The 72,089-nt window shown below is 42.0% G+C and overlaps 2 protein-coding genes across 2 annotated transcripts; both read left to right on the top strand.

Annotated features, from left to right (window-relative positions):
• Positions 1 to 33,029: 33,029 nt before the first annotated feature.
• Positions 33,030 to 35,497, top strand: LOC131233505 (UDP-glycosyltransferase 83A1-like). Its single transcript, XM_058230231.1, has 2 exons — positions 33,030 to 33,275; positions 34,365 to 35,497. Exons 1-2 carry the CDS (start codon positions 33,128 to 33,130, stop codon positions 35,252 to 35,254), a joined length of 1,038 nt encoding a protein of 345 aa, XP_058086214.1. The 5' UTR covers positions 33,030 to 33,127; the 3' UTR covers positions 35,255 to 35,497.
• A 14,251-nt stretch (positions 35,498 to 49,748) lies between these two features.
• Positions 49,749 to 52,216, top strand: LOC131233501 (UDP-glycosyltransferase 83A1-like). The gene is made up of 2 exons (XM_058230223.1): positions 49,749 to 49,994; positions 51,084 to 52,216. The coding sequence occupies exons 1-2, from the start codon at positions 49,847 to 49,849 to the stop codon at positions 51,971 to 51,973; spliced, it is 1,038 nt and encodes a 345-aa protein (XP_058086206.1). The 5' UTR covers positions 49,749 to 49,846; the 3' UTR covers positions 51,974 to 52,216.
• Positions 52,217 to 72,089: the final 19,873 nt, after the last annotated feature.

Here is a 72,089-nt window from a genome sequence, read left to right as displayed (position 1 = left end):
CTGTTTACGATTGTTTGGTTCTTCCTTAACAGGTAAAGCATTTCGATGGTATTCTAATTTGACATCGGAGTCAATAAGAACTTGGGAACAAATGCAATACGCATTTATATCCAATTTCTTCTCATTAGATCGTGACGTCAGCTTTGCAGAATTGGCCTTTATCAGACAGAGAAAATGAATCGGTGGAAAAATTTATCGACAGGTGGAAGACTTTAGGGGCTTCATGCAGGCAGTTGCTAGAAGAGACAAAACAAGTAAACATGTGTTTGAATTCTATGGAGCCAGGAATTGCCTTCGGGCTCAAAAGTGCTAATATAAAGACTTTTCGAGGTCTTGCAACAAAAGCACATGCATTGGAACTAATGGCCAAGAAAATGCTAGCTTTTCAGATCAGGACAATAAGGAGGAGAATGAATAGATCAATGGTGAATACTGTTGATCAAGAGAAGGAAAGAAATACCTTTTACAATAAGCGAGAAATAAGGAAGTGGGAAGATCCGGACCGTTATAAAGATCAAGCAAATGATAAGCGAACTTGATTATATGATTATCATAAAGAATACGATTTTGAAAAGGAAGACGTTATACCAATGATGGAACGGTTATTGGTTGCTGGGACCATTCAATTACCTCAGCCCAGGCATCTTGAGGAAGTTGAAATGACTAAGGAAAAGAAGTAGTGTCATTATCATCCTTATGTTTGACATCCGACAGAAAATTGCTTTACATTAAAGGACATGTTGCAAAGGACGATAAGACCAGGTGAGATAGTGATGAAAAAGAATAAGAAGTGAGACAAGAAAGTGACCATGAATGCGACATTTGCAAGAGATCCGTTAAAAATCTGGAAAGACAAAGGTAAGATTGTTGCAACAAGAGAATGGCCAGTTGCGATAGATTCCATAAAAAACTCTCGTTATAATTCACGATTTGATGGATCATCTTTTGAAGAAGTCGGTAATGACTTAGCTTTTATTCGACAAAGAGAAGATGAACCGGTCAAAGAATTCATTAGTTGATGGAGAATCTTGGGGGCACCATGTTTATGGTTGGTGAAAGAAAAAAGAGAATGAATCAAGCTATGCATAGGATGCATAAGACCAGATATTGCATTGAGTTTTATTGGTTCGAGTATACAAACCTTTCAAGGTCTAATTGAAAAGGCTAGCCATATAGAAAAGATCACTGCAAAAATGTCTACTTCTTATAAGAGTGGGATATTCTGAGATCTTAAAAGAGCTTCAATCAGTACTACGGAAGAAGGAAGAAAATTGAAGAATCAACAAGATGAACAAAGAAAATCCGATAAAAGAGACATGAATAAGCATACAACCAAGAAAATAAAGAAAGAAGGATTATGAGAGATATTTGTCATCAACTATTCCAAAGCGCTGATAATTATCACCAATTTAGCAATCATTACTATCATCATTAATCACTGACACCAAAGTCATTCTATTGAAATTGTTATCATTGCTAAGCTGATACACTATTTTAATCATGAACATTATCGAAACATATCAGCGGCGGTGATATGTTAATTATCGATTCATCATTCATGGTGGTGGAACAAGCCTATACTATTCATGGCAATGGAACCTGTTTCGACAAGAAAACAAATGTGTTTGATTTGGGGGAATTATTCAATGATAAACAAAGAAATAATGAGAGAACAATGATCACAAGATATCTATTCATTCTGAGTTCATTTACATCCTTGGATTCCCTTGATTCTGAAAACAGAGTACAATTAATGCAACACAATGAATGAAATAGAAGATAGTTCGATGGCAATTTCGGTAGCATTTTAACATTTTAGATATTCATTGCCAAGGCAGAAAGGTTATGCTGGCTTGAAACCCTTGATCTGGCCATTGAGATCAGTTTTGATCATCCTTCTGTTCATTCTTCATTGATCTGACCATTGAGATCAATTATGATCATCCTTCCGTTCATTCTTCCTTGAAACCCTTGAAATATGGAGTGAACATCCCTTGAAATATGGAGTAACGATCATCCCTTGAAATGTGGAGCGACGATCATCCCTTGAAATGTGGAGCTATCATGCTTGAAATGTGGAGCGCACTTCCCTTGAAATGTGGAGCGAACATCCCTTGAATTGTGGAGCGAACATTTTCCTTTTTCATGAGGTGGCGTATGGAGCATCCGTCAAGACAATAAAAACCTCTTGTCTGGACATTGTTCCACATGGAGTGGCACATGGAGTATCCGTCAAGTCATGAAAAGCCTCTCCTCAGGACATCCTCCACACCAAGTAGCGCATGAGCTATTCAAAAGCCTGGCGTTTGGACATGAGGAGAGGGAAAAGTGGTGTTGGAAACCTGGTGTTAGGACATGCGCACAACAACTCGTTAGAAGTGGCACTTAAAGATTTTTCTCAGGACAAAGACCCATAGAGAGTGGCGCACAAGGGGTTGTCCCATCAAGACAAGGAACACACAAAGCTTGGAATGTGGACAACATTCCACAAAAAGTGGCGCACAACACTTTGAATATGGAAGTGGGCATTGTGCACTAGGATGAGGGAGAGAAAGATAGGGTATTGTGCGGACGTCCCTTTGGACATGGGTTATGCGGTGAATGAAAGATGGCGCATAATGAAAGATGACGTTAGGACATGTGCACAAGGAAAGTGGTGCACAAAGGAAGAGGTTAGGACATGTGCACAATGAAAGTGGCGTATAAAGGAAGATGTTGGGACACACGCACAATGAAAGTGGCGCACAAAGGAAGACGTTAGGACATGCGCACAATGAAAGTGGCGCACAAAGGAAGAGGTTAGGACATGCGCACAATGAAAGTGGTGCACAAAGGAAGAGGTTAGGACATGCGCACAATGAAAGTGGCTCATGGAGAGAGTTTTTCTCCTTAAGACCAGAACCCCCTCAAAGTGGGCGTTGTGTGCTTCTTGGTGTTGTGCGCCGCATGGACTCCCTTGCGCACAACACTCTTCAAATGGAAGGTGGACGAGCATCTCTCCACTTCCTTCTCCCTAGTTCTCTCCTTCTTGTCTCCCTCTTGTCTCTTTCTTATCTCTTGTCCAAATGAGGCATGGGAGGGAGTATTTATAGGTATCTCTCCCTTACATAGTGGTGATCACCACCACTTCCTTTCTTCACACAATTTCCAACCTCCTCTCTTAAACAATGGTGTCCACTAAGCTCTCCCTTAAATGGTGGTGTACAACCACTTCTTCCTCCATACAAGGCAATACTCATTCACTCCTTTTTACCAAAATACCCCCATGCACTCCTTTTTACCAGAATACCCCAACTCACTCATTTTTACCAAAATATCCCAACTCACTCATTTTTACCAGAATACCCCAACTCACTCATTTTTACCAAATACCCTAACTCACTCATTTTTACCAAAATACCCTAACTCACTCATTTTTACCAGAATACCCCCAATTATTGCTTTTGACCCAAAATAAGGAGTGAGTGACCCTAGGAAAGATCTGTACCATGGAATTCTCTGATCAATGCAATGGACATGCAATGAGATGGAATATTTTTTTTTATGCCTCAACAGAACCATTCATGGCAATGGAACAAGTCTATATGGCCTATTACATACAAATCTTACGACATCAATGGCAATTCATCATTTACGATAGCGTAGCCAAGCCCATATGGCTAGCTGCGCATAAGACCTACCATCATCGATAATATAAATTTATGTGGGCAACAGTGAGAAGCCAGTGGCCCTAAAAAGCCCATGAAGGCCATCACATGCTTAGACCCATGCGGGCAGCGTATGAAGCCAATCACTACTAAAAGCCATAAGAGGCCAAAAGTATAAGGAGGCTAATCACGCATGAGACCAATGCCGTCTATTTAGTTTTCGACAATGCCGCAGGGGAAGGTGAGAGAAAATGCTCTCCCGTGGATGAGTCCGACTTAACAGACGAAGAAAAAGCGGGCTGCAGTGTGTGCTCTTTTGCTTTGTCCATAGATAAGCCAACCATGCATAAGACCCCCCAGATTCCTAGTTTGATTCCAGTAGAAATGCATGAGGATGGGTTTTTAGCCTACTCATTGATGGACTAGCGACCTCGGATTTGGTACCCTAAGGTAGCCTTGCGAGCCTCGTGAACTCTAGAGAGTTACTGCGACCAACCCTGTGTATAAAACCCACCGAGTTCATTGCCCCAATCTTCACTGGGCCCCTCTGATGGATCGCTGTTTATGAACTCCCCGGCCATGATAAGTCCAGCGAACTCATGAGAGTTACAGAGACCGTTCACGTAAGACCATGACTCTTTGATTATTTAAGAGTCTAAAATTTTAATTGCTCCACTACTCATGAGCTTAAACTGTGTGTGAAAATGTCAAGTCCAGTCCAATCAAGTTAAGTCATGTCCAGTTAAGGAATGCTCAGTCAAAGTATGCTAGCTTCATTATTCAAGAGCTTAAACTGCGTGTAACATCAAAATGCTACAGATACATTGATATTGCGAATGTATATGTTTGCTTGTTTTACTTAAGATATGCTCAAATATGCATTTGCCTGATATGATAAAATAAATCATAAAAATCTCAAACACTGAATAAACAACATACAAAAATGCATTCCTCTTGAATTAGGTTCAAATTACAGCAATAGCAAGTTTGTTCAAAATACTTGCTATTTTCTATTCAAAAGTTAAATTCTTTAAGATTAACTACAAGTCTTCAATTATAATATGGTTATCCTTCTGAAGAGAGTAACGATGCCTTCCTGTCTCTTGCTTTCTTGACAATGAAGAAAGGTTATCTCGTAAAATCTGTAGAGGTGGAGGATGAAAATATGAAGAATTATTATTCTCTTCTGGACGATCTAAAAATTCATATGTATTCTTTGGATTCTTCAAAGGAGCACCAAATGCTATCTATCTGTAATGACCCGAAAAATTTTGTGCCTTGACTCGAGTACTACCTCTATTTTTCGTAGTAGCTATTTGTGGGTTACTTAGTGCTAAACTCAATTGCTTGTGAAATTCGCATTAATCACTTTAAATTTGATCTGCATGACTCAAAACCTGTAGAATAGTTAGCGCTATGTTACTTTGAAATCTGGGATTCATCGCTAAATCCAGTTACTCTTGGGAATTTTTGGAAACTTTGGATCAGACCTGGATCGCGCGTCGAAAGTCCGATAGTGATGATCTTAGGCTGTATTGGTCACCATGTTGGACTTGGCCATTACCTCAAAAATCAAGTCCAGATGATGTTCTGGGTCGATTTGATTGAGTCCGGAGTGAAGAGTGTGAGAACAGTGAAAATTAAATAAGATTTTATGAAATCTAAGTCGTGTCGCTTGCGCGATGATTTTAAGCAATCTGACCATTGGATTCTAACTAAATTTTACCCTTTGATCAGGGAATGTGGCCCAGGCATGTCCAAGTGCTTGTGGACCTGATCGAATTTCGGTGACCGTTGAATTGAGTGTAGTCCGCCACGGCTGATCTGAAGATCCGATCGGTACGAAACCTCAGTCTAACCTAGATCCATGGTCAGTGAGCTTAAGTCCGACCTTTCGTGGGAAAAGGCCCACCGAAAGTATTCCGTTGGATCGAGAGAGGCCTATTTTGATTATAACCTAAGTATACCTTAGCCCTGGGGTTATTTCCATCGATGTTAGGCCTATATATAGACCTTAAAACCCTAGCTCTCTTTTCCATACGAATTTCCTAACCCTAGCTAAGAAAGAGAGAGGAAAAGAGAGAGAAAGTGAGAGAGAAGTTGGTGAATCATCTTAGATTCTTTCCTATTCTTCTTCATCCTTAAACCATCACTATGGAATCATTATTCCGGCGATTCTGAGTTCATCCTTGGGTAAGTTAACCTAATCCTAATCTGTTTTAGAGGTTAGAATAGGCTAGCTTATTTCTATTCTTGCCTTAGGTTATCCTGTCGCCGTTGACGAAGACATATCGTCTGAAATCAGTTCGGTGTTCTTTTCTGGTTTAAGGTGCAGACTTTAACTATATAGGTGATGGTTTTCAAGGCTTTCAATGCCAGCTAATGGTTTATTCTTACTATGGATGAGATTTCACATGCCAAATGTTATGTTTATTTTGCGTTCCTGATATGCATGTGTTATATTGAGATTTGTGTATACTATGTGTATTATAAAGTACCGTATGCGTATAAAATATGAACATGTGATTGCCATGATTATCTGTCGTGTATTTGTGCTAGATGTATGTGTGATAACTCCTTGGCAAAAGGAATTGTCCAAATGCGTGTATTTCAACATACGTCATGTATGTTGACCTATGTATTCTAAGTGTTTGTAGAAATGTCTGAATGATCTGGTGTGTAATATATCAACCTAGTATGGGCGTTGAGAAGCGATTCTCAACTCTCCTATTAGCGTGTATGATTTCCTTCATGCAAGTTACATTCCTTATTGTTTAATTTCAAGTCTTACTTATGTGAAAATCCATGTTAAGTTGATATTCTTCAAATGCTTACATACCACATGCTTTAAGTCATTGTTCCATTACTATTCTAAATTCTATATGAATATCTGTTGTAGTGGAATGTGTTTGGGATTATGAATTGTTCCAGGAAATCGGTAATCAGCCTTGAGTTCGTGGCTGAGGTTACTTTCGCCACATAGGACGTGATTAGACAAACCCGAGTCATATTAGAGTTGTCGGCAGTGGTTTGGCCACACGGAGTGTTTGCGGACCCTATGCCGTTCAACCCAACGTGCGCTCGTGCTAGTCGAGCTCGTAAAGTAACCCGATTCTCTGATGTATGTTCACCATGTATGGACGCTATTGCTTGAATCTAAGGTACCAAACTTACCAGTGCAAATCCTATTAACCGTTGTACCTTGATCCGCTAAGACTCATGAGCCGGACATGGTGGTATGGGACACCGTGGTCGAGCTGTCGGCCTACGCTGGGGTGACGAGCCTCCTCATAGTGACCAGTGAGCAACCAAACTCGTGAGCCGATTATGGTGGTATGGGACACTATATTCATGCTGTCGGCCTACATTGATTGGTGACGAGCCCTTTGTAGTGACCTCGAGCATATCTGGATACCGCATTGAGGTGACGAGCCTTAGTGTAGTAATGAAGGTATGATAGGCGTGCATTGATTGGTGACGAGCCCTTTGCTACAACCTAAAACCATATGATCGTCTGAGATGCCTAGGACTGACGACCCTAGAATGGATCACTATTTGGACATTGATATGAGGAAGGTATCTTAGCTTCCCAATCCTGCTTTATGAAAAGGATTAATAACAACTTAGTAATCATGTTCATGCACTGCATTTGCATGTGCTTTGTAGACGTGGCGCACTTTGAGGCGATGTCATGCGTAACGTAAGATGAAGACGCTGAGGGTGTACGCGTGAGGGCACGCATCATTCTGGGGCGGTGTTTAAACACCCACCAGACTCTGTCTTAGTTGCAGATGTTGATGCGACTTCTAAGGCTGAGCCGGAGTTTGACGATGATGAGGCTGCTTTCTCTTTTATGCAGTTTTTAGACGGGTTCTAGTGAGCCTTGTTCTGATGCGCGGGATGCTGAGATTTCTTTTGGGATTAAATGATGTAATTTGATACTTGTAATTTTGATAGTAACACTTGTAATACGACCTGGTATGTATATGTATTTCAGGGATGTGCACATGTACACATATATTTCTTTAAGTCTTTCGCTTGCGTTCTTCACTTATCCCTGAATTATATTTACAGTTTGGCTTAATCTATTCCATGTTTTATGTACTCATACAGACAACATACATCCATCATTAAATATGTTGCATAAGTAATGTTTTGGAACTCGGGAGCTGAGCTATGCTCGACCCCCGAATTTCAGGGCGTTACAAGTTGGTACCAGAGCATGAATTGGATTAAACCGGACCTGGGTTATGGTCACACACCGCACGTTGTCGCCACTTTAGTGTTTTTGGGTGCGAGTTTATCGTAGATTGTGTTTGTGTTCCGTTGCTTCTATCAGCGAAAGTTTACTGAAAATGATCGCCAAGATCGAGTCTGTGCTCTTTCCTGACACACACAGTGACCCGAAATCTCCTCTAGACCATCTATAAATGAGTCTAGATGGTTTATCTTCCCATATTAACCCTTAAATTGTCTAGAAATCTCTGTTTGTATCAGATTTCTACCCGAATGGCCCGATAGGAGTCGAACCAAGCAAAGGGGTCGATCGGGGTATTTCCTGTGGGGCCCAGGGGGGGACCCACCTCATTTGAGCATAAGGGACCAAGAGGACCTCATCCAAACGGCGAGGCATCACCGGAAGGTCCAAAGACCGGCGATGTCCTCTCCGGTTCGGCAAGCCCTCGCCGATCAGCGGGCCAGGCCAGGCAGGCCGGCTCGGGCCGACGCTCATGTGGCCTAATGTGGCCTACCCTTCCACGGTTTGTTGATTAAAACCTCTTCTAAACCCTACTTCCTTCACAATCCACCCTCCCTAGCTCTCCTTTTCTCCAAGTTCTTCTCCAAACTCCACCAAATCTCTTCCAAATCTTCTTCTTCTTCCATTTTCGTGCACACCCACCAACCCATCTCAAAACCTCACCCCCCATTGCTGTCTACATCTCCTTTTCTTCTCATTTGGGCTCTCAAATCCTCTTTTGGGATCTCAAGTGTGTGGAAGCTTCACCATCCTTCTTATTTCTCCTATTTCTCTCATTTTTCATGGCCCTCTTTGAGTTTATCACGGCCATATTTTTCATCTCTACTCTTCTTTCTTTGATGGGGAAGAAGAGAGTGCCCGTGGATGAAGCTGGGCCTAGCCGCCCATCCCGTGCACGGAGGTCGAGAGGTGCAGCCGCGAGCACAACCGCCGCTCGTGAATTTCAGACCAAGCAGGACCTTGATCCTCGAGCTCTCATTGGAAGGACCTTGTTGGCAGAGCTATCACATGGAGTCTATGCAGGCCGTAGGGTCCTTTTTGAGGCTCATGTTGATCCGCGGCTATATGGCGAGTTTCTGTTGTTGGAGCGCCTGGAAGAAGCTGGTTGGTGTCCCTTGTTTGAGGGCGAGTATCGCATGAATGCAAGTACTGTTCGAGCTTTTTATGCTAATATTTGTGATCCATCGCTGGAGCCTCTGCAGTTCAAGATTCCTTGTGGTAGCGGTCGGGAGGCCACGGTCAATGACGCTTTGATATCCCGACTCCTGAATGTGTCACTTAGTGAGGTGCATGCCAGTGAGAAGAATTTGAACAGTATGCACGAGAGGGATCGTCGCACCCGGCTCTTATGTGGTCGTCTGGTCGAATGGCAGCCAATAGAAGTCTTCTAGCTACCAACATGACGGACGACTTCCATTTGCTTCACCACATGTGTACGTTCAATGTATATCCCAGGTGGAGCAATCGCAGCGAGTGTACGCGCCTGATGGTAGATTTTCTGTATCAGGTGGGGCAAGGAGCGAAGTTATGTGTGCCGACGTACATCTTGCGCCAGATTATTCTCATCGCTCATTCGACTAGGAGGACCGACTCGCTTCCATTTGGCTGACTTATCTGTAAGCTTGCACATGAGTTCGGCTATCGGCTTGGGGCAGAGAAGCCGGTTCCTGTTCGTCACATTAATCTGACGACCCTTAAGCAGATGGAAATTGGTTCTGGTCGACAAGCCTCAGAGAGTGAGGATGAGGCAGAGAGTGATGATGAAGAGAGTTATGCTGAAGGTGGGGCTGAGATTGAAGAAGAAACAGAGCAGGACGAGGAAGAGGTTGAGGCACAGGATACAAGTGAGAGCTCTCCTCCTGTGGCACCAGAGCAGGGCGCAGATCAGGCTGCCAGGGATGCCCGTCTCACACGGCTTGAGGAAGGACAGGCTGTTCTACGCCAGGATATCATTGATCTTCGAGGCCTTGTGAAGCATAAGTTTAAGAAGGTGACTCGAACTCTAAAGTCTATCCTGTGTTGCTTGCAGGATAAGGGTGCCCCGCCTCCATCTCTTGATTCCGACGCGTAGTTGTCGTTGTAGTCGTCCTTTGCTTTGTTTGGTTATTTATTCTTGTGTGTAACCGTTGCTGGCTTTAGTAGTTGGAGTTGTTTGTAGTTATTTGTTGTTGGTTTGAAGTTTTAGATGTTGTAGTTCACATGCTTTCCTGTCATGATTCATGTAATCCTGCACTACTTGTATTGCGACAAATTTTGTTAAATGAAATGCATGTTGACTTCTTTGTCGCACTTATTTTTTCATTACGATGTTATTATGGGTATGGATTGGCTCACGAGGATACGAGTAGAGATTGATTGTGAAGCAAGGTCGGTGACAATCCATGGACCTGAGGGTGAGACAGTAACTTTCCCAGTTAAGGTCAGTTTCCCTTTTCGCTTGATTATTATACTTCTCTGTTAGAGAGTATGGATGGATCGGCGTTTGAAAGCACGCCTGTAGTTCGGGAGTTTGAAGATGTGTTTGAGTCGATTCCTGAATTACCTCCTCAGTGTGAGATTGACTTTACCATCGATCTCATGCCTGGTGCGGCGCCCATTTCTTTGCCCACCTATCGTATGCCTCCGAGTGAAATGGAGGAACTGAGGAAGCAGATAGATGGTTTGTTGGAATTGGGCTTTATTTGGCCTAGTGTATCTCCTTGGGGAGCACCTGTCTTATTTGTGAAGAAGAAAGATTATTCCTTGCGATTATGTATTGATTATCGCAGGTTGAATCAGGTCACTGTGAAGAATAAGTACCCTTTGCCCAGGATTGATGATCTGTTTGATCAGTTGAAAGGGGCACGGTACTTTTCAAAGATTGATCTGCAGTCAGGGTATCACCAGTTGCGCGTCAAGAATGAGGACGTGCAGAAGACCTCTTTCAGGACTAACTTCGGTCACTATGAGTTCCTTGTGATGTCGTTCGGTCTTACGAACGCACCGGCCGTGTTCATGGATCTGATGAACAGAGTGTTTCGGCCATTCTTATTCCGATTCGTCATTGTCTTTATCGATGACATCTTGATTTATTCTGCGAGTCGAGAAGAGCACGAGGAGCACTTAAGAGTGGTTTTAGATACTCTCAGAAAGAATCAGCTTTTTGCGCAGTTCAAGAAGTGTGATTTCTGGAAAGAGGAAGTCAAGTTCCTAAGACATGTGGTGTCCAAGGAAGGGATAGCTGTCGATCTTGCCAAAATAGCTGCAGTTCAGGACTGGAAGCAGCCTGGTTCAGTTACTAAGGTAAGGAGCTTTTTGGGTCTAGTAGGCTATTATCGACGCTTCATTCAAGACTTCTCGAAGATTGCCAGACCATTATCTCAGTTGACACCTAAAGATTTGAAGTTTGCTTGGAATGAGATGGCGGAGTTAGCTTTTCAAGAGCTGAAGGACAAGTTGACGTCCGCCCCTGTGCTAGTATTGCCAGAGCAAGGGGTTAAGTATACGATATATACTGACGCCTCTCGCGTTGGCCTGGGTTGTGTCCTTATGCAGAAGGACAAGGTGATTGCTTATGCTTCGAGATAGTTGAGGAAACACGAAAAGAATTACCTTACACACGACCTGGAGTTAGCAGCTATCATTTTAGCATTAAAGCTCTGGAGACATTACCTCTATGGAGAGGAGTTCGAGCTCTTTTGTGACTACAAGAGCCTTAAGTATATTTTCACACAGCGTGACTTGAATATGAGGCAGCGCCGATGGATGGAAACATTGAAGGACTTTAAGTTCGATGTTTCTTACCATCCGGGCAAGGTGAACCTTATGGCAGATGCGTTGAGTCGCAAGAAGGCTATAGAGTTTGCGGCTCAGCTGATGATAGCAGAATGGGACATGTTGGAGTTTGTGCGAGACTTTGAGCAGAAACTTACGGTGAAAGAGCCGTATGAAGTTATCGCACACATTTGTGTACAGCCCCTCATCGATGAGAAGATCGTTGCAGGTCAAGCAGATGATGAGTTTCCGGTGAAGATGAGAAAGCCGGTTGGTACAGATGAGAACTCCGAGTGGAGTATTAGTTCTGATGGGGGCCTACGACTTCGTGGCCGGTTATGTGTCCCTGACATTCCTGACTTGAGACGGGAGGTTCTCGAGTTAGCCCATAGTTCTAAGCTTGCGATGCATCCAGGTAGCACGAAGATATATCAGGATATGAGAAGATTCTATTGGTGGGACAACATGAAGGTCCATATTGCTGAGTTTGTATCTCGTTGTCTCACATGCCAGCAGGTCAAAGCAGAGCATCGCCGACCTCCTAGGCTGCTGCAGCCCATGCCCATAGCAGAATGGAAGTGGGACTTCATCTCTATGGACTTTATTTCTGAATTGCGGAGAACGAGGAAGGGACATGACTTTATTTGGGTGATAGTCGACCGATTGACGAAGTCGGCTCATTTCTTACCGATCAGAGTCACAAACTCTGCAGACGAGTTGGCTAGGTTGTATATCAAGGAAATTGTATATCTGCATGGAGTTTTCTTGGAGATTATATCTGATAGAGACACTCGTTTTACATCTATCTTCTAGACTCGTATCCAAGAAGCGATGGGTGTGAAATTGAAGTTCAGCACCGCGTTTCATCCGCAGATAGATGGGCAGACGGAACGTGTGAATCAGATCCTGGAAGACATGTTGCGAGCTTGTGTTTTGGATTTCAAGGACAGTTGGGATGATTGTCTTCAGTATACAGAGTTCACGTATAATAACAGTTTCCAGGCGAGTATTGGCATGGCTCCCTATGAGGCGTTGTATGGTCGCCCGTGCAGAGCACCGCATTGCTGGACAGAAGTTGGCGAGCGTAGTTTGATTGGCCCAGAGTTGGTGCAGGCGACTTTAGAGAAAGTTGACATCATTCGACGTCGACTTCTAACAGCGCAGAGTAGGCAGAAGAGTTACGCTGATACGAGGCGGCGACCGCTTGAGTTCGAGGTTGGAGACCATGTATTTCTTAAGGTCTCTCCTATGAAGGGAGTTCTGCGGTTCGGTAAGAAGGGAAAGCTTACGCCGAGATTTATTGGTCCATTTCAAGTTCTGGATCCAGTGGGAGCGGTAGCATACCACCTTGCTTTGCCCACACCTCTTGCAGGCGTGCATAACGTATTTCATGTTTCTATGTTGAAGAAGTACGTTCCTGATCCTTCGCATATTATCAGTTGGGAGTAGGTGCAGCTGAGCGAGGATGCCACATATGTACTGCGACCGACGCGTATTCTAGACAGGAAGGAGAAGGTATTGCGTAGCAAGATCATCTCTCTTGTGAAAGTTCTATGGACGCATCATAGTGAGGAAGAGGCTACTTGGGAATCTGAAGCTGAGGTTAGAAAGAGCTACCCTTAGATCCTTGAGGAATATGAGAAGGTATGAATTTCGAGGATGAAATTTTCTTTAAGGGGGGTAGATTGTAATGACCCGAAAAATTTTGTGCCTTGACTCGAGTACTACCTCTATTTTCCTTAGTAGCTATTTGTGGGTTACTTAGTGCTAAACTCGATTGCTTGTGAAATTCGCATCAATCACTTTAAATTTGATCTACATGACTCAAAACCTGTAGAATAGTTAGTGCTATGTTACTCTAAAATTTGGGATTCATTGCTAAATCCCATACCACCTATACAGTTAAAGTCCGCACCTTAAACCAGAAAAGAACACCGAACTGATTTCAGACGATATGTCTTCGTCAACGGCGACAGGATTTAGCAATGTTTAGTATAATGTCCACACGGAGTGTTTGCGTACTCTATGTCGTTCAACCCAACGTGCGCTCGTGCTAGTCGAGTTCGTTAAGTAACCCGATTCTCCGATGTATGTTCACCATGTATGGACGCTATTGCTTGAATCTAAGGTACCAAACTTACCAGTGCAAATCCTATTAACCGTTGTACCTTGATCCGCTAAGACTCATGAGCCGGACATGGTGGTATGGGACACCGTGGTCGAGCTGTCGGCCTATGCTGGGGTGACGAGCCTCCCCGTAGTGACCAGTGAGCAACTAAACTCGTGAGCCGATTATGGTGGTATGGGACACTATATTCATGCTGTCGGCCTACATTGATTGGTGACGAGCCCTTTGTAGTGACCTCGATCATATCCGGATACCGCATTGAGGTGACGAGCCTTAGTGTAGTAACGAAGGTATGATAGGCGTGCATTGATTGGTGACGAGCCCTTTGCTACGACCTAAAACCATATGATCGTCTGAGATGCCTAGGACTGATGACCCTAGAATGGATCACTGTTTGGACATTGATATGAAGAAGGTATCTTAGCTTCCCAATCCTGCTGTATGAAAAGGACTAATAACAACTTGGTAATCATGTTCATGCACCGCATTTGCATGTGCTTTGTAGACATGGCGCACTTTGAGGCGTTGTCATGCGTAACGTAAGATGAAGATACTGAGGGTGTACGCGTGAGGGCACGCATCATTCTGCATACATCCTTGCATTAACAAGAGTACTTAGGACATGTTTAATTATTCTGCTTTATCATTACTGCTTAATTGAATTGATAATATGTTAACCCTTGCTTTATTGTTCCACTGAGTTGATCACTCATCCCCTCGTTCTAGAGCGGTGTTTAAACACCCACCAAACTCTGTCTTAGTTGCAGATGTTGATGCGACTTCTGAGGCTGAGCCGGAGTTTGACTATGATGAGGCTGCTTTCTCTTTTATGCAGTTTTCAGATGGGTTCTAGTGAGCCTTGTTCTGATGCGCGGGATCCTGGGATTTCTTTTGGGATTAAATGATGTAATTTGATACTTGTAATTTTGATAGTAACACTTGTAATACGACCTGGTATGTATATGTATTTCAGGGATGTGCACATGTACACATATTTCTTTAAGTCTTCCGCTTGCGTTCTTCACTTATCCCTAAATTATATTTACAGTTTGGCTTAATCTATTCCATGTTTTATGCACTCATACAGACAACATACATCCATCATTAAATATGTTGCATAAGTGATGTTTTGGAACTCGGGAGCTGAGCTATGCTCGACCCCCGAATTTCAGGGCGTTACACTATCCTTCAAGGGAATCAGCAGGCTTCATTTCATAAATATTATCTTCTGAATAAATCTTTATGCAAAGTTGGCCTAGAGAGGGGGCATGATATGTTTCTTTAAAGTAATCCATGCCTTGGTCTTTCTGACAATTTCTTATGCGCGGCAGAGGAGTTGATATGATATAATCAATTGGGTAATAATCGTGCACTAAGTAATATTGATGACCTTACCAATGCATCCAAATATAAGAAGCATGCATTGGATAATTGTAGCTGGGAATTGTGAGGCGTGATCCAGTGTGAATGTTTAAAAGTTGCTTCCATATCAAGGCCCAGTATATGGTCCGATGCCATAACTTCTCATTGTTCTAGTAATGATATCGCATGTTTTTAAGTATTGGACCTGATGGAGACAAGAAATGAATGTTCGCCAAAAAAGATAAAACCATCATTAGTCACTTCTATGACCCCCAGAAAGCTAGTAAATGGAAATTGAAAGAAGTCTTCTCTATTTTTCTGAATCAGTAAAGGTCTAAAGAAAATATACTCATATCCAGCCTATGAAGAAATGATAAGGAGCACAAACTAGAAAAGACTCAATAGTTGAGCCTTTAGGGCCGAAAATGACATATCCGAAAGTACGATATAATGAGCAAAGAATGCAACAAATGCAATGCAAAGCACGCTGATAAGAATAAAGATGGAATGATTAAATATTATCATATTACAAATATTCCACCCAGGTCGTCCATCTAATCTTTCATATTACCTTGAGGCCACGGGCTTGCAAATGAGATAGACCAAAATTTCAACAAGTGGCCCACTTGCTATATGTTTTATATCCATGCTACCCATTTATGTTGTGCAGAGGCCCACCTTGATGTCTATGTTCCATACACACTGTCAGGCAATTTTCAGGGCCATGGGCCCCCATTACCTTGTAAGGCCCACCATAGGTATGTGCAGCTAGGCCGTCCAGTTATAGACGTCCAGTAAGCCCAGATGGGCTGAATGTCCAGCCACTGGAGCCCACCTTGTTGTATGCGATATATGTATACACTGCCCATCCATTTTGCTAAATCATGGGCTAACTTGTAAAGCCACCATGTTGTATGTGTTATACCCGTTGTCCATCCATCTTCTGGAGCATATGGGCTACCTCATGAGGCCCACCATGATGTATGTGTTGTATATACCCTGTCCATCTATTTTTTTGGGCCATGGGCTACTCCCATGAGGCCCACCATACTGTATGTGATTATATTCGTGTTGCACATCTGTTTTTCAAATTGTATAAGGGCCGTGGGCCCCATTGTAAGTTAGATTCGATTCCCAAATGGGCCGCACACTAGAAGGCAATGGTGGTTAAATGTCCATGTTGTAAACCTCCCTAGGGCCCATTGATAAGCCCGTTCCCACCTTCAACTTATTGGGTTAACCCAAACCGTTGTGCCCCATTAATGTTAGTGATACCCATCTTTCTCTTGTTGGGCTATCCCAAACGATTAGGGCCCACATTAATGTAGTGATTTCCACCTTACCTTATTGGGCCATCCCAGACCATTTGGCCTCCCTCCCCCCATTGATAATGATGCTTTCTACCATACCCTGTAGGACTACCCAAACCTTAGAGCCCATCTTCTGTTCATACCGAGCCTTCCATAGGAAATATGGTCCATCTAGATACATGTGTTTACCCAAGCTTAGTGACCAAACCCAAGGCCCACTTAGATGATGAGCGGACTACCCGAAGTGTTTGTAAGGACACATAGTCCTAGATGTATGGACCCCACCAAAGCCACCTTGTATTCATATCGGTCCCCCATAGGAAAGCCCAGTTTATTTCATGATAGAGAGGGTGAGGAAGCCATTTGTTGTACGTAGTTTCACCCTCTTTACTCACCTTATTGTATACCCATTAGACTCACCCCATGAGGCCCTTCCTTAATGAAGGTATGCCATCTAGGCCATCCGTTGTTTGTAGGAGAATACGTCATAACCTCTCACCATGGATGAAAGAATATGTGATATCCACTGTATAGAGCCTATCTCGATGTATGGGTTAGATCCACCATTTTCCCCCCAGTGGACCCAGCCTTGGGATGTTTGTTATGTTAGTGTCTTAAGAGGCTAACGTTAGCCTAATATGGGACATACCACATGGACTCTTATAGTTGTAGAAGGAGTATATCATTTAGCTCCTACTCTGGATATGTGATATACCAGTTTAGGACGATTGTGGTCCATTGTTGTCCATTATTTATATCTAATAACATGCTAGCATACTTAGTTTAGTAGGTCACACTGAGAGCATGTTTAGTATAATGTCATGGCATATGCCCATACACATCATTTGTATACCTGTTATGAGGAATGATTGATCATAGCATATGTCATTGAGCTGAGATGTTTATGGGACTTCTTGCGAGACAGAGTTGCCCCACATAATTGTGCGGTACATGCAGGTTTGATGCATGACTGGATGGAATGACTCATGTATCTTGTATTTTGTGTGACATGATCACTTGGCACCCTAGCGCACCAGGGTCGTGGCCTTCACGGGCATATCGTGGATGACCAGATGGGACACTGAAAATGTTTGGGACTCAACATATGGGCACTTTGGATGTCCGTGGGTGAAAGTCCCTAAACCCCCGTAGCCAAGGGATGCTCCAACGTCTAGATCGAGTAGATACATGAGCGCTCGAGTGCCGAATACTAGTAGGTTGTGTCTCCCACTGTGTCATGGTCGGTTGGAAGGGGATGTGGCCTTATCTGCCTAAGGGTTGGGGGCAAAGCTAGGCTGAGTTTGACCAGCTTGAAAATGGGTTTGCTATCAACGTGCTGGGTGATATTGGCAGACTACTGGCTAGGCGGGTAGTGAGGTCTCTTCCACTCACTTGGTTGTGAGTAATGGGGCGGCAATCTGGTGTGGAGTGTATTAGACCCCGGTGGTATTCCAGAGATGTACAGTACTGATATGTGGACTTACTGAGTAGGAGTTGTGTACTCAACATTTGACTCATTCATTTATTAATTCACTATCCACTCGGGCTAGTGGTGTGTAACTAAATCATTATGTGTACCTTCACGAATGGCCATAATTTCGTTTGGGCACGCAACCAACCTAAGATCAGGAGTTTATCACATTGAGTCTAGCTATTCGAATTTAGGTACGGGACTGGTTTGGATAGAAGTCCCTTGTGATGAACCCCATAACTTGTGATACCACGTACTATCATTATAAGGCCCGTATCCTAATTTGTACCATTCCTTAAACTCCTGTGATCCTCCCTGCCGAATTCCAGCAACCCGTGACCTATAATCGGCGTTTGCGTATGACCTTAAGTCACATCCTGTAGATCTGAGTCAACTTGACCCGAGACTTGTACCATTGTGATCGTGCTGTTGCCACAATTCCAACGTCATATCTTGCACATCGATGCTATACCCAGGCTAGGAGTTGTGGGCCCGCTTATATTTCGAAGAAACGTCGTATATTGCGAATCTCGAGAGAATTTCTACCCAAAATATCACATCAATCAATCAAGTACAATCCATCACTCACCCATACCTCTTTCTTCACTAAGTGAAATGAACCCATACTTATCCCATCCCTTTCTTACTACCAAGTCAAGGCAATCCATACCCCATGCCACCTCATGCCCCTAAAAGTCAACAAAACCTATAACCTCCATGTCACTTCCTCTTACAACACCCTTTCCTCTCTCATTCTCTCTACCATTTCCAAGCAACCAAGAGAGGGTGGACGTCCAAGCAATTCCCAAGGAGAACCAAGTGTGGCCCACTTCTTACCCCCATATCTCTCATCCTAGCCCTTCAATCTTCATCATCCTTCATCAAAGTTGAAGCCATGGAGCTTAGCATCCTAAGGAACCAAGAAGAAGTGGAATCGGTGGGTGATTTGTAGGATTAAATTAGTGATTTTGATGATGGGCCAAGTGGGGCCTACCGATTAATGGTATGGATCTCACTTTGGACCCTAGGTGTGGCCGATGGCCCACAATGATTCATATGATCATCCCATGATGAGGTCATATTCTCCATGGACTCCATCATGATGTTTATTTTTCCCATTGAGAAAGGTCATCTAGACCTTGCATTTTCTTGATGGAAAGGTATCTCCACCATTGATTTTTTTGATTTAGGGCCCACATAATTTGGGGCACATTTTGATCTGTGCATTATATTTACATGGCCCGCTTAGGGAGGGCTCATAGTGGTGGAGCCCCTCCCCTCCATCGCATGCTGTCTCTCTCTCTCTCTCTCTCTCTCTCTCTCTCTCTCTCTCTCTCTCTGTTGCGGCCCACCTTGATGAATGGATTAGATCCACACCATCTGATTGTGAGGCCCATTTTGTTGCTGCCCATTTTTGGGTAGACATTAGAGGAAGTGAAAACACAAATATCAACCTTGATTCAAAGCTGGTGGGGCCACACATGTGGACCCCACCCTGATGTATGTTGTTGCCCACCGTCCAGTAGGTCTGGACGATGGGAAAATATAAATATCAGCTTGATTTAGTATAGATGGGCCAAGTATACATGGGACCCACCTGCTGCACGTCCATCCTCACCGTCCAGCAGGTCTGGACGGTGGAGAAAACACAAATATCTGCTTGATCCAAAGCTCTGGTGGGCCACATATGTGGACCCACCTTGATTTCCCATGTGTGACTCCACTGTCCAGCAGCAAGGACGGTGGGTCCCACATGGGGTATACATTATATCCAGGCTGTCTGTCTGATAGGCCATGTAAGACCCGTATCCTAGTCCGTACTGTTCCATCGAGTCCCGCGATCCTTCCTGTCGAATTTCGACAACCTGTGACGTATAATCGACGTTGCGATCGACCCTAAGTCGTATGTTGTAGATTTGAGTCGGTTTAATTCGAGACTTGTACCTTTGCGACCGCACCGTCGTCGCGGTTCTAACGCCGCGTCTCTTGTACCGATCCGATACCCTGTCAGGAAGATGTGAGCCGGCGTTTATTTCGAAGAAAACGCCGCGCGTTTGCAATCCCAAGAGAATCTCTACAATGTGTCAAATCAATCCCATCAATCAATCCCATCCATCACCTTTCTCCACAAGTAAAGCAACCCATGCTTTTTCTCACCAAAGTCAAACCACCTCTCACTTCACCCATCCCTCACCTCACATCACTCACCCATCACACCCATCACCTCTCCTTATCTCCCTCTCTCTCTCTTTCTCTTTTCTCACACCAATTCCAAGCAACCCATAAGCCTCACACGTCCACATTTTTCCAAGGAGAGAAAAAGAGAAGTGAGTAGTGTGGCCCACTTTCCATCCCAAAATCTTCCATCTTTGCCCTTGAATCTTCATCTCCCCCCATCAAAGTGAAGCACAAGGAGGTCGGCTTTCCATCGGACCAAGAAGATCGGACAGTCGGTGCCTTATAGGATAGGTTTTTCATGTTTTGATGATGGACCAAGTGAGGCCTACCGATCAATGGTATGGATCTCACTTGGGACCTTAAGATGTGGTCGATGGCCCACCTTGATCTTCATGATCATTCCGTGATGGGGCCATTCTCTATGAACCCCATCATGATGTTTATTTTCTAGCTTGTAAAGGGTCATCTAGACCTTTCATTTTGGTGGAGAGGGGATCTCCACCGTTGATCCTTGATTTGGTGGGCCCACATGCAATGGGACCCACTCGATGTATGATTGCTTGTAAGGGAGGGCTCATAGTGGCGGAGCCCTCCATCATGCGTGTCCCATTTCTCTCTCTATCTCTCTCTCTCCCTCTCTTTTATTTATTTATTTATTTATCTTTGTGTGTGATGGGGTGGCCATGTGACCCACTTGGATGGGCCCCACCTTAATGTATGTTTTATCCTTACCATTCATCCATTTGGTGGCCCACAGGAGCAAGGCCCACCTTGTGCATGCACTATGCATAGGCCGTTCCTGTCCAGGGACGTCCCTGGACTGAAATGAAAACACAAATATTGCTTGGTTCACAAGCTTTTGGGGTGGGTTACTGGTTTATGCCCCACCTTGATGTATGCGGTCAATCCACGCCGTCCATTCCATGCCTTAAATCATTTCAGGCGTTGAGCTGAAAAAATGGGCTCAATCCGATGTCCTGGCGGGCCTTAGCATAACAAACGGTATTTTCTACCGTTGATTTCCGCCCTGATGTTTTTGTACCCCAAACCATATCCAATATTGGACTTGATGGACGGTCTGTAGAGACCAATGGCTGGGGCAGATCTACCTGATGCGGGCCCCACGTATGAAAAACCGTTGAAAAACGTGTTTTCAAAAAAAAAAAAAAAAAACAAACACAAGGGCAGCAGCTTTCACTGCTGCCGCTGACAGCGCCAGAGACGCAGGCGCTGCGTGTAGCGGACGTCCGTGCAGGGACCCACGGCCCCTCATGTGGGCCCCACCATGATGTATATTTTGTATCCACGCCGTCCATGAGGTGGACCACCCCTTGAGGTGGGTCCCCTCCAAAAATCAGTCAGATCCAGACCTCAGGCAGCCCACACCACAAGAAAACAGCGGTGATTGAACTCTACCATTGAAACCCTTTTATGGGCCACAGAAGTTTCGGATCAAGCTGAAATTCATTTTTTTTCTCTTCTTCCAGGCCCGTGCGACCTTGTGAACGGGTTGGATGGAAGATAAACGTTATGGTGGGCCCCACATGGGACCCACAGAGATGTGTGTTGCCGCCCATCGTCCAGACGGACGGTGGGGCCTACCTTGGTGTATGTGTTCGTTCGCACCGTCCACCCTGCACCGTCCACCCTGGACGGTGGGAACCCCCTGCTGTGCGCGTGTGTGTGTGTGTGTGCGTGCGTGCTGTGTGCGTGCGTGCGTGTGGTGTGTGTGTATATATATATATATATTATTATATATATATATATATATCATAATATATATATATATATATATTATATGTTATATTGTATATATTATATATTATATTATATAATATATATTTGTTGGTGGGCCTTAGGGATTTTAATGGTGGAAATCATCATCACCACTTGTATTTTGGTGTGGCCCACCTTGGTATACATGTAAGGCCCATGTGATGGGGCCCATTCAATGTATTTGAGGCCCATGTTACAAGGCCTATTGTGATGCATTCAAAGGCCCGTGGGATATGGCCCATTGCAATGTACATAAGGCCCCTTCGATGTGGCCCACTTGATTTATAAAAGGCCCATATGATGCGGCCCATTTGATGAATATAAGGCCCATGGGTCGAGGCCCAACAGGATGTCCTTAGGGTCCATTGCAATGAGGGATTCCCCCATAGTGTGTGTAATAATGTTTGATGACAGGTTATGCCTTGGGAGAAATGTTGGTTTGACGTCCACGTTGTAAGAATAATGTTGGTTAAATGTCCGCATTATAACTCTCCCTAGGGCCCATTAGTAGGCCCACATTTGTTGATAGTTCACCACTTTATAACATGCTTAGTATAGCCCCATGATTCATACCCATACGCATCATTTGTATGCTTGATATGAGGAATGTTTGATCATAGCATAAGCCGTTGGACTGAGACATTTACGGGACTCCTTATGAGACGGAGTGCCCCACATGATTGCGTGGTACGCGTGAGATTGCTGCATGATTGTACGGTGTGACTCATGCATCTTGCATATGTGTGACTTGATCACTGCACGCCCTAGCGACATCAGGGCCGTGGCTCCACAGACACATCGTGGATGGCCGTATCGGATACCGAAAATGCTTGGTTCTAGCACTGTGGGCACTTAGGATGTCCTTGGGTGAAAGTCCCAGAACCTTTTTGGTACCAGGAGATGCTCCAACGTCTAGACCGAGTGGATACACGAGCGCCCGAGTGCCGAATACCAGTAGGCCGCGTCTCCCACTGTTTCGTGGTCGGTTGGAAGGGGGTGTGGCCTTATCCGCCCGAGTGAGGGGGCTATAAGCTAGGCTGAGTTTGACCAGCTCGCAAATGAGTCCGCTATCGACGAGCCGGGTAGATATTGGCAGACTACTGGTCAGGCGGATAGTGTGGTCTCTTCCACTTGCTTGACTGTGCAGCTAGGGAGGAGGCAGTCAGTGTGAGGTGTATTAGACCCCGGTGATATCCAGAGAGGAACTGTATTGATATGGGTACTTGATGAGTACTCGCACGCTTGTTTTGCATCTCGCATATGACATTTGGCTACATAGGCCTTGCATCGCATGGCCTTGGTATGACAGATAGCATTCATGGACTTACCGCATACTCTCGCATTACTCTGATATTATACACTTGGCACTCGCCTTACACACACTTTCACCACCCTCTAAGCTTTCTATAAGCTTATGCATGATAGATGCGTGCAGGTGGCGTTAGGTTGCAGCAGCGTTAAGCTTGGAGCGTGCAGCCGAGCTTTTGGAGTTTCTTTTACTTTCATTATATTGTATTTCCCTTCTTATGCATTGTACTTAAAGTTTTTGATTTAGTGGATATGTGGTAATGTTGTTTTGTGACTTGGTTATGCTTGTAGTTATGCTCCATTACAAATTTTTTTTTTACTGAAAATCCTCCTTTTAGGATCCCAGGATCGGAATCTGGTATGAGAATGCCGGAATCCGAGAATGGGGCACTACGGAGGTTGTCGGCACCGAATTCGACGATCGGAAATTTTGTGAGCCCGTTTTCCGAATTTGGGGCGTGATAGGCCACACCATGATGTGGTGCTTCATCCACACCGTCCACTATCTAGGACGGTGGGAACCCACCATGATATATGCGTTGATCCACACCGTTTCAATGGGTGGAATGCTGCTGGATCATCTGTCCAGCAGCTGCGGCAACCCACCTTGATGTAGTGTTTTATCTACACCATCCGTCCATCTAGACGTGACCCACCTCATGTATGGATTTCATCCACGCCATTCGTCCATCTAGATGGGACCGACCAAATGTATCTATTTTATACCCATGCCATCCATCTGTTTCACCCACACCATCCATCTATTTTATACCCACGCCGTCCATTTATTTTATCCTCACCATCTAGCTACCTGGATGGTGGAAACTATAGTGACATATGTGTTTTATCCTCGCTGTCCATTTGGGCCACACCTGCTGCACGTATGGTATCCTCGTAGTCCAGCTGGGACAACAGGATCCACCATAATATACGTGTTATATCCAAGCCGGCCATCCATGTGGCCCATTGTGATGTATTTGAGGCCCATGGATGTGGCCCATTGTGATATATTTAAGGCCCATAGATGTAACTCATTATAATGTATTTGAGGCCCATGAATGTGGCCCATTGTGATGTATTTGAGGCTCATGGATGTGGCAATTGTGATGTATATAGGCCCGTGTATGGGGCCCATTATGATGTAGATGCGTCCCGTATATGAGGCCCATGGATGTGGCCCATTGTGATATATTTGAGGCCCATTATAATGTATTTGAGGCCCATGAATGTGGCCCATGTGATGTATTTGAGGCTCATGGATGTGGCAATTGTGATGTATATAGGCCCATGTATGGGGCCCATTATGATGTAGATGCGTCCCGTATATGAGGCCCATTGTGATGTATATACGGCTCGTGTATGTGGCCCAATTGTGATGTATGTGGCCCACCGTGATGCGGCCCATTGTGATGTATATAGGCCCGTGTATGGGGCCCATTATGATGTACATGCGGACCATATATGAGATCAACTGTGATATATATGAGGCCCATGTGATGAGGCCCAATGTGATGTATATGCGGCTCGTGTATGAGGCCCATTGTGACGTATATGTGGCTCATGTGATGAGGCCCAATGTGATGTTTATGCGGCCCATGTATGGAGCCCAATGTGATGTATGCGAGGCCCATTATATGTGAGAGGCCCAATTGTGATGCATGAGGCCCACCTTGATGTATGTATGCGCACTATCCATCCGTCCTTCTAGAGATTTCAAGGGCTGAGGGCCCCGCTGTGATTCTGATTCCAATCCCAAATGGACTGCACCTTGGGAGCATAGTAGTTAAATGTCCACGTTGTAAACGGTGTTTAAATGTCCCTGTTGTACATCTCCCTAGGGCCTAATGTTAAGCCCATGACCATCTTACCTTTTTGGGGCTATCCCAAACCATTGGTTCCCCATAAGTTTTACCCATCTTACCCTAGAGGGCTAACCCAAACCATTGGGCCCTCATTCATGCTAGTGCTCTCCACCACCCTTGTAGGAATCACCATAATTTGTAGACTCACCTTGTTATATACCCACTTGACTCACCATGAGAAGTGTATCCTACCTTTGTACCCAATTTACTAGGACCTCGTGACATGTACATATCATCCACACCGTCCATCTCTTTGTTGAGACAAGTGTGAGGTCCATCCTTAACATTAGTGTATCATCTAGGCCATCCGTTGCTTAATACATCATCACCCTTTGCCGTAGATAGAAGAATATGTAGTATTAGGCTTGGTATATTCACTATGTAGAACCTATCTCAACGTATGGACTGGACCCATCGTCCCCGCCTTGGATCATGCAGAGCCTTGGAAGGCTAATGTAAGACATACCACATAGGCTCCTATAGTTGTAGAAGGAGCACGTCGTTCAGTTTATACTCATAAAATGTGATATGTCGGTAATGGTCGATTGTGGATTATTGTTGTCTGCCCTATTAGATAATTATGCCTATGTACTTTATTACATCATGATACATGCTCATACGTATCATATGTATGTTTGTTATGAGGAGTGATTGGTCATAGCATATGCCATTGGGTTGGTTATTATAGGACTCCTTGTGAGACAGAGTTGCCCTATATGATCGCGCAGTACGTGCAGGTTTGATGCATGACTGGATAATATGACTCATGTATCTCACATTTGTATGACATGGTCATTTGGCGTCCTAGCAACATCAGGGCTGCGGCCTCCACATGCATATCATAGATGGCCAGATGGGACATCAGAAATGTTGGTTCATGACATAGGGTATGTTAAATGTCCTTAGGTGAAATTCCCTAAACCCCTGTGGCTAGGGGACGCTCCAACATTTAGACCAAGTAGATGCATGAGCACCGAGTGCTGAATATCAGGAGGTTGTGCTTCCCACTGTATCGTGGTCGGTTGGAAGGGGATGTGGCCTTACCTGCTCGAGGGAGTAGGCAATGACTAGGCTGAGTATGACCTAGCTTGAGGAATGGGTCCGCTATCAACGAGCCAGGCCGATATTGACAGGTGGATAGTGAGGTCTCTTCCACTTACCCAGTTGTGGGCTTGATGGGGCGGCAAGCTGATGTAGAGTGTACTAGACCCCGGTGATGATCCTAGAGATGTAGGGTATTGATATGTGGACTTACTAAGCAGGAGTTATGTATTCAGTATTTGACTCATTCATTCATTCATTCACTATCCACTCGGGTTGGTGGTGCGCAAGCAAATCATTATGTGTACCTTTGCAATGGCCAGGATTTCAGTTGGGCACATGACCAACCTGAGATCAGGAGTTTACCACATTGAGTACAGCTATCCATATTTAGGTATAAGACTGGTTTAGATAGAAGTCCTTTGTGATGAACCCCACAGGTTGCGATACCACATGCTATCATCTCAACTACACACTCCAGTTTTGTCATCTCTTTTGCATTGCATACTGCATTGCATGTTTTGCATATGATAGTTAGTTTACGATGTTTCTGTATTGCATAGCTTAGATATGGCTAGTGGTATTCATGGACTCGTCAGGATTTGGATATTGCATTGCTTCCTCAGTATATGATATTGTCTTATTATGTCTTTGCATTGCATAGCCTGGATAAGGCTAATGGTATTTATGGACTTACCAGTATTTTCGCTTACTCTGATATTAATATGCCTGACACATGCAGTGCACACACATACACCACCTTCTAAGCTTCTTGTAAGCTTATGCATGATCGTTGATGCAGGTGACGTTATGTCATAGTAGCATTGAAGCAGGAGCGTGGAGGCCGAGCTTTGTGGAGATTTCATTAAATATGTGTATTTCCTTCCAGCATTGTAATTAACTGTTTATATTAGTGGATATGTGATGTTGATGTTGCTCTTGTGATTTGGGTACTCTTGTGGTTATGCTCCTTTACAAAAAAAATTACACTGAAAATCCTCCTTGTAGGATCCCAGGATTGGAATCTGGCATATGGGCGCTGGGAGCTAAGAATGGGGTACTACGGAGGCTGTCATCGTTGAATTCGGCAATTAGGAATTTTGTGAGCATGGTTTCTGAGTTTGGAGCATGTCAATCATCTCGACTACATACTCTAGCTTTGTCATTTCTTTTGCATTACATATTGCATCGCATCCTTAGCATATGACATTTGGTTTATTATGTCTTGTAATCAAACGATTATGGACTTGCTAGTATTTTCGCTTACCATGATATTTATATGCCTGGCACGTACATTACACACACATACACCACCCTCTAAGCTTCTTGTAAGCTTATACATGACTGTTGCATGCAGGTGACGTTAGGTCGCAACAACATTGAGACAGGAGCGTGTGCAAGAGCTTTGGAGTTTTTGTTTCATATATGTATTTCCCTTTCAACATTGTACTCGAATGATTTTATTAGTGGATATGTGGTGATGATGTTTTTGTGACTTGCTTATGCTTGTGGTTATGCTCCCTTAAAAAAATCATACTAAAAATATTCCTTGTAGGATCCCAGGATCGGAATCTGGCAAATGGGTGCCGAGAGCCGAGAGCCGAGAATGGGGTACTATGGAGGTTGTCGACGCCGGATTCAGCGATCGGAAATTTTGTGAGCCCCGTTTTCGAGTTTGAGGTGTGACAGTTTCATGCCCAAGTGGGTCCATTATGAATGCCATCTTATCTAGCTCCTAGATTTGTCAAATTTTGTAGTGCCAAAACTTCTTGTAATATGTATCTTATGTAGCTCAACTTTACATCATCCTTATCTACATTCAAGTACAAGAACAAGAGTCTCTACATCAAAAACTTCAAGCACAAGAATAAGAGATTCAAGTACTATATCAAGTGGTAGATCAAGTTTTCAAGTTTCAACTATATCAAGACAATGTACTTTACTTAAAGAATTCAAGCTCAAGTGATCTTCTTAAGTTGGAACTCAAAGTTACAAGGTCACTACTTCAAGCTCATCTTCAAATATACAATGACAAGCTTCAAGTACTTTAAGATAAACTATCAACCGAAGTGAACAATGTTTCAATGTTCACTTTTCACCTATAAGGTATGAATCACCCTAGATTGACCATAGGTTAGGTCATATTGATTACATTCTTATTTTGGGTCATGTATAATTTTATAAACTTTTTCTCAACTAGTCCTAGCTTATATTCGACTAGTCCAAATACTAGCTCGACCAGTCTAAGAATTTTCTCGACCAGTTAAAGTTTGTTATGGATTTTCAGATTTTCTATTGGACCCTCGACCAGTCCTACAGACTGCTCAACCAATCGAGTGAACAGTGCTCGACTCAAAGTCCAGCAACCTTTCAGGGTTTCACTCGACCAGTTGTGGATCTATCTTATCCTATCGCGCATGAAATTTTGAATTCTTGTTGGTCCTTCAACCAGTCGAGCTAACCTCTGGGCCAGTCAAGTGAACAATTTTTACACCTATAAATAGAGCACGATTTTTAAAGTTTGATAAGTCATTAAAGCAAATCATGACACCACTCTGAGAGATAAGTTCGTGATATTCTTAAGCTATATTGTGCTCGTTTAATATTTTCTTTTAATTAGCTTTCTGTATTTGATTTTGAGTTCTTTATTCCAATCTTATTTGAAGAAGGGATTTAAGTTTTTTCTCTTTCTTGAGATCAAAATCAAATCAAGCTAGCCCAAAGTGATTTAATCTAAAAAATCATTTAGAACCCTTTCCTAAGTGAGTTTGGACATTGAACATTTACATTGAACGTCTACTTCGAAATAGTTCTACCGGGCTTCATCAAAAGAGAATATCTAGATAAGTATATTTACATTTTTATAAATCTCTTTTTGGTTTTTGAGGTTGTGCCAGGAAAAGTCTCTTTTTTGGTTTGTTTGAGGTGATCCAAAAATTCTTAGAATGTAGGGTTTTTGAATTGTGTAAGCCCACTTAAAGACACAATTGTAAAGGTTTTAGGTGAACCTTGAAAAATATATTTCATAGTGAAAGCCAATATCCCGAGGGAGAGGATATTGGGAGCAGAGTAGTTGTGCGGCTGTTTTTCTAAACAGTTGGTGTACACACAAGCGAACCACTATAATATCTAGTGTTGTGGTGGATGGTTGAATGTAGCTTTGTGTGAATGTTGTAAATTCTTTTTAAGCCTTTATGGAGAATGTTGTAATCTGTTTTATGCCAGTGTAGGAATGTTGTAATAGATTAATTTATTTTCTTTGCTATTTTTATTCTCCTCTGTATTGGTTTGAGATTTTGATACACAGACCGTTCTAGAAATCAGGTTGTCCTACCATAAGCCAATGGTTTTTGGTGTAAGGTTGTCCTTAGAACAATATCTGTATCAACTTCTCAATACTTGTGCATTTGAGGTTGCTATTTATTTTTACTTTGTAGGATTGATAAGTGTTATCTTTATTTATTTATTTCTAATTCCGTAGTAAAATTTTTAATTTGGCATAGTCCTATTCACCCCCCCTCTAGGATACTTAACTCGGCCTTTTCAAGTGGTATCAGAGCCTAATAACTCATTTTTATCTTTGTTATTTGAATTAAATTCCTGAGCTAATTGATCTGAGCTTTTTAAGATGCCAAATTTTGATAGCCTCTCAATCACTAGGCCTCCACCATTTGATAGTTCTAATTATGCCTATTAGAAAGCCAAAATAAGAATTTTGTTAAAATCCACGGATGAGAGCGTGTGGCAATCCATAGTGACCAATTGGACCCCTTACCATTGAAGTGACTGGAACTGATGGATCTGTAACTGTAAAAGTTTCACCTTATTTTACTTGGACCAACCTTCAGAAAAGTAAGAGTAGTGCCAATGCAAAGACTCTAAATGCAATTACTTGCATACTATCACCGGATGAATTCAAGAGAATTATATCTTGTGATACTGCAAAGTATGCCTGAGATATTTTAGAAATGACACACGAGGGTACAGTAATTGTTAAGAAATCTAAAGTCCAAATCCTCACAACCAAATTTGAGGAAATACGTATGGAAGAAAGTGAAACTTTCATGGACTTCTATACAAGATTGAATGACATTGTTAACTCTATGTGAGGTCTTGGTGATAGAATCCAAAAAAGTAAAGCTGTGCAAAGATACTGCGCTCATTACCTGAACGGTTCAATTCAAAAGTGACTGCGATACAGGAACTTTGTGATACAGATAATATGAGGGTAGAAGAGTTAGTTAGGTCTTTTCAAACCTATGAGTTAAATTTTAAGGCACCCAAAGGAAAGTCAATCGCCCTCAAGTCTTCTAAAATGATTTCTCATGTAAATAGTAATGATTTTGATTTAGAAACTTCTGAAGATGATATGACACTTTTAGCTAAAAAGTTTTACAAGATTTTCAAAAGTAAAAAGAGGGTTGATTTGCAAAAACCTATTGAAAAGAAAAAACCTAAATCTAAAAATTGGAAATCTTTAAAAGATAGCCAGTGCTACAGCTGCCATGAATATGGGCATCTAGCAAACAAATGTCCTAAGAAGGACAAGTCTAAAAAGAACGGTATGTTGGCTGTATGGGATGATTTTTCTTGCTCTGAAGTCTCTTCTGAGTCAGAAGATTCTGAAACCGAGTCGGCTAATGATGTTAAAACCCTAATGACTCTAGCCAAGTTCACTTTCTCAGATAATGATAATTTAACCAGTGAAGAAAATCTGAATAGTGACAATGAAAATGAAGAAGACCTTCAAGATGCTTATGATGCCCTATACAGAGAAAGTTGCAAAATTGTTGTAAAGTTAAAACTTCAGAAAGAAAAGTTTTTAAAACTAAAAGAGAATTTTGATAATCTAGTCTTAGAAAAATCACACTTTTCAGATTACTTTGAAAAAACTAAGTGAAACTTAGATTTCAAAACATCCCAAGTTGAAAAATTAAAATCTGAAAATGAAAAGTTAAAATTAGAAGGCTTTCGCTTTGGAGTTCGAAGGACACATGGAGGTATGCCCAAGGCGAGTCCTCAAGAAGCTTTCAATGGTAAGAGTTCAATTTCCATTGTTTCATGTATTGTGGTCTACTTGATCTTCGAATCTACCTCATTTTTTGGCGCGTACCATAAAATGAGTTAGCTAAAGGGATGGATGGTGTGGATAAGACACACATTATGGTGGGCCCCATAATTTAATATTTTTCTCCTCAGGCTATGTGAGGAGTGCTATAAATGAAAGGTGGCGGCCAATCGTCACCATGGAAATCTAACCAGAAATATATAGGTAAATAATTATTACCCATTTACTTTGAATTACCTATGTAATTAAGAAAATGAAACAGGCCCTTAAGGTAAATGGGTAATAATTATTTACCCTTGTATTGGAGCCCACCATGATGTTTGTGTCTTATCCACAATGTCCATCTCTTTAGCCAACTGATTTTAGGGCATGATATGAAAAATGAGGCAAATCCAAAGATCAAGTGGACCACACCACAAGAAACAACGGGAATTAAACTCCTACCATTGAAAGCTTCTTGAGGACCTTATAAGTTTTAAATCAAGCTGATATTTTTGTTTCCACTTAATCCATGACTTTGTGACCTTATGAACAGGTTGGATGACAAATAAACATCAATGTGGGCCCAGGGGAGAAAACAACTTTGAACCATTGACATCTTAATGATCATTGTTTCTTAAGGTGTGGTTCACTTGAGCTTTTGATTTTCTTAATTTTTGGGCTCATGCCTTCAAAATGTATTTTTTAAAAGGATAGATGGTGTGGATAACTCGCATATGTCATGTTGGGGCCCAGATATTTAAATCTATAATAACAGGGTTTGTATGGACCCATTTTCAAAACGTAATTCCCTGCTAATTTCAAACGCGTGGAGTAAGCAATAATTACGTATTTCCGCGGGAGAGCAAACATAGTGGTTGAGGTCCACCCACCCAAAGCACATAGGCTGCAAAGTGTCATTTCCTTTCTTTCTTTTTTTTCTTTTTTTTTTTTTTCTTTTTTTTTTTTTAACGCACCCCGTGTGATTTCATTTTCAAGATTACTGCAATCCATAGAAACGGGACGCGGATTGCGTCCTGCCCCACCCTTCTCTTTCCACGAACGGGCAGCTAGGCAGGCAGGCCCACTGTAATGTATCGGTTTATCCACGCCATACATCCCTCTTCTCGGATCATTTTATGGTAAGTGCACAAAAATAAAGCAGATCCAACGCTCAAGTGGACCACACCATATATGACTCTTGTATTTAATGCAACTAAGCTTATTATTTAGTGTGGCCCACCTTAGCGTTGAATCTGCTTTATTTTTTTTCACAAAACATAAAATGATCTAAGAGGAGGGATGGACGGCATGGATAAACCGATACATCACAGTGGGCCCTCCCACAGAACTGCCCGTTCCGGGCTAGAGACGGGCGGGGTAGGACGCAATCCGCGTCCATAGCAACCGTTGAAACTTTAGCAATATGTCAGAGCCTCGATTAATTGGAAGAGTGATTGTCACGCAGTAACTTGAACGGCAAGGACTTGACAATGCGTTGATGAAAGTGAGAGGAGATAGAAAGCATTGGATCCGGTCATACATGGCGAGTTATCTGGTCTCTGGCGGCTATGACTTGTAGGTACAAACTCTTCACACTGGATATCAGCCACCGAAACCAAATCCCCTCATACAAGTAGGATGAGGAGCATGAGTGGTTCTAACTAATTGCAAAGGGTGTTGGTCATGGAAAACCCGCACGCTCTAGTCGTGCCATGCCCGGCGCAAGGTCATGTCATACCCTTCATGGAGCTCTCTCATTGCTTGATGGATCATGGGTTCAGGATCACGTTCGTGAATACTGAGTTCAATCACGCCCGGGTAGTAGCCGTGCTGCCGAAGAAGGTACGAGTGCAGGAGCAGATCCGTCTGGTTTCAATTCCGGATGGGATGGGGCAAGCAATGTGAGAGTATTTCACGTGTCATGCCCCATGGTTTAGAAGCGCTGATTCGTAAGATCAATGAGTCTGATCATGATAAGATCTCATGCATCATTGCAGACGGGACCATAGGATGGGCAGTGGAAGTTGCTGTGAAGATGGGGATCCGAGCAGCTGCGGTTTGCCAGTGAGCTTTTGTGCCTTACTGTTTCACATTCCGAAGCTGATCGAGGACAGAATCATCGACACGGACGGTAAGACCATAGTATAGAAACTAGGCAAGTCATTTCGAAATTCACTTTCTTTAAGATTTTCAAGTTTGCTCGAGTGCTGAAAATAAAAATTATCTTGCTGGTTTTCTATTCATGCAATTAATAACAAAGTTTAAATTATGGGCCGCACGGTGTAGACCGGATTTGTTCATAAATGATACATATGCATCAGCCCTCAGTGGTCCAAAACCGTCTGATGAGTAGCAATATATTAAAGCCCAAGTAGGTGGAAATATAATTCTAAACTTAAATCATCAACTCAGCTCAACTGAGTCAACTCAATTTGACTAACGAGATCTCAAGGATAGTGTTTTGTTAATTTTTTGTTTGTTGGTGGGTTTTAGCTATGGTGGAGGTTACAATTCCTTTTGAATTAAAAAAATATAAATAAAAATAAAAAAGAATAAGAAATTGTTCCTATATCAGGGGGGAGCATCATTGAGGCCAGGGCCTCATTTAGTGTTTGGGGGTGTTATTTGTTCGGGGTATGATAGGTGGGCCGTAGCTTTATTTCTTGCTAGGACTGGCCAGAATGTATATGCTGGCTGTTGAGCACTGTTTATATATGAATTATCTTTTTCAAAAAAATAACCTGACATCACTCCTAGAGAATGTGTAAATGGTTTTTTATTTAAAAATCAAGTGGCTAATTGACTACTATGCCCATCAAAATATTACATGTAATGTGGACGGCTAATTTTCTGATTACTTTGATTGTTTTTAATATTTTACGTGTTAACAACTAAAAGTCCAATTATCCAAATTCAGCGTTTGTTTGTTTGTTTGTTTGTTTGTTTGGTTTCAATAACTAAATTCAGTTTACATACGTGGCTCACTTAAATCTATGTGTGCTGCTGTTGATGAGTTTACTGCCCTGATTTCTCTAATATGCTATGCTTATATTTTATACCACGTGATGAATGGTCCAGATTCCTTGCATGCTTGACATCCAACTATGGGAACTATGCCTGACATGGTAGCCATGATGGAGGGCCCCACTTGAACAAATATCCTTGAAAATAAAATCTCTATATATGTAATAGATCCTAACCGTGATTGAATATTTCGCAGGATTTCCAACAACACAGCAAATGATCAAGCTCTCCCCAACCATGCCAGAGTTCAACACCACTCAGCTAGTGTGGCTCTTCGTCGGTGACCGTGACGCGCAACGGTCCCTCTTCCGATACTTACACGAATGCACCCAAGCTGCCAAATTGGCCGACTGGCTTCTTTGCAACTCATTCTACGAGATTGAGCCATCCGCCTGTGAGTTGGTTCCAAACATTAGGCTCATCGGCCCTCTTCTAGCAGGAAGACGGCTTGGGCGGCTCGAAGGGAACTTCTGGCCTCAACACCCCACTTGCCTAAGCTGGCTTGACGAACAGCCTTCCCGCTCAGTAGTCTACATTGCCTTTGGCAGCTTTACTATCTTCAACCGACGTCAATTCCACGAACTGGCACTTGGACTCGAACTTTCCAATCGTTCATTCCTATGGGTAGTGCGGCCAGACCTCACCGACGGACTATTGGATGCCTACCCAGATGGCTTTGAAGCTAGAGTCGCGGGTCGTGGGCGAATTGTTGGATGGTCACCTCAACAAAAGGTGCTGGCCCACCCTTCGATTTCCTGCTTCTTGACTCATTGCGGGTGGAACTCGATCATGGAGGGGATAAGTAATGGAGTTCCTTTCTTATGCTGGCCTTACTTTTGTGACCAGCTCCAAAACCAAATATACATTTCTGATGTTTGGAAGGTTGGGTTGCACCTGAAACACTATTCCAGTGGGATCATACCAAGAGAAGAGATTAAGGGAAAGCTGGATGAATTGCTTGGTGATGAGGGTATAAGAGCGAGATCTTTAGAGCTCAAGCAGACTGCCCGAAAGAATGTTGCCGAAGGAGGATCTTCGTTTAAGAATTTCAACGATTTCATTGAAGCAATCAAGTTAGAGAAGTGATTAGCATGAATCGCGCAAATATAACAGAGATGGGCCATTCATTAGGTGGGTGCCACCGTGAACAAGCAATAAGTAAAATCAAGCTGATTAACTCGTCGCTGGGGCTACAAATGTATGGGAAGAATGAAAAAAGATGAGCAACAGTCTATATTGAACGCACATGTGTGGTTCACCTGATGTTTGAGCCTTCTTTATTATTATTATTATGTTTTTTTTATCCATGGCATATTTAAAGACTTTCAATCTGCTGGACTCAATGTGGATGGTGAACACGGACCATTTGTAATATTTCAAGAACAATCCATCTTTCTCATGCGCACGTAGGCCACTTGACTAGATCTTGATCCGTATTTCTTGAACATGCTATTCTGCCCCAAAGAGTGCATTATTAGGTCATACTGTGAAAATACATCTCTAGCTAGGATCTACGTCCACCAACCAGGAATACATGAGCACTAACTTGTGTTTGCCATTAATACTGGTACTGGAAGCTCACCCGAGATGGAGAATGATGCCATCGGATCTTCCTCTTCTCCTTCACACACTACGGATAGGGAAAACGCCACTCCCACAAGGAAATTCGGGGACCATGCATTCTTCCTATTAGTTCTTAGGTCGATAGTATGTTGGGGGACCGTGGAATCACACCGAGATGAATCAAGTAAAGTAATCTAATCGCACCAAATAAGCGCAACGCAAACACTCCAAATTTTAACATGGAAAACCCTTTGCGGGAAAAAAAAAACTACGGCACAAAGCGACGGATATCACTATGAAAGCAAAAATTACAAAGAGAGATCTTGCCCGATTCAAATAACCTCGAATCTCACCCTTACTACACCCTTTGAAGCCCTTAGACGATTTAGAAACCGTAGAATACTCTCCCAATCCCGTTTACATCCATATTTATAAGCCAAGAAGAAATCCCAAATGAAATCGAAAACAAATCCTGCAACATAGCACCACATTACCTCCTCTGGTCTTTCAATTCACCTCCCTGAACAATTCCTGTGAAAGCGCAATATTTTCTGAGATAACTCTGCCTTTGATGAAAGCACCCTGCTTAGGAGATATGAGGGTGGGGAGGAAACAACTGAGGCAAACTGTAATAATCTTTGAGAAGATTTTGTAGAGGCAGTTACATAAACTTATGGGTCTAAAATCAGACCATTTTCTGGGCGCCTCCCTCTTGGGAATCAAACAAATAAGAGAGGAATTAACCGCACGAGGAATCTTACCACCCTGGAAGAAATATGTTATGGCCTTGTGAATGTCCGTGCCAATGATATCCCAACAAGTAGAGTAAAAAACTCCGGAGAATCCATCGGGGGCCTGGCGCACTGTCAAATGGGATGGCTTGGATGGCCTCTTTAATATCTTACATTGAAGGCAGAGAAATAAGGAAATGGTTCATATCCTGAGTCACAAGCTTTGGCACCAAATCCAGTAATTGTGAATTTATCGGATTGGTTCTGCCCTTAAAAAGCCCCTCAAATAGGTGATGGCTTCCCTTTTTATATCATCGTTATCTGTCACAACCGCACCAGACTTAAGGTGAATGTTGGAAATTCTGGCTCGCCTATGCCGCTCAATGGCAGTTGCATGAAAGAACTTTGTGTTACGGTCCCCCTCTTGCAGCCAGCTTGACCTGGATTTCTGTTACCAGAAGATTTCCTATTTGATTTCCTACTGATTGAGCTGATTCGAATCTACTTGAAATCTGTTATATAGGGAAGTGTAGTCAGCTTGGCTTAAGTCCGAATGATGGAGCTGCTTGTCGGTCTCTGCTACCTCAGATTCTGCCATCTTAAGTTTCTCAAAGATATCACCAAACTACTCCTTGTTCCAGATTTTCAGCTGCGCTTTCACATTTTTCAGTTTGGTTAGCACGTTGAAGACTGGATGATACGAATCAACGCTGTTCCAAGCTTGCCTTACTACCTACATAAAGGATTTATTCTTAATCTATATCCTCTGAAATTTAAACGGTTTTGGTCCGTTCGGTGGAGGAGGGGGAAAGGAAAGAAGAAGAGGGCTGTGGTCCGAATTAGTCCTCGGAAAATGCTCAACTTGGAAAGTCGGGAAGGAGGAGGCCCAGGCTAAGTTGATGAGTGTTCTATCAAGCCTGGCTCAGATTCTAACAGAGCCAGACTGATTGTTACACCATGTGAATCGAGGTCCCGTGAAGCCTGCATCCATTAGGTTGGCGTTGTCTATTGCCTCGTTGAAATCCCTGGCACTATGTCGATCAAAAATTCCTCTGCTGTGTCTTTCCGATGCTTCAGTGATAGTATTAAAATCACCGCAGACACCCCAAGGTCCTTGTAGCAAGGTGGACAAGTCTGCCAGGTCCTCCTAGAGAAGCCTCCTGATAAGTCTGGAACAACTGGCGTAGATACATGTTAGGTTAATGGAGATCTACAAGGTTTAGACATACATATTTACAGATAGAAGCTAGTTAGTTGCTTTAATAATTGAACAGGAAATAGGGTTCTTGTAGAAGAACCAAATCTTTCCCCCCTCCTCTACTTTCGAGAAGGAGAGGTGGAAACCCAAGGAAAGACCAATTCTGATGCGGCTAGCATCGCTGATCATAGGTTCCAGGATCACCACGATCCCGGGGTGATGAGCTCTCATCAGACGTTTCAGCGTTCTGATAGTTCTGCAGTTTCCAACTCCCCTGGCATTCCACACTAGAATTTTATCCATCTGTGACACATCCCGTGTTCACTGCCCGACGTTTGAGGTGTCTGAGTCTGGATTCCCAGTCTCCTTTACTGTAGAGAACTCGCGTCTTCTTATAAGAACCTTGTTCCGATTGGAAGACAGCTTTCCTTGTAGAGTTCTTTTCTGGATTGCCTGACTTATTTGAGTTTCTGCTTCATCCTGCGGTTGATCACCCTCCTTTTGTTTGGAGATGAGATCTGAACAAAGGTCCTTCTTGGATTTGAAAATTGCTTTTTCATTTTCCTTATGTTGGTCTGAGAAGAATGGAGATAAATTAACCTCCAAGTGCTGATCTAACAGCCAATCCCTTCTCAATGGCGAGCAAAATCCTTCTGATAACTGAGAAACACCCTGCAAGCCATTTGGGGTTCCCAGATTCTCAGTCATGCCATCATCTAACTCAGCTCCTGGATCGTCATCTGAGGGGAGATCAGATTCCTTCCTAAGAAATATATGTTCCCTGAGATTAAAGGGGGAATTACACTCCGATCTAGCACACTTGTATCCATAATTTATCACCTTTTTGTTGCTGTGCTTTGGCCCCAAATCCTCACCATGTTGATTGACTTGATAGGAAGCTGCAGTAGGATTCGAGTCCACGAGGAAAAGCCCTCTGGATATATCCATCGTCGCCCTCTGATTTCTGTTGCAGCCAGCTTGACCTAGATTTCTTGACGTCCGCTCCTGTCCTCACTCTTCCCTCTGGGAGTGATGGATTTGTTGTATTTACCAATGCCTCACGTATTGGTTTACGTGTTGTCCTGATGCAGCTTGCTAGCTCAAGGTCCATGAGCTGAACTACCTCACGCATGATTTGGAGCTGGCAACAGTTGTCTTCGCACTGAAGGTGTGGAGACACTATCTCTATAGGGTTAGGTTCGAGCTTTTCTCCGACCACAAGAGCTTGAAGTCTCTATTCTCTCAGTCTGAGCTGAACATGAGGCAGAGACGCTGGATGGAGCTCCTGAAGGACTATATAATTTTGACCTCCAGTACCACCCAGATAAGGCGAATGTGGTGGCGAATGCCATCAGCCGTCAGCCACGAGGCCTGGTGGCACATGTGATGATTCAGGAGTGGAGGATGCTCGAGGATATAGCAGAGTACGACTTCGATTTTAGTCTGCAGTCTTCTATCGTACACTTATCGAGCTTGTCGATTCAACCTTCTCTTGTCGCAAGGGTGATCGATGCTCAGTAAACAGATAAGTCGTTACAGGATTATCGAGTAGAGGTAGCATCTGAGAGTCAGACAGATTGGCAGATTAGTTCTGATGTTGGACTTCGCTTCAAAGGCCGATTGTATGTCCCGGATATTCCTGAGTTACGCAGAGATCTTATGACCGAGGCACATCGATCGTGGTTTTCTATCCATCCTGGCTCAACGAAGATGTATCATGATATGAGGAGACAGTATTTTTGGGCAGGGATGAAGCGCCAGATTGCCAATTTTGTAGCCGATTGTGACACATGCCAGCGTGTCAAGGCCGATCATCAAAGACCCCCTGGTCTATTGCAACCATTGAGCGTCCCAACATGGAAGTGGGAGCACGTATCTACAGATTTTATTATGGGTTTGCCGAGGACTCAGCGCGGTTATAACGCCATTTGGGTTGTCATGGACCGTCTGACGAAGTCGGCACATTTTCTTTCGATTCGTGCGACTTGGCCTTTGGACCGGCTTGCGAGGTTATTCATCAAGGAGATTGTGAGACTACATGACGTTCCAGTCACGATCGTTTCTGACCGAGACCCGAGGTTCACGTCTCAGTTTTGGAGGAGCTTTCAGAGAGCGATGGGCACTGATTTGCAGCTTAGCATCGCGTATCATCCGCAGACCGATGACCAGACTGAGAGGGTCAATCAGATAATTGAGGACATGCTTCGGGCCTACGGGATTGACTTCGGGGGTAGCTGTGATGAGTATCTACGATTGGCTGAGTTCGCATACAACAACAGCTATTAGGCGACCATTTACATGGCTCCTTTTGAGGCATTATATGGCAAACCGTGCAGATCTCCGAGTTGTTGGACCAAGGTCGGAGAGCGGCGTCTCCTAGGTCCCGAGCTTGTACAGAAGACGTCAGAGGTTATCGATATCATCAGGCAGATGATGTGCACAGCTCAGAGCCAGCAGAAGAGTTTTGCTGATCGCTGGCGTCGTCCCTTGGAGTTTGATGTAGGGGACCACGTATATCTCAAGGTCTCGCCCATAAAGGGTGTAGTTCGATTTGGAGCGAAGGGCAAGCTTGTGCCGAGATTCATAGGACCTTTCGAGATCACTGAGTGCATTGGCGCTGTGGCCTATCAGCTTGCCTTACCATCTCAGTTGTCTGACGTCCACAACGTCTTCCATGTCTATATGTTGAGGAAGTGTGGGTCAGACGTAGTTCTTGTTATCGATTGGCAGTCGTTAGGACGCTTCTTACATTGAACAACCAGTTCGTATCCATGATTGGAAGGAGCAGGTCCTCTGGACTAAGGTCATTCCCTTGGTGAAGGTTCAGTGGGGTCACCATTCCATTGATGAGGCGTCTTAGGAGAGCGAGGCCGAGATTCAAGAGCGCTATCCCCATCTCTTTAATGATTGATTGTATGTTGTATCTTATATGCTGTCTTCGATTTTATATGACAATGTCTTACTTCCTCTTCTATTATAAGTTATATTTTCTTGCAATGATTGTGTAAATTTCAAGGATGAAATTTTTATTTGAAGGGGAGAGCTGTAAGACTTGTGTCCTAGTCCGTGCCATTTCGTTAGCTTCCCTGGTCCTTCTGGTCGAATTCCAACAATCCTCAACCCGTATCCGACGTTTACCCGCGATCCTAAGCCGAGTCCCGCTTACCGAAGTCAGCTCGAACTGAAACTTGTATCTTAGCGACCGCGCCGTCGCCGCGGTTTCAACGCCGTGACTTGGGCACTAAACCGATACCCAGGTCAGAAGATGTGGGCCTGCGTTCAATTCGAAGAAAACGCCGCACGTTGCGAATTTTGAGGAAATCTGTACAACATGTCCAATCAATCAATGTCAACTATAAGTCAAGTCACTCCATACCCCAAGTACATCAACCCATCCCTTCCCATTCCTAAAGTCAACTCTCCCTCTCTCTCCACCCATCCCTTTCTTACAACCCATCACTCCACCCATCACCCATCACACATCACTCCATCACCTTTTATCCTTCCCATCACCTTTCTCTCTCTCTCTCTCATTTCTCAAATCTCCTAAGCAACCCAAAGCTTCACACGTCCAAGCATTCCCAAGTTTTTCCAAAAACATCAAGTGTGGCCCACCCTCTCATCTCTCATCCACACCATCAAAATTCCATCAATACCATCAAAAGTGAAGGCAGGGAGCATAGAAGGCTAAGGGAGCAAGGAGGAGGCCTAGAGGTGGGTGATCTTTGAATTTCTACCGTTGATTTCTTAATTAGGGGACCCACTTGTGTGAGGGACCTAATTTGATGTATGTGTTGCAATCATATGAGGGACACATAATGGCGGGGTCTCCTTCTCTTTCTCTTTCTCTCTCTTTTATGATGGGTGTGGCCCACTAGATCCACACTGATCGTGGACCCACCATGATGGGTGTCTTTTAGTGATGTTGTCCACCTGTTTTATCCAGGCCATCTAATGGACCTGGATGATGGAAAAGCACAAATATTATGTTGATTGAATAGGTGGGTCACGTGTATGTGGGACCCACCATGATGCAGTATTTATCCATGACCGTCCAGTGTCCCTGGACGCTGGACGAGTGTGGCTAACATGGAGGTGTGTACTGACATGGGCGTGTACTGACAACAATCACAAAAAAAATCTCTAGCTTTTTAAAGATTGGGGTGGGCTGCTCATCCAAGCCCTACCTTGATGCATGTGCTTAATCCAAGCCGTCCATCCTCTTTCTCGGATCATTTTAGGTGTTGACCCAAAAAAATAATTTGAATCTGAGTTCCTAGCGGCCCACAACATTGAGAATAATAATCTTTGCCGTTGAAATACACCTCGATACTTTTGCACACCGAAATATACCCAATATTGGGCTTGATAGGTGTGTATGGGGACAAGGAAACCAACGGCGGGGTCTGATTTCCCTGATGCAGGCCCCACCTATGCAAAACCCCAAGAAAACCCCAAATCAAAAAAAAAAAAAAAAAAAAAAGAGCAGAAGGCAGCGTTGACGCTGCTGCTGCAGAACGCGCAGGCAGCGCTTGTGCCTGGCAGACGGACGGCCTTGCAGGGCCCTCATGGCCACAGTTGTGGGCCCCACTGTGATGCGTTTCGACCATCAACACCATGAATTTAATGGGTCCCCTCGGATCAGGAGGTCAACCCAAAAATCAGCCGTATATGGAACTCAGGTAGGCCACAACATCTAAAATCATGTGAAGACACTACAAGAAAAGACTTTTACCTACAAAAATTCTCGTAGGTAAAAGAATTTTTTTTCGTAGGCAAACACTTTTACCGATGACAATTTTCGTCGGCAATTTCATTGCTAAAAGATTAAGGGAAAAAACTTTTACCAATGAAAAAAAAAAATTCGTAGCCAAAGATAAGACCTTTGCCGACAAATTTTTTCGTAGGTAAAAGCTTTTACCAACGATTGACAAGTCTTTTGCCCTACGATTATTTTCGTAGCTAAAAAGAATTACAAAACTTTTACCTACAATTATTTTCGTAGGTAAGAATTATGACAAAACTTTTACCTACGAATAGTTTTGTAGCTAAAAATATTTATAAAAATTTTCCCTATGACTCCTTTCACATGTAAAAATTATGACAAAACTTTTACCCACAAATATTTTCGTAGATAAAAATCTTTAAAAAAGTTTTACCTACGAATATATTTCGTACGTAAAAATTACGACAAAACTTTTACCTACAAATTTTTTCGAAGCTAAAAATATTTACAAAACTTTTGCCTACGACATTTTTCATAGGTAAAAGTATTTACAGAACTTTTCTCTAGAAATATTTTGGCCAGTAAAAATTTTTACAAAACTTTTACCTACGCATATTTTCGTTGGTAAAAATATTTACAAAATTTACAACTTTTCCCTACGAATATTTTCGTAGGTAAAAACGTGGGTGAAATGATACTTTTACCTACGAAAATTGTAGTCGGTAAAAGTGGCTTTTTTTTTCATCCATTCACCACAAATTTCCTGATATACTCCTATTACAATATTCCTAATATACACCTGTTATATGAATATTTCATCATATTCACATTCACATCCTTTTAAACCCAAAGTACGTAAATCCATCCAAATATAAACTACATCCATCAACATGACATTCATTCACACATAAATGCATATAAGTTTAACATTATAAATAAAATACAAAAAATTACGAAAATGAAGGCGAAGGTGGTGGAGCATCGGTGGGTAAGTGTGCAGCGAGAGCCTGAAACATCTCTGTCATCCATCGCTCATGCTCCACCCGCATCTCCTCCATCCTCCTCTCTTACACCTCCCTCTCTCTCGCCTGCTCCTCCATATGCATTTCCAGCTGCTCTCTGATGTCATGGATGACGACCCGTAGTTGCTGAACCTCTTTCTCTACAATATTAGCACGACGGGTGGCGCTCTCGCCAACAACGATGGATCGGGTGGAGACAGCTCTAGCAGGTGCCATGAGCTTGGTACCATTGCCAAGCCCACGCACATATCCAGAACGGGTGCCAAGCACCTCACTCCGGATCTGTCTCACTCCGCTGAGTACCATCGGGAGTGGGCCAACTGCGTAAGGTGTCCATCACCGCCTGTAATGAAAACATATGAATTTTCTTTAAAAAATGACATTATTATAATTTAATGCAATTAAATTTTACAATGTAGGAATTTTTACCCAAATCTCGCCGGCTCTAAGATGTACCCAAGATCCCGTCGCCTGTCGATAGTGAGTCCATCTGTAGAGATCTACTGGTCCGGACTCCTGGCTAGTGACGGAATCTCGCTGCGCAATCGAAAGGACAATTGAGTTAATATAAATGCATGGAAAGAATATATCAACTTAATAATCGATAGGACAATCGAAAGGACAACATATGACGGCGATGCTGGATCCATCGTATCATGAGTAGAAGGGGTAGATCCAGTGCGCGAACGACGTACTCTCCCACCTGGTGTCATTACTGAATATGTGCGAGCTACAAACTTATAAATTTAAACTATGTTAATACAAGTATAGGTTTAGGTTTTAGGTTAAGGTTAAGGTTAAAGTTTAAGTTTTGAGATTTGAGAATAAGTTTAGGTTAAGATTATAAGTTTAGGTTAAGGCTGTAGGTCATAGGTTATAAGTATAGGTTTAGGTTTAGGATATCCAAACCCAATGAAATATCAAGAACTGTAGTTGAGTTTTGAATTAGGTATTCTTTAATAAAAACGGAAAGGCTAAGTTTTTAAATTACTATATTTACATCAAGTGAATTGGCCATTGGCTAAACTGACCTTTCGACTCAGCTCAGCACCTCCTGCCAAATTGAGCTCGCTTAATGCGGGGGCACACTCGGGGTGGGCGGCTTGTGTGAGGCATGTGGCTCGTGTGAGGCAGAACCCATCTGAAGTGGGGTCCACGAGGGGAGTTTGGACGAGGGCCTAATCTAGGCTATGAGATAAAGGGATTGATTTGCCAAACTCTATTAGTTCGAACTTTTAGAGCAAGTGATTAATTGTTCTGCATCAGAAGTGGTATCAGAGCAGGAGGTCTCATGTTTGAGACTCCTTATCGGGGATGATTGATGCAGTGGCATTTTCACACTGGACTCGAGTGGAACGGGCAGTGTGAAGAGGGGCACACTCGAGGTGCGCAGCCTGTGTGAGGTGGGTGGCTCATGTGAGGCGAGACCCATGTGAAGTGGGGCCCACAATGGGGGTTCGGCCGAGGGCCTAACCTGGGCTATGAGATAAAGGGATTGATTCGACATACTTTATCAGTTCGATCTTTTAGAGCAAGTGGTTAGTTGTCGTACATCATCGCTAGCCATCCATATTGATATAACAGACTCTCTGTTCCACTCAATGTGCAATGGAGTTTTTGCACTTCCTAGCAAACCCAATTCGAAACCATAGGGGGTGCATTTAAGTAGAGCATAATGGCAATTTGTGCCATATTCCAAATGGAACCAAAGGTCTGGGGCAAAGCAAGGATGTGTGGTTCCTTGAGTGGAGACTAAAAGGAATTGCAAATTCCTTTTTTTTCTCCTATTTGTGCCATATTTTTTTTCTCAACCAGTTGTGGATCTATCTTATCTTATCGCGCATGAAATTTTGAATTCTTGTTGGTCCTTCAACAAGTCGAGCTGACCTCTAGGCCAGTCAAGTGAACAGTTTTTACACTTATAAATAGAGCACGATTTTCAGAGTATCATAAGTTATTCAAGCAAAATCAAGACACTACTCTGAGAGATAAGTTTGTAATATTCTTAAGCTATATTGGTCAGTATTTAAGATTATTTTATTGCTTTTTGTATTTGATTTTGTGTCCTCTATTCTAATCTTATTTAAAGAATGGATTTAAGTTTTTTCCTTTCTTGAGATCAAAATCAAATCAAGCAAGCCCAAGGTGATTTAATCTAAAATTCATTTAGAACCCTTTCCTAAGTGAGTTTGGACATTGAACATTTACATTGAACGTCTACTTCGAAATAGTTCTACCGGGCTTCATCAAAAGAGAATATCTAGATAAGTATATTTACATTTTTGTAAATCTCTTTTTGGTTTTTGAGGTTGTGCCAGGAAAAATCTTTTTTTGGTTTGTCTGAGGTGATCCAGAAAATCTCAGAGTGTGGAGTTTTTGAATTGTGTAAGCCCACTTAAAAGACACAATTGTGAAGGTTTTAGGTGAACCTTGAAAAACCTATTTCATAGTGAAAGCCAATATCCTGAGAGAGAGGATATTGGGACTGGAGTAGTTGTGTGGCTGCTTTTTTAACAGTTGGTGTACACACAAGCAAACCACTATAATATCTGGTGTAGTGGTGGCTGGTTGATTGTGGCTTTGTGTGAATGTTGTAATTTCTCTTTAAGCATTTGTGGAGAATGTTGTAATCTGTTTTATGTAATCGTGGGAATGCTGTAATAGCTTACTTTATTTTCTTTGCTATTTTTATTATCCTTTGTATTGGTTTGGAATTTTGATACACAGACCGTTCTAGAAATCAGGTTGTCCTACCATAAGCCATTAGTTTTTGGTGTAAGGTTGTCCTTAGAACAATATCTGTATCAACCTCTCAATACTTGTACATTTGAGGTTGCTATTTATTTTTACTTTGTAGGATTGATAAGTGTTATCTTTATTTATTTATTTCTAATTCCGTAGTAAAATTTTTAATTTGGCATAGTCCTATTCACCCCCCCTCTAGGATACTTAACTCGGCCTTTTCAAGTGGTATCAGAGCCTAATAACTCATTTTTATCTTTGTTATTTGAATTAAATTCCTGAGCTAATTGATCTGAGCTTTTTAAGATGCCAAATTTTGATAGCCTCTCAATCACTAGGCCTCCACCATTTGATAGTTCTAATTATGCCTATTAGAAAGCCAAAATAAGAATTTTGTTAAAATCCACGGATGAGAGCGTGTGGCAATCCATAGTGACCAATTGGACCCCTTACCATTGAAGTGACTGGAACTGATGGATCTGTAACTGTAAAAGTTTCACCTTATTTTACTTGGACCAACCTTCAGAAAAGTAAGAGTAGTGCCAATGCAAAGACTCTAAATGCAATTACTTGCATACTATCACCGGATGAATTCAAGAGAATTATATCTTGTGATACTGCAAAGTATGCCTGAGATATTTTAGAAATGACACACGAGGGTACAGTAATTGTTAAGAAATCTAAAGTCCAAATCCTCACAACCAAATTTGAGGAAATACGTATGGAAGAAAGTGAAACTTTCATGGACTTCTATACAAGATTGAATGACATTGTTAACTCTATGTGAGGTCTTGGTGATAGAATCCAAAAAAGTAAAGCTGTGCAAAGATACTGCGCTCATTACCTGAACGGTTCAATTCAAAAGTGACTGCGATACAGGAACTTTGTGATACAGATAATATGAGGGTAGAAGAGTTAGTTAGGTCTTTTCAAACCTATGAGTTAAATTTTAAGGCACCCAAAGGAAAGTCAATCGCCCTCAAGTCTTCTAAAATGATTTCTCATGTAAATAGTAATGATTTTGATTTAGAAACTTCTGAAGATGATATGACACTTTTAGCTAAAAAGTTTTACAAGATTTTCAAAAGTAAAAAGAGGGTTGATTTGCAAAAACCTATTGAAAAGAAAAAACCTAAATCTAAAAATTGGAAATCTTTAAAAGATAGCCAGTGCTACAGCTGCCATGAATATGGGCATCTAGCAAACAAATGTCCTAAGAAGGACAAGTCTAAAAAGAACGGTATGTTGGCTGTATGGGATGATTTTTCTTGCTCTGAAGTCTCTTCTGAGTCAGAAGATTCTGAAACCGAGTCGGCTAATGATGTTAAAACCCTAATGACTCTAGCCAAGTTCACTTTCTCAGATAATGATAATTTAACCAGTGAAGAAAATCTGAATAGTGACAATGAAAATGAAGAAGACCTTCAAGATGCTTATGATGCCCTATACAGAGAAAGTTGCAAAATTGTTGTAAAGTTAAAACTTCAGAAAGAAAAGTTTTTAAAACTAAAAGAGAATTTTGATAATCTAGTCTTAGAAAAATCACACTTTTCAGATTACTTTGAAAAAACTAAGTGAAACTTAGATTTCAAAACATCCCAAGTTGAAAAATTAAAATCTGAAAATGAAAAGTTAAAATTAGAAGGCTTTCGCTTTGGAGTTCGAAGGACACATGGAGGTATGCCCAAGGCGAGTCCTCAAGAAGCTTTCAATGGTAGGAGTTCAATTTCCATTTTTTCCTGTATTATAGTCTACTTGATCTTTGGATCTGCCTCATTTTTTGGCGCATACCATAAAATGAGTTGGCTAAAGAGATGGATGGTGTGGATAAGACACACATTATGGTGGCCCCATAATTTAATATTTTTCTCCTCAAGCCACGTGAGGAGTGCTATAAATGAAAGGTGGCGGTCAATCGTCACCTTGAAAATCCAACCTGAAATATACACGTAAATAATTATTACCCATTTACTTTGAATTACCTATGTAATTAGGAAAATCAAATGGGCCCTTAAGGTAAATGGGTAATAATTATTTACCCTTGTATTGGAGCCCACCATGATGTTTATGTCTTATCCACGGTGTCCATCTCTTTAGCTACCTCATTTTAGGGCATGATCTGAAAAATGAGGCAAATCCAAAGATTAAGTGGACCACACCACAAGAAACAACGGGAATTAAACTCCTACCATTGAAAGCTTCTCGAGGACCTTATAAGTTTTGAATCAAGCTGATATTTTTGTTTCCACTTTATCCATAACTTTGTGACCTTAAGAACAGGTTGGATGACAAATAAACATCAATGTGGGCCCAGGGGAGAAAACAACTTTGAACCATTGACATCTTAATGATCATTGTTTCCTAAGGTGTGGTCCACTTGAGCTTTTGATTTTCCTAATTTTTGGGCTCATGCCTTCAAAATGTATTTTTTAAAAGGATGGATGGTGTGGATAACTCACATATGTCATGTTGGGGCCCACATATTTAAATCAGTAATAACAGGGTTTGTATGGACCCATTTTCAAACGTAATTCCCTGCTAATTACAAACATGTGAAGTAAGCAATAATTACGTATTTCCGCTGGAGAGCAAACGTAGTGGTTGGGGTCCACCCACCCAAAGCACATAGGCTGCAAAGTGTCTTTTCCTTTTTTGTTTTTTTTTTTTTTTTTTTTTTTTAATGCACCCCGTGTGATTTCATTTTCAAGATTACTACAATCCATAGAAACCGGACGCGGATTGCGTCCTGCCCCACCCTTCTCTTTCCACGAACGGGCAGCTAGGCAGGCAGGCCCACTGTAATGTATCGGTTTATCCACGCCGTACATCCCTCTTCTCGGATCATTTTATGGTAAGTGCACAGAAATAAAGCAGATCCAAGGCTCAAGTGGACCACACCACATATGACTCTTGTATTTAATGCAACTAAGCTTATTATTTAGTGTGGTCCACTTTAGCGTTGAATCTGCTTTATTTTTTTTTCACAAAACATAAAATGATCTGAGAGGAGGGATGGACGGCATGGATAAACCGATACATCACAGTGGGCCCTCCCACAGAACTGCCCGTTCCGGGCTAGAGACGGGCGGGGTAGGACGCAATCCGCGTCCATAGCAACCGTTGAAACTTTAGCAATATGTCAGAGCCTCGATTAATTGGAAGAGTGATTGTCACGCAGTAACTTGAACGGCAAGGACTTGACAATGCGTTGATGAAAGTGAGAGGAGATAGAAAGCATTGGATCCGGTCATACATGGCGAGTTATCTGGTCTCTGGCGGCTATGACTTGTAGGTACAAACTCTTCACACTGGATATCAGCCACCGAAACCAAATCCCCTCATACAAGTAGGATGAGGAGCATGAGTGGTTCTAACTAATTGCAAAGGGTGTTGGTCATGGAAAACCCGCACGCTCTAGTCGTGCCATGCCCGGCGCAAGGTCATGTCATACCCTTCATGGAGCTCTCTCATTGCTTGATGGATCATGGGTTCAGGATCACGTTCGTGAATACTGAGTTCAATCACGCCCGGGTAGTAGCCGTGCTGCCGAAGAAGGTACGAGTGCAGGAGCAGATCCGTCTGGTTTCAATTCCGGATGGGATGGGGCAAGCAATGTGAGAGTATTTCACGTGTCATGCCCCATGGTTTAGAAGCGCTGATTCGTAAGATCAATGAGTCTGATCATGATAAGATCTCATGCATCATTGCAGACGGGACCATAGGATGGGCAGTGGAAGTTGCTGTGAAGATGGGGATCCGAGCAGCTGCGGTTTGCCAGTGAGCTTTTGTGCCTTACTGTTTCACATTCCGAAGCTGATCGAGGACAGAATCATCGACACGGACGGTAAGACCATAGTATAGAAACTAGGCAAGTCATTTCGAAATTCACTTTCTTTAAGATTTTCAAGTTTGCTCGAGTGCTGAAAATAAAAATTATCTTGCTGGTTTTCTATTCATGCAATTAATAACAAAGTTTAAATTATGGGCCGCACGGTGTAGACCGGATTTGTTCATAAATGATACATATGCATCAGCCCTCAGTGGTCCAAAACCGTCTGATGAGTAGCAATATATTAAAGCCCAAGTAGGTGGAAATATAATTCTAAACTTAAATCATCAACTCAGCTCAACTGAGTCAACTCAATTTGACTAACGAGATCTCAAGGATAGTGTTTTGTTAATTTTTTGTTTGTTGGTGGGTTTTAGCTATGGTGGAGGTTACAATTCCTTTTGAATTAAAAAAATATAAATAAAAATAAAAAAGAATAAGAAATTGTTCCTATATCAGGGGGGAGCATCATTGAGGCCAGGGCCTCATTTAGTGTTTGGGGGTGTTATTTGTTCGGGGTATGATAGGTGGGCCGTAGCTTTATTTCTTGCTAGGACTGGCCAGAATGTATATGCTGGCTGTTGAGCACTGTTTATATATGAATTATCTTTTTCAAAAAAATAACCTGACATCACTCCTAGAGAATGTGTAAATGGTTTTTTATTTAAAAATCAAGTGGCTAATTGACTACTATGCCCATCAAAATATTACATGTAATGTGGACGGCTAATTTTCTGATTACTTTGATTGTTTTTAATATTTTACGTGTTAACAACTAAAAGTCCAATTATCCAAATTCAGCGTTTGTTTGTTTGTTTGTTTGTTTGTTTGGTTTCAATAACTAAATTCAGTTTACATACGTGGCTCACTTAAATCTATGTGTGCTGCTGTTGATGAGTTTACTGCCCTGATTTCTCTAATATGCTATGCTTATATTTTATACCACGTGATGAATGGTCCAGATTCCTTGCATGCTTGACATCCAACTATGGGAACTATGCCTGACATGGTAGCCATGATGGAGGGCCCCACTTGAACAAATATCCTTGAAAATAAAATCTCTATATATGTAATAGATCCTAACCGTGATTGAATATTTCGCAGGATTTCCAACAACACAGCAAATGATCAAGCTCTCCCCAACCATGCCAGAGTTCAACACCACTCAGCTAGTGTGGCTCTTCGTCGGTGACCGTGACGCGCAACGGTCCCTCTTCCGATACTTACACGAATGCACCCAAGCTGCCAAATTGGCCGACTGGCTTCTTTGCAACTCATTCTACGAGATTGAGCCATCCGCCTGTGAGTTGGTTCCAAACATTAGGCTCATCGGCCCTCTTCTAGCAGGAAGACGGCTTGGGCGGCTCGAAGGGAACTTCTGGCCTCAACACCCCACTTGCCTAAGCTGGCTTGACGAACAGCCTTCCCGCTCAGTAGTCTACATTGCCTTTGGCAGCTTTACTATCTTCAACCGACGTCAATTCCACGAACTGGCACTTGGACTCGAACTTTCCAATCGTTCATTCCTATGGGTAGTGCGGCCAGACCTCACCGACGGACTATTGGATGCCTACCCAGATGGCTTTGAAGCTAGAGTCGCGGGTCGTGGGCGAATTGTTGGATGGTCACCTCAACAAAAGGTGCTGGCCCACCCTTCGATTTCCTGCTTCTTGACTCATTGCGGGTGGAACTCGATCATGGAGGGGATAAGTAATGGAGTTCCTTTCTTATGCTGGCCTTACTTTTGTGACCAGCTCCAAAACCAAATATACATTTCTGATGTTTGGAAGGTTGGGTTGCACCTGAAACACTATTCCAGTGGGATCATACCAAGAGAAGAGATTAAGGGAAAGCTGGATGAATTGCTTGGTGATGAGGGTATAAGAGCGAGATCTTTAGAGCTCAAGCAGACTGCCCGAAAGAATGTTGCCGAAGGAGGATCTTCGTTTAAGAATTTCAACGATTTCATTGAAGCAATCAAGTTAGAGAAGTGATTAGCATGAATCGCGCAAATATAACAGAGATGGGCCATTCATTAGGTGGGTGCCACCGTGAACAAGCAATAAGTAAAATCAAGCTGATTAACTCGTCGCTGGGGCTACAAATGTATGGGAAGAATGAAAAAAGATGAGCAACAGTCTATATTGAACGCACATGTGTGGTTCACCTGATGTTTGAGCCTTCTTTATTATTATTATTATGTTTTTTTTATCCATGGCATATTTAAAGACTTTCAATCTGCTGGACTCAATGTGGATGGTGAACACGGACCATTTGTAATATTTCAAGAACAATCCATCTTTCTCATGCGCACGTAGGCCACTTGACTAGATCTTGATCCGTATTTCTTGAACATGCTATTCTGCCCCAAAGAGTGCATTATTAGGTCATACTGTGAAAATACATCTCTAGCTAGGATCTACGTCCACCAACCAGGAATACATGAGCACTAACTTGTGTTTGCCATTAATACTGGTACTGGAAGCTCACCCGAGATGGAGAATGATGCCATCGGATCTTCCTCTTCTCCTTCACACACTACGGATAGGGAAAACGCCACTCCCACAAGGAAATTCGGGGACCATGCATTCTTCCTATTAGTTCTTAGGTCGATAGTATGTTGGGGGACCGTGGAATCACACCGAGATGAATCAAGTAAAGTAATCTAATCGCACCAAATAAGCGCAACGCAAACACTCCAAATTTTAACATGGAAAACCCTTTGCGGGAAAAAAAAAACTACGGCACAAAGCGACGGATATCACTATGAAAGCAAAAATTACAAAGAGAGATCTTGCCCGATTCAAATAACCTCGAATCTCACCCTTACTACACCCTTTGAAGCCCTTAGACGATTTAGAAACCGTAGAATACTCTCCCAATCCCGTTTACATCCATATTTATAAGCCAAGAAGAAATCCCAAATGAAATCGAAAACAAATCCTGCAACATAGCACCACATTACCTCCTCTGGTCTTTCAATTCACCTCCCTGAACAATTCCTGTGAAAGCGCAATATTTTCTGAGATAACTCTGCCTTTGATGAAAGCACCCTGCTTAGGAGATATGAGGGTGGGGAGGAAACAACTGAGGCAAACTGTAATAATCTTTGAGAAGATTTTGTAGAGGCAGTTACATAAACTTATGGGTCTAAAATCAGACCATTTTCTGGGCGCCTCCCTCTTGGGAATCAAACAAATAAGAGAGGAATTAACCGCACGAGGAATCTTACCACCCTGGAAGAAATATGTTATGGCCTTGTGAATGTCCGTGCCAATGATATCCCAACAAGTAGAGTAAAAAACTCCGGAGAATCCATCGGGGGCCTGGCGCACTGTCAAATGGGATGGCTTGGATGGCCTCTTTAATATCTTACATTGAAGGCAGAGAAATAAGGAAATGGTTCATATCCTGAGTCACAAGCTTTGGCACCAAATCCAGTAATTGTGAATTTATCGGATTGGTTCTGCCCTTAAAAAGCCCCTCAAATAGGTGATGGCTTCCCTTTTTATATCATCGTTATCTGTCACAACCGCACCAGACTTAAGGTGAATGTTGGAAATTCTGGCTCGCCTATGCCGCTCAATGGCAGTTGCATGAAAGAACTTTGTGTTACGGTCCCCCTCTTGCAGCCAGCTTGACCTGGATTTCTGTTACCAGAAGATTTCCTATTTGATTTCCTACTGATTGAGCTGATTCGAATCTACTTGAAATCTGTTATATAGGGAAGTGTAGTCAGCTTGGCTTAAGTCCGAATGATGGAGCTGCCTGTCGGTCTCTGTTACCTCAGATTCTGCCATCTTAAGTTTCTCAAAGATATCACCAAACTGCTCCTTGTTCCAGATTTTCAGCTGCACTTTCACATTTTTCAGTTTGGTTAGCACGTTGAAGACTGGATGATACGAATCAACGCTGTTCCAAGCTTGCCTTACTACCTACATAAAGGATTTATTCTTAATCCACATCCTCTGAAATTTAAACGGCTTTGGTCCGTTCGGCGAAGGAGGGGGAAAGGAAAGAAGAAGAGGGTTGTGGTCCGAATTAGTCCTCAAAAAATGCTCAACTTGGAAAGTCGGGAAGGAGGAGGCCCAGGCTAAGTTGATGAGTGTTCTGTCGAGCCTGGCCCAGATTCTAACAGAGCCAGACTGATTGTTACACCATGTGAATCGAGGTCCCGTGAAGCCTGCATCCATTAGGTTGGCGTTGTCTATTGCCTCGTTGAAATCCCTGGCACTATGTCGATCAAAAATTCCTCTGCTGTGTCTTTCCGATGCTTCAGTGATAGTATTAAAATCACCGCAGACACCCCAAGGTCCTTGTAGCAAGGTGGACAAGTCTGCCAGGTCCTCCTAGAGAAGCCTCCTGATAAGTCTGGAACAACTGGCGTAGATACATGTTAGGTTAATGGAGATCTACAAGGTTTAGACATACATATTTACAGATAGAAGCTAGTTAGTTGCTTTAATAATTGAACAGGAAATAGGGTTCTTGTAGAAGAACCAAATCTTTCCCCCCTCCTCTACTTTCGAGAAGGAGAGGTGGAAACCCAAGGAAAGACCAATTCTGATGCGGCTAGCATCGCTGATCATAGGTTCCAGGATCACCACGATCCCGGGGTGATGAGCTCTCATCAGACGTTTCAGCGTTCTGATAGTTCTGCAGTTTCCAACTCCCCTGGCATTCCACACTAGAATTTTATCCATCTGTGACACATCCCGTGTTCACTGCCCGACGTTTGAGGTGTCTGAGTCTGGATTCCCAGTCTCCTTTACTGTAGAGAACTCGCGTCTTCTTATAAGAACCTTGTTCCGATTGGAAGACAGCTTTCCTTGTAGAGTTCTTTTCTGGATTGCCTGACTTATTTGAGTTTCTGCTTCATCCTGCGGTTGATCACCCTCCTTTTGTTTGGAGATGAGATCTGAACAAAGGTCCTTCTTGGATTTGAAAATTGCTTTTTCATTTTCCTTATGTTGGTCTGAGAAGAATGGAGATAAATTAACCTCCAAGTGCTGATCTAACAGCCAATCCCTTCTCAATGGCGAGCAAAATCCTTCTGATAACTGAGAAACACCCTGCAAGCCATTTGGGGTTCCCAGATTCTCAGTCATGCCATCATCTAACTCAGCTCCTGGATCGTCATCTGAGGGGAGATCAGATTCCTTCCTAAGAAATATATGTTCCCTGAGATTAAAGGGGGAATTACACTCCGATCTAGCACACTTGTATCCATAATTTATCACCTTTTTGTTGCTGTGCTTTGGCCCCAAATCCTCACCATGTTGATTGACTTGATAGGAAGCTGCAGTAGGATTCGAGTCCACGAGGAAAAGCCCTCTGGATATATCCATCGTCGCCCTCTGATTTCTGTTGCAGCCAGCTTGACCTAGATTTCTTGACGTCCGCTCCTGTCCTCACTCTTCCCTCTGGGAGTGATGGATTTGTTGTATTTACCAATGCCTCACGTATTGGTTTACGTGTTGTCCTGATGCAGCTTGCTAGCTTAAGGTCCATGAGCTGAACTACCTCACGCATGATTTGGAGCTGGCAACAGTTGTCTTCGCACTGAAGGTGTGGAGACACTATCTCTATGGGGTTAGGTTCGAGCTTTTCTCCGACCATAAGAGCTTGAAGTACTTATTCTCTCAGTCCGAGCTGAACATGAGGCAGAGACGCTGGATGGAGCTCCTAAAGGACTATAATTTTGATCTCCAGTACCACCCAAGCAAGGTAAATGTGGTGGCGGATGCCCTCAGCCGTCAGCCACGAGGCCTGGTGACACATATGATGATTCAGGAGTGGAGGATGCTCGAGGATATAGCAAAGTATGACTTTGATTTTGGTCTGCAGTCTTCTATCGTTCAGCTATCAAGCCTGTCGATTCAACCCTCTCTTATCGCAAGGGTGATCGAGGCTCAGCAGACAGACGAGTCATTACAGGATTACCGAGCAGAGGCAGCATCAGAGAGTCAGAAAGATTGGCGAATTGGATCTGATGGTGGACTTCGCTTCAGAGGCCGATTATGTGTCCCAGATATTCCTGAGTTACGGAGAGACCTTATGACCGAGACACATCAATCGTGGTTTTCTATCCACCCTGGCTTAACGAAGATGTATCATGATATGAAGAGACAGTATTTTTGGACATGGATGAAGCGCCAAATTGCTAGTTTTGTAACCAACTGTGACACATGCCAGCTGTCAAGGCCAATCATTAAAAATCCCCTGGTCCATTGCAGCCATTGAGCATCTCAACGTGGAAGTGGGATCACATATCCATGGATTCGAGGACTCAACGTGGTCACGACGCCATTTGGGTTGTCATGGACCGTCTGACGAAGTCGGCACATTTTCTTACGATTCGTACTTGGCCTTTGGACCGGCTTGCGAGATTATTCATCGAGGAGATTGTGAGATTGCACGGCGTTCCAGTCTCGATTGTTTCTGACCAAGACCCGAGGTTCACGTCTTAGTTTTGGAGGAGCTTTCAGAGAGTGATGGGGTCTGTTTTGCAGCTCAGCATCGCGTATCATCCGCAGACTGATGACCAGACTGAGAGGGTCAATCAGATAATTGAGGACATGCTTCGGGCCTACGGGATTGACTTCGGGGGTAGCTGTGATGAGTATCTACGATTGGCTGAGTTCGCATACAACAACAGCTATTAGGCGACCATTTACATGGCTCCTTTTGAGGCATTATATGGCAAACCGTGCAGATCTCCGAGTTGTTGGACCAAGGTCGGAGAGCGGCGTCTCCTAGGTCCCGAGCTTGTACAGAAGACGTCAGAGGTTATCGATATCATCAGGCAGATGATGTGCACAGCTCAGAGCCAGCAGAAGAGTTTTGCTGATCGCTGGCGTCGTCCCTTGGAGTTTGATGTAGGGGACCACGTATATCTCAAGGTCTCGCCCATAAAGGGTGTAGTTCGATTTGGAGCGAAGGGCAAGCTTGTGCCGAGATTCATAGGACCTTTCGAGATCACTGAGTGCATTGGCGCTGTGGCCTATCAGCTTGCCTTACCATCTCAGTTGTCTGACGTCCACAACGTCTTCCATGTCTATATGTTGAGGAAGTGTGGGTCAGACGTAGTTCTTGTTATCGATTGGCAGTCGTTAGGACGCTTCTTACATTGAACAACCAGTTCGTATCCATGATTGGAAGGAGCAGGTCCTCTGGACTAAGGTCATTCCCTTGGTGAAGGTTCAGTGGGGTCACCATTCCATTGATGAGGCGTCTTAGGAGAGCGAGGCCGAGATTCAAGAGCGCTATCCCCATCTCTTTAATGATTGATTGTATGTTGTATCTTATATGCTGTCTTCGATTTTATATGACAATGTCTTACTTCCTCTTCTATTATAAGTTATATTTTCTTGCAATGATTGTGTAAATTTCAAGGATGAAATTTTTATTTGAAGGGGAGAGCTGTAAGACTTGTGTCCTAGTCCGTGCCATTTCGTTAGCTTCCCTGGTCCTTCTGGTCGAATTCCAACAATCCTCAACCCGTATCCGACGTTTACCCGCGATCCTAAGCCGAGTCCCGCTTACCGAAGTCAGCTCGAACTGAAACTTGTATCTTAGCGACCGCGCCGTCGCCGCGGTTTCAACGCCGTGACTTGGGCACTAAACCGATACCCAGGTCAGAAGATGTGGGCCTGCGTTCAATTCGAAGAAAACGCCGCACGTTGCGAATTTTGAGGAAATCTGTACAACATGTCCAATCAATCAATGTCAACTATAAGTCAAGTCACTCCATACCCCAAGTACATCAACCCATCCCTTCCCATTCCTAAAGTCAACTCTCCCTCTCTCTCCACCCATCCCTTTCTTACAACCCATCACTCCACCCATCACCCATCACACATCACTCCATCACCTTTTATCCTTCCCATCACCTTTCTCTCTCTCTCTCTCATTTCTCAAATCTCCTAAGCAACCCAAAGCTTCACACGTCCAAGCATTCCCAAGTTTTTCCAAAAACATCAAGTGTGGCCCACCCTCTCATCTCTCATCCACACCATCAAAATTCCATCAATACCATCAAAAGTGAAGGCAGGGAGCATAGAAGGCTAAGGGAGCAAGGAGGAGGCCTAGAGGTGGGTGATCTTTGAATTTCTACCGTTGATTTCTTAATTAGGGGACCCACTTGTGTGAGGGACCTAATTTGATGTATGTGTTGCAATCATATGAGGGACACATAATGGCGGGGTCTCCTTCTCTTTCTCTTTCTCTCTCTTTTATGATGGGTGTGGCCCACTAGATCCACACTGATCGTGGACCCACCATGATGGGTGTCTTTTAGTGATGTTGTCCACCTGTTTTATCCAGGCCATCTAATGGACCTGGATGATGGAAAAGCACAAATATTATGTTGATTGAATAGGTGGGTCACGTGTATGTGGGACCCACCATGATGCAGTATTTATCCATGACCGTCCAGTGTCCCTGGACGCTGGACGAGTGTGGCTAACATGGAGGTGTGTACTGACATGGGCGTGTACTGACAACAATCACAAAAAAAATCTCTAGCTTTTTAAAGATTGGGGTGGGCTGCTCATCCAAGCCCTACCTTGATGCATGTGCTTAATCCAAGCCGTCCATCCTCTTTCTCGGATCATTTTAGGTGTTGACCCAAAAAAATAATTTGAATCTGAGTTCCTAGCGGCCCACAACATTGAGAATAATAATCTTTGCCGTTGAAATACACCTCGATACTTTTGCACACCGAAATATACCCAATATTGGGCTTGATAGGTGTGTATGGGGACAAGGAAACCAACGGCGGGGTCTGATTTCCCTGATGCAGGCCCCACCTATGCAAAACCCCAAGAAAACCCCAAATCAAAAAAAAAAAAAAAAAAAAAAGAGCAGAAGGCAGCGTTGACGCTGCTGCTGCAGAACGCGCAGGCAGCGCTTGTGCCTGGCAGACGGACGGCCTTGCAGGGCCCTCATGGCCACAGTTGTGGGCCCCACTGTGATGCGTTTCGACCATCAACACCATGAATTTAATGGGTCCCCTCGGATCAGGAGGTCAACCCAAAAATCAGCCGTATATGGAACTCAGGTAGGCCACAACATCTAAAATCATGTGAAGACACTACAAGAAAAGACTTTTACCTACAAAAATTCTCGTAGGTAAAAGAATTTTTTTTCGTAGGCAAACACTTTTACCGATGACAATTTTCGTCGGCAATTTCATTGCTAAAAGATTAAGGGAAAAAACTTTTACCAATGAAAAAAAAAAATTCGTAGCCAAAGATAAGACCTTTGCCGACAAATTTTTTCGTAGGTAAAAGCTTTTACCAACGATTGACAAGTCTTTTGCCCTACGATTATTTTCGTAGCTAAAAAGAATTACAAAACTTTTACCTACAATTATTTTCGTAGGTAAGAATTATGACAAAACTTTTACCTACGAATAGTTTTGTAGCTAAAAATATTTATAAAAATTTTCCCTATGACTCCTTTCACATGTAAAAATTATGACAAAACTTTTACCCACAAATATTTTGCAGATAAAAATCTTTAAAAAAGTTTTACCTACGAATATATTTCGTAAGTAAAAATTACGACAAAACTTTTACCTACGAATATTTTCGAAGCTAAAAATATTTACGAAACTTTTGCCTAATATTTAAAGAACTTTTCTCTACGAATATTTTGGTAGCTAAAAATTTTTACAAAACTTTTACCTACACATATTTTCGTAGGTAAAAATATTTACAAAACTTACAACTTTTCCCTACGAATATTTTCGTAGGTAAAAACGTGGGTGAAATGATACTTTTACCTACGAAAATTGTAGTCGGTAAAAGTGGCTTTTTTTTTCATCCATTCACCACAAATTTCCTGATATACTCCTATTACAATATTCCTAATATACACCTGTTATATGAATATTTCATCATATTCACATTCACATCCTTTTAAACCCAAAGTACGTAAATCCATCCAAATATAAACTACATCCATCAACATGACATTCATTCACACATAAATGCATATAAGTTTAACATTATAAATAAAATACAAAAAATTACGAAAATGAAGGCGAAGGTGGTGGAGCATCGGTGGGTAAGTGTGCAGCGAGAGCCTGAAACATCTCTGTCATCCATCGCTCATGCTCCACCCGCATCTCCTCCATCCTCCTCTCTTACACCTCCCTCTCTCTCGCCTGCTCCTCCATATGCATTTCCAGCTGCTCTCTGATGTCATGGATGACGACCCGTAGTTGCTGAACCTCTTTCTCTACAATATTAGCACGACGGGTGGCGCTCTCGCCAACAACGATGGATCGGGTGGAGACAGCTCTAGCGGGTGCTATGAGCTTGGTACCATGGCCAAACCCACGCACATATCCAGAACAGGTGCCAAGCACCTCACTCAAGATCTCTCGCTCACTCCGCTGAGTACCATCAGGAGTAGGCCAACTGTGTAAGGTGTCCATCCCCGCCTGTAATGAAAACATATAAATTTTCTTTAAAAAATGACATTATTATAATTTAATACAATTAAATTTTACAATGTGAGAATTTTTACCCAAATCTCGCCGGCTCTAGGATGTACCCAAGATCTCATCGCCTGTCGATAGTGAGTCCCTTTGTAGAGGTCTACTGGTCCGGACTCCTGGCCAGTGACGGAATCTCGTTGCGCAATCGAACTGTCTAACCTCAAAGTACCGAAGCTGAACCTAAAACCTTTGCCGTCTGAGTTGAAATATGTCTATTTAGGTCAAGATGAGATATACCCAGTGGTATTTCTTCCTACCTTGAGTAGGAATAGGAGAGTATGCTTATCTCTACTCTCATTGAGCATAAAGGAGCCCTTGGATGGTTGATTGCGGACCTTAAGGGAATTGACCCTTTGATTTGTACTCACCACATTTATTTACATGATAATGCTAAGACCTCTTGACAACCACAACGTAGACTAAATCCAAATATGAAGGAAGTGGTTAAGGCTGAGGTTCTTAAACTATTAGATGTGGGTATCATATATCCTATATCAGATAACCAATGGGTGAGTCCAACTTAGGTGGTTCCTAGCTAATGCCAATAATGAACTTGTGCCAACTAGAGTTACTACTGGTTAGAGAATGTGCATTTACTACAAGAAATTGAATACTATCACAAGAAAGGACCACTTTGCTTTACCTTTTATTAATCAAATTTTAGAAAGGCTAGCTGGTCACTCGTACTATTACTTCCTTGATGGGTATTCGGGCTACAACTAGATAGAGATAGCCCTAGAAGATCAGGAAAAGACCACATTCACATGTCCATTTGGCACCTTTTCTTACTGAAGGATGTCATTCGGACTATGTAATGCCCTCGCCACTTTTCAGTGATACATGATGAATATTTTTTCTGACATGGTGGGGCAATATCTAGAGGTCTTCATGGACAACTTTTCTGTTTTTTGTCCATCCTTCAGCGACCGTTTGGAGAATCTTAAATGTGTGCTGAAGCGATGTGAGGAAAAGAACTTGGTACTAAATTGGGAGAAGTGTTATTTCATGGTTCGTAAGGGAATTGTCCTTGGACATATCATCTCGTCCAAAGAAATTAAGGTAGATAAGGCTAAGATTGATCTTATCTCTAACTTGCCTCCACCTAATAACATACGCGACATGCGATCCTTCTTAAGACACGCTGAATTTTATAGAAGATTCATAAAAGATTTTAGTCACCTCTCGCGTCCTTTATGCAATTTATAAAAGGATATACCATATGAGTGGACTGAGTAATGCCAGGAAGCTTTTTCTAAGCTTAAGAGCATGTTAACCATTGCACTGATCATGCAGCCACCCGACTGGAACGTTCCTTTTAAACTTATGTGCGATGCATCCGACTATGCTCTTAGGGCGGTGTGAGGTCAGAGAAAAGATAAGAAGCCCTACGTTGTACATTATGCGAGTAGAACCTTAAATTCTACCCAAGTGAATTACTCTACTATGGAGAAAGAACTCTTGGCCGTAATATTCACTTTGGACAAATTTAGGTCTTACTTGATCGGATCTAAGATCATCATCTACACTGATCATGCAGCACTCAAGTATCTTCTTTCTAAGAATGATGCTAAGCCCGCTTGATAAGATGGATCCTCTTACTCTAGGAATTTGATTTGGAAATAAAAGATAAAAAGGGAGTAGAGAACGTAGTGGCTGACCATCTTTCCCGCCTTAATCTCCCTGATTCCCTTGAGACGACACATATAAATGACATGTTCCCTAATGAACAATTATTCAAAGTCTCCCATTCACCTTGGTTTGCTGATATTGCTAATTATCTTGCTACAGGTTTCACGCTGACACATTGGATTACGCAGGATAAGAAAAAATTCTTCGCCGAGGTTCGTAAGTTCTTCTGGGATGATCTATACTAATTTAAATATTACACAGACCAAATCTTAAGGAGATGTGTGCCAAAGAATGAACACCAATGTGTTATCTCCTTTTGTCACTCTCAGGTCTGTGGTGGTCACTTTTCTACTAAAAAGACCATGGCCAAAATTCTGCAGTATGGCTTTTACTGGTCCATTATGTTTAAGGACAGTCATGAGTTTTGCAAAGCTTGTGAGCATTGTCAGAAATTAGGAGGATCGTCTTATTGGAATATGATGCCTTTGAACCCCATTCTGATTATTGAAGCATTTGATTGCTAGGTCATCGATTTCATGGGACCATTCCCCTAATCCTTTGAGAATCTATACATTTTGCTAGCAGTAGACTATGTCACTAAATGGGTCGAAGCGATTCCATGTCGAAACAGTGACCAGCAAACGATCATTAAATTCTTAAAAGAAAACATCCTTTCCTGGTTCGAAATGCCTCGAGCCATCATTAGTGATGGGGGCTCACATTTTTGTAATAGGCCATTTGCGAACTTAATGAAGAAATATGTCATCTCTCACAAGATGAGCACTCATACCACCCACAAATAAGTGGGCAAGTTGAGATTTTCAATAGGGAGATTAAACATATTTTGGAAAAAATGGTTAACCCTGACTGCAAGGATTGATCAATCCGATTGACCGATGCTTTATGGGCTACCGTACTGCATTTAGGACCCCTATTGGAATGTCTCCCTTTAGACTTATCTATGGGAAGGCTTGCCACTTACTTGTAGAGTTGGAATATAGGGCCTACTGGTTATTAAAAATCTAAATTTTAATCTAGACAACGCAGGCTCGCTGCGTAAACTTTAGTTGAATGAACTTAAAGAAATTCGGATGCGTACAAGAACTCGAGAATTTACAAGGATAGGATGAAAGTGTTTCATGACCAACACATTCTCAAAAAATCATTTACACCAGGTCAGAAGGTCCTTTTGTACAATTCTCGGTTACATCTGTTTCCGAGAAAACTCCAATCTCGTTGGACCAGCCCTTTCACCATTACTAATGTTTATCCTCATGGGGCCGTCGAGATTCAGAATCCAAACAATGACAATGATTTCAAAGTGAATGAACATCGGTTAAAGCCATTTGTAGAAAAATTTAATTTAAAGGACATGTCCATACCTCTGAATGATCCTGTTTACCAGGATTGACCTCCTAGTCTAATGGAGGTGTAGTTAGGTTTACTGCTTTTTGCTGTTTTAGGATAGTTTACTTTCCACTGGTTTAGGATAGTTTGCTTATCGTCTATTTGAGTTTTTTGTGCTAACCCATCTTTGTACTGAGATCATTGGAAAAGCCTCAAAATTCCTTTTTTCAGGTACTATCTTCCTATTACTTCCCTTTTTCTTTTCATTACTTATTTTGCATTACATGCTTATTTCTTTTACATTGAGGACAATGTAGATTTTAGGTTGGGGATGGGAGATTAGGTAAACTAATCAGTTGTTTTCTTAGTCCTTGAAAAAATTTGCAGAAAAGTGCAAAATTTTTGAAAATTTTGAAAATTAGAATTATAAGATGCTTAATGTTGATGATTTATGTCTCTTGGATTAAGTTACTTGGAGATTTCAAAATAAGTTTGAATTATTAATCCATGATTAAGAGTTTTAAGCATTGATCGAGTCATGTTGTCATATGTCACATCTAGCTTTCACATTAAAGCTTTAGTCAACATTGAATTGTTAACTTGGTGATTATTTAGCATGAAAGGAACCAACCTAGGAAATTTGTCCATCATGTTCAATAATAATAATAATAATAATAATAATAATACCCAGCTAAAAAATAGTTGTCTTCAAAAAAGTCACCTATTAGAGATCTTTAAAAAGGATGACATAATGTGAAAGCCATTGATGGAAAAATCAAAAGCTGGAGGAATAAAAGAGGGAATTAAAAGATGAACTGTAAGGCAAGTTTCGGATTAGGTTTTGGTTGTCTTGAATGCTCTTTGGATTATTAATGTTATCATGAAAATGAAGAATTGAACCTTTGATTGTGATAAGTCTAGACTTCATTATACACCTATGGAACTCAATGTTTGGAATTGTTCTAATTGATAGATTAATGCTTTGAACTTGATTATGAAGTTTACCTAATACTAGAGTTTAGGAGAGAATAATGCTCAACATTGATGTATATTGAAACTCTATTATTTGGATTGTTTTTGAAACTTCTTGAGCCTATAGAAATTATATAATGGTTTCAAAATATTTTTCACATAGTTTGCTCGGGACTAGCAAAATGCTGGTTGGGGATTGTGTTGAGGGTCAAATATTGCATATTATCCCCTATTTATATCTTGGTTTTATGAACATGATAATGCTTAATGCTCTATTTTTCTCATGTTTGTCTTGCATGGTGAATTTAAGAGCTTGGATTGAAAAGGGTGCTAAAAGCATGAATTTAACGCACAAGAATCACCAAGGCAAGGGATGGATCTTAGGAGACCAAGATTGAAGAATTCACATGCCAAAGATCCTAGGAAACCAAGTGATGAAGGAAGAGAATCGAAGATTTGAAGTGAAGAAAAGGAATCTTGAAAATTGTCCTGAAAATACATTCCGTGGCTAAAAAAGTTTAATTTTGAAAAACTGTCAGAATGACCTTCGATTCTATCGAAGACCGTTAGATAGTATCAAAGGATATCAAAAAACATATTGAAGACACTTCAATAGAATCGAGAAATTCAGTATTTTACGCCAAACTCGTTGGACAGTTCTGGACCGATCTTCGATTCTATTGAAGACTGTTCGATAGAATTGATGGACTTATCAAAGGACATATCGAGGACACTTTGATAGCATCAAAACTGTGTAAATTTGAAGTGCTTTATAGATTTTTCCAAGTCGGTGTGAAAGGAGGTACTGTAAAACTATAAATAGGAGTCCTTAGGGCATCCCTGGGTATTATATAGGGTTGGGAGGAGTGAAGCACATGGGTGGAGAGCTGTCACTAAGGGTTTTTCTTTTATTCCTTAGTTTTTCATGTTTTTTTCTAAGGTTTTAGATCCAATCATGTATATGGTTGCCTAAACCTCTTAGCTAGGGCTAAGAGGTGAAGCTTGTAGTATGATGAGATGTTTTTATTACTTTGATTCATGTTTATGTTGAACCTTCTTTGATTCAAGTTTGATTTTAAAGGAATAGTTTCAGTTCTTAATGGTTTATTGTGACTTAAATTACAGTAGATCTGCAATAGCTTTGAGTATTTTCTTTTCCTGATTTTGAGATTGTGGGATTGGTAAATCCTGTTGTTAACCATTGTCTCATGGGCATGGTTTGGTGATAGAATCTCTTCCAATTATCACAACTCTCCTCCATTAAGAATTAGGTCAAGGAAAGTTTAGATTGATCTTAATTATATATCTTTCAATTGGATAGGATAGGACTCCAATTCAAATTGTGTGACTTGAATCAAGTAAGTGGGTTCCCTGATCTCTACAAGTGGATCCTTAGAAACCCTAGTTACCACCTTTGAATTTGTTAGTTTTTAATCACTTTAATCACAATTACTCTCTCAATCACTTCAGAATTAGTTTTACATCTTTTTCTAGTTCTACTTCTAGTTGCTTTTAGAATACTCACGAGATTAGTCATTGTGGATTCAACCTTGGTCTCATTGAGATTATTACTACATCGCAACCCTACACTTGGGGTTGTGAATAGAAAGGTCATCACCTTACGAGTCGAATCGCCTACTAATGCTGCTAGGAGGTGCATGTGCCCTTAGAATTGACTCCTTGATTATTGTCCCGATTGAACTCAACTTGGTGAAAGGCCAAGTTATCCTTCACGCTAGACTTCAGACCAAGCTAGCTGCTTGAGATTCATGAACCAGCCTATGTTAAATGACTTCTCTGATTAAGTTGAAATGTGGCAGATTGGATTGAATTAGAATTAGGAGTTGCATGAACTACAACCTAGATTTATATGAATCTAAATATGGTGTTTGGGAGGAAACAATTTCCTAGCATAATAAAGTTTAATTTCTGATCAAATTGGCTTTAAATGCTACAACTTAAAGTTTCCACCAACCTTAGGTGAGTGGACTCGACTTGACTCAACTTGGACCAAATCGAGCTTGACTTGACTTCACTCGAAGTAGGTAGACCTATACGCGACATTTAAAATCTCAATCGCTTATCTTGAATGAAATCCAATCATTCAGAACTTTATAATCCCAATCGAAGTGGCATACCTCGCTCACCTGAAATGGTTTGACTTGATACTATATTCAATCGCAACTCAGTGAAGAGAGTCAAACTTAACTTTAACTTGGTGCAAATGACAGATGCCTACACATGGGATTTAGGTGTATCAATAGGAATTTAATGACACAGATTTAAATAGAATTAGTACTGTAAGTGCTTATTTGGGATTTCGTGGAGGAATCCATGAAAATCGATGATGTGTACGTCATGGTGGTAAAGGGCGAGGAATCAAAGCCCTTAGACATTCCTCCGTATTTAAGGCCTTTATTGAAAAAATTCAAAGAAATTTGACCTAAAGATTTACTCGATGAATTGCCCTCATGTGGGATATTTAACATCACATAGATCTCATCCATAAGGCTAACTTGCTTAATCACCCTCACTATCGGATGAGTCTCAAAGAGTATGAGATACTTTATGAATAGACGGGCTATAGATGTCCTAGAGGGAGGGTGAATAGGACCATGCCAAATATTTCGATTTAATGCGGAATAATAAATCAAATAAATTCAATTGCTTAAAGTATTGAATTCTTGATATCAAATAGTTCGTAGGACAACCTTTACCTAAAAGATTTAGGCAGGACAACCTTATTTCATGACATCTTTCAAATCAAAATATCAAACTATCGCAAGAAGAAGTGAAACATAGATAAGCAAAAATAATAAAAAAAACAATCACCACAATGCACAAAAGAATCATAGTGGTTCAGTGCCTAAATGCAACCTACTCCACTCCTAAAATTACTATTATCACAATTTTGGCTTTTACTATTTCAAGGTTTTCCTAGAGTCATCTTAACAACCTGATACAGTTATTGCGATTTTCACGGGCTGTCACAATTAAACCCACTTTATGATTTTCATGGGATTACCACAAACAAACTCATTGAGATTTTCGGGCTATCTCAAAAAAACCCAAACTGAAATAAATATAAAGACAATACTTATCTTTGATTGGCGAGTCGAAGTCGTAGTTGTAGCTTGAATGGAGTGATCTTCTTCTTGGGATGTAGATGAAGTCTTTGTATGAGTTCAACCCAAAAAGAAATAAAGGGATCTAATATATTTTCAATAAAATGAATGATACTCTAATGCTGCAAATTCGAGAGAGAGAATAGAATTAAGTAAAACAAATATAAAAATTATAGCGCAAATAGCTTAAGGAGGCCTAGACTTTATCTCTTTTCAACACAAGATAGATTTATAAATTTTCATACTTTGAAGAGTAAGAGAGAACCTTTATTTATAGCCAAAGATACTAGAAGTTCAGCTAGCCCAAGGGTCGGTTCGGGTAGTCGGATTCCAGAGATTACGTTCCAACAGAACTTGGATTTCGCGGGATCAAAACTTTCAAAAATTTGGCTGGCCCAAACCCAAGTTTGGCTGACTAACCAAAGACTTCAGTTGGCCCAATATGCCTAAAATCCAAAATTCTATTGTTGCTAGAAACTTGACTGAACCCACCTCGGGGTGGCCGAACCTATGGTTGGGCTGGTCGAACAGGCCGTGAAAAAATCTTTTCAGGTCTACCTTTTTGCCTGAATAATGTAGGGTTGGCCAAAGTCAGTAGGCTAGCCAAACCAAATGTCGGGCTGACCTAACTTGAGTGTATTTAACATAAAATATGATCATTGTTATGCATGTGTGAAATAAACCTAACCTATGGTCAATTTAGGGTTATACCACCTGATGGTTGACTTATACAAAGTGTTCTGATTTTTGAACCATGAATGATCTTGACTTGAGATGTTGAATCTTCTTTTCAAATGTTTGATTGAGTTAATAACTTGTCTTTAGTAAAGCTTACGATCCTAAAAGGACTACGAAATTTTACAAACTATAATATGCTTGAGTATAAGCACTTACAATCTCCCCCTTTGTCAAATTCATGACAAAACTCACTCATACAATTATATAACTCATCACAACGTATTACAACATCTCAATAACACATTATATACATAACATTTGAGTCATTATAAAGGATAGCTTGAATCTTGTTACTCCTCCTAAGATCATGCATACGAAAACTTCCCCTGAGCACTTAGTCACATCTATCACATGCTGTAAAAAAAAAATATAATTCCATAGAGTGTACATGCAAATGTAAATGCATGTGCTCATGATGATCATATCCATCCATAATTATATAATTCTCCCCTTTTTGTTAGAAGTTGACAAAGGTAGACATATAAATGAAGCAGTTAGAGAATATAATCAAGAATAAGGGCAACAAACATAAGGATAAATATGCATTAAGCAATAACCATAACATAGTATCCAAATGTGTGAGAAGGAAGAGTAAAAATAATTCAAAAATTAAATGTGATTTTATGAAATCTGAGTCGTGTCGCTTGCGCGATGATTTTAAGCAATCTGACCATCGGATTCTGACCCAATTTCACCCTCTGATTAGGGAAGGTGGCCCAGGCAGGTCATTATGCTTGTGGACCTGATCGAATTTCGGTGACCGTTGAATTGAGTGTGGTCCGCCATGGCTAATCTGTAAATCCGATCGGTATGAAAACTCAGTCTGACCTAGATCTATGGTCAGTGAGCTTAAGTCCGACCGCACGTGGGAAAGTGACCACCAGAAGTGTTCCGTTGAATCGAGAGAAGCCTGATTTGGTTATAACCTAAGTATACCTTGGCCCTGGGGCTATTTTCATCAATGTTAGGCCTATATATAGACCTTAAAACCCTCACTCTCTTTTCCATACGAATTTCCTAAACCCTAGCAAAGAAAGAGAGAGGAAAAGAGAGAGTAAGTGAGAGAGAAGTTGGTGAATCATTTGAGATTCTTTCCTGTTACCCTACATCCTTTAACCATCACTTTTGAATCGTTATTCCGGCGATTCTAAGTTCATCTTTGGGTAAGTTAACCTAACCCTAATTTGTTTTAGAGCTTAGAATAGTTTATGTGTATTATAGCTCATTTCTATTCTTGCCTTAGGTTGTCTAGTTGCCGTTGACGAAGACATATCATCTGAATCAGTTCGGTGCGCTATTTCTGGTTTAAGGTGCGGACTATATTTGTATAGGTTATGGTTTTCAAGGCTTTCAATGCCAGCTAATGGTTTATTCTTGTTATGGATGAAATTTCACATGCCAAATGCTATGTTTATTTTGCGTTCCTGATATGCATGTGCTATATTGAGATTTGTGTATTCTATGTATATATAGGAAGACCGTATATGTATAAAATATGAACATGTACTTGCCATGATTATCTGTCGTGTATTTATGCTAATTGTATGTGTGTCAACTCCTTAGCAAAAGGAATTGTCCAAATGCGTGTATTTCAACATGCATCATGTATGTTGAACTATGTATTCTAAGTGTTTGTAGAAATGTCTGTATGGTCTAAAGGGTAGCATACTATCCTATTTACGGGCGTTGGGAAGCGATTCTCAACACTCCTATTGATGTGTATGATTTACCACATGCAAGTCGCATTCCTTGTTGTTTAATTTCAAGTATTACTTATGTGAAAATCTATGTTAAGTTGATATCCTTCAAACGCTCACATACCACATGATTTGAGTTGTTGTTCCATTACTATTCTAAATTGTCGATATGAATATCTGTTATAATGAAATATATTTGGGACTATGAATAGTCCAGGAAATCGGTAATCGGTCTTGAGTTAGTGGCTGAGGTTGCTTTCGCCATGTAGGACGTGATTTGATTAACCCGAGTCGTATTAGAGTTGTCGGCAGTGGTTTGGCCACGCGGAGTGTTTGCGCACTCTATGTCGTTCAACCCAACGTGCGCTCGTGCTAGTCGAGTTCGTCAAGTAACCCGATTGTCCGATGTATGTTCACCATGTATAGACGCTATTGTTTGAATCTAGGGTACTAAACTTACCAATGAAATCCCGTTAACCGTTGTACCTTGATCCGCTAAGACTCATGAGCCGGACATGGTGGTATGGGACACCGTAGTCGAGGTGTCGGCCTACGCTGGGGTGACGAGCCTCCCCGTAGAGACCAGTGACCAACCAAACTCGTGAGCCGATTATGGTGGTATGAGACACTATATTCGTGTTGTCGGCCTACATTAATTGGTGACGAGCCATTTGTAGTGACCTCGAGCATACCTAGATATCGCATTGAGGTGACGAGCCTTATTGTAGTAACGAAGGTATGATAGGCGTGCATTGATTGGTGATGAGCCCTTTGCAACGACCTAAAATCATATGATCGTATGAGATTGTCTAGGACTGACAACCCTAGAATGGACCACTGTGTGAAAATTGATATGAGGAAGGTACCTTAGCTTCCCAATCTTGCTGTATGAAAAGGACTAATAACAACTTGGTAATCATGTTCATGCACCGCATTGCATGTGCCTGGAAGAGGTGGAGCACTTGAGGTGATGTCATGCGTAACATAAGATGAAGACGCTGAGGGTGTACAGGTGAGGGCACGCATCATTCTACATACATCCTTGCACTAACAAGAGTAATTAGGACATGTTTGATTATTCTGCTTTATCATTACTGCTTGATTGAATTGATAACATGTTAACCTTTGCTTTATTGTTCCACTGAGTTGATCACTCACTCCCACGTTCTGGGATGGTGTTTAAACACCCACCAGACTCTGTCTTAGATGCAGATATTGATGCGACCCCTGAGGCAGAGCAGGAGTTCGAGGATGATGAGGTCGCATTTTCTTTTATGCAGTTTTCAGGCGGGTTCTTGTGAGCCATGTCCTGATGCGCGGGATTTCTGGATTTTCTTTTGGGAATAGATAATGTCATTTAATACTGGTATTTTTGATAGCACCACTTGTAAATATGACCTGGTATGTATACGTATTTTAGGGACTTGCACATGTACACATATGTTTCTTTAAGTCTTCCGCTTGCGTCTATCACTTATCCCTGAATTATGTTTGCAGTTTGGCTTAATCTATTCCATGTCTTATGTACTCATACAGACAACATACATCCATCATTAAATATGTTGCATAAGTGATGTTTTGAAACTCAGGAGCTGAGTTATGCTTGACCCCCGAATTTCAGGGTGTTACAAAGATGTTTTTCGATGACTCATGAATACTACATGAAGAGTGGATCAACATCTCGAGGAAGACTCATCATCGCAAGCTCTAAATTGTCTTAGTTTGAAGTTTGAAGCATTTGTATGTGTCAACCATCAGGTGGTATAACCTTAGAATGACCTTAGGTTAGGTGTATTTCATATGATATCATAATGAACATAATTATAAGTAAAATACACTGAAGTTAGACCAACTCAACTTCTAGTTCAACCAGCTTAACTACCCTTGGTTAACCCAACACATTTTGGGCAAGTATATAATAAGATAAATATTTTTTGCGTCAAGTTTGGCCAGCGCAACCTGTCTATTTGGCTAGCTCGAGTGTGTTCGGTCAAGTTTTCAGCAACATTTGATTTTCAAATCTTAGGGAGACTCAGCCAGCCGAACTGGGGGTTCGGCTAGCTAAAATTTTGAAAGATCTTATCCCGTGAAACCT

The sequence above is a fragment of the Magnolia sinica genome, chromosome 18 (genome assembly GCF_029962835.1).
Source record: "Magnolia sinica isolate HGM2019 chromosome 18, MsV1, whole genome shotgun sequence".
Lineage (NCBI taxonomy): Eukaryota > Viridiplantae > Streptophyta > Magnoliopsida > Magnoliales > Magnoliaceae > Magnolia > Magnolia sinica.
Note: the sequence above shows the minus strand (reverse complement) of the source record. Positions and strands in the feature narration are given on the sequence as shown.

Coding starts and splice junctions, on each gene's coding strand:
- LOC131233505 (XM_058230231.1), top strand. CDS start 33,128: ATGCATCATTGCAGACGGGACCATAGGATGGGCAGTGGAAGTTGCTGT. Junction 33,276..34,364: donor CAGAATCATCGACACGGACG/GTAAGACCATAG, acceptor AATATTTCGCAG/GATTTCCAACAACACAGCAA.
- LOC131233501 (XM_058230223.1), top strand. CDS start 49,847: ATGCATCATTGCAGACGGGACCATAGGATGGGCAGTGGAAGTTGCTGT. Junction 49,995..51,083: donor CAGAATCATCGACACGGACG/GTAAGACCATAG, acceptor AATATTTCGCAG/GATTTCCAACAACACAGCAA.